We start from the raw sequence: 72,089 nt of genomic DNA, 5'->3' as shown, positions 1-72,089 counted from the left end.
GTCTCACTGAAGATCTACAGGAGATCTAAAAGCTCTATCAGAATATCACAGTGGAAGACCATATACTAAAAATGTTTATCTCTCAGATGAAGCATATTGATCCTTGGTCACGAGCCATCTCAGAAGACAGACTCTCTGGAACATAGTGTTAAAGTTTCCCTCCTTTGCAATGAATGCTACTGCCAAAGGCTGATGTCCAACCTATGCAGAAGGTCTTGAAAGAGGTCCTCTTGTACTGTTCTCCGTCTCTAATGTCGCCATGGTAGTGAAGAGCTTCTGTGAATCGCAGATGCAGAAACGATGTCCAAGTGAAAACTTACCACAGTCTCTTTATGGTGATATTATAGTAAATACTTACAAGTGCCACTTGTGCGCCCCCAGCCGGTGGTGACACACTTGATCCCTGATGGGAGAGTATCACTGGATGCTGCCAGACACACAGGTGAAACACGGGAATTCAGCGTGGCCGGAGAGGAGAGCTTCAGCAGGGTGATGTCATTGCTCATGGTTCTGGGGTTCCAGTTGGGGTGAGTGACAGTCTAATAGAGGGAGGAAGCAAGGGGTTGTAGTTAGTCAGGGTTATAACATGGAGTATCAACACTCTGACCTCCATCATATGAGTATGCAAGCTTATGTCCTCAGTCATAACCCTAAGGAACTTGGTCAGAAGTCCTTGTGAGGCATAGTTGTGTCACACACCCTTGAGTTCTCCATTCTGGCTACTTTGTCAGAAATCATGGAGTTTATACAATTGTAGCAAGTACTATGCTACAATTGACTTAAATGCCAAAAAAGAGGAAGGGGAAAGTCCAATTTACTAACCAGAGGCAAGATAAACATAACATAACATAACAGAACAGTGGTTCACTGAAGACTTATTTATCACGGGGACACTTACTCAATTGGAGGGATTCACATCCATCCCCAGTGAAGCAAATGAAATCAGTTGTGGGACGGAAAATGCAGAATCATGAAATTGCAAACAAACCCAAAACAAAGATGTGCTCAATACAATCTACTTTCATACAGAAAGATCCAAATAAATGCATCAGATGTAAAGTGCTCGGAGAGTGATCACACACTACAGAAGTGGTACAGAGTGACAAGTGATTACTGAAAAAAAGATCCAAACTACTCATGACTCCAGTGGGAATTTGTCCGGGCTGGGTCAACAGAGTCAGGATAATATGTAGTCAGTGGTGTTTCGATTTATGGCCATCATCCAGATAAGGCAGGGGAGAGGGGAAGCGGAGGGCGTTGGGGGATGGGGGGAATATTAGTTGAGCACAAAATAAGGACCAATATTAATGGGTGTGGATATTGCTCAGAGACGCCCGGTGAGTAAAAAACGGTATTGTAAGTCCTGGATTCTTACTGAGTAAATGGACGCGTTCTGAGGTGGGAGATCATTGGGAGCAGGAATCAAGGGGGTAGGAAGTGATAGAAAACCCCAGTGAAGCTGTCAGTGTGTTGTTCAAAGGTACTGACCACTGATCAGTAATGGGATCAGTTGGAAAAGCCAGGACCACAACTACCCGTGACCTGTGAGCGGTAGGTGGAGAAGATCCCAGTGTTGGGTCTGAAGATGAGCATCTGAGCGGCGAGTGACAACTGAACTGCGCACGCTCACCAGATTGGGTCAGGATCCCCCATTGATTTCAAGACTGAACATCCCTGAAACATAACAGGTGCTGTGAGAAAAACAGCAAAAGAAGGTTTATTTCCTGACCTCACACTACCTGCTCGATTTATGGAAGAAAGGGTCCTTTGAGTGAAACACTCTTTTTGATTTGTCAATGAGAAAGAGGACACAACTAAAGAGGTGTTTTGCTCCTTGCAAAATGGCTGTTTCATGTCAGGTCTATTCAGGTTATTAAAATCATCACATGTGGTCCAACACCCCAACAGGTCACCCCCCCCCCACCCCCCCAAATTCCGCGCCACCCCGGGCGGGATCCCCCACTGCCCCCGTGGCTATGCCACTGACTGCAACTCTACCTGTGATTTTGCCGCCTTCTTTTGGTTTCACAGTTTTCCCATCCCTAGGCCCCGTCTTTCGAATGACAAAGGTCAGAACACAACCCGCAGAAGAACCCTCCTCGCCAGGAAATGCGTGCAACTTCACGGAAACTGCATTTCGAAACTTTGACAGCATCACTGGTGAACTTTAGCGCAGTCCTGCACGTTTATTTCCTGTGGTCTCATATTTCTACAAAAAAACGTGTAGCGACCAAGAAACCTCCTGCCTCGACCAGCTAATAGTTGGGCGAAAGAGGGTGTTATTTGTTCAGAAACTCTGGAGTAAATCCTCACAGTGGAAGCCTCCACTAAAGACTTTGGGGCAGATTTACAATTACTGGCGCATCCCTGCATATCAGCAGGGATGCGGCACTTATTGTGCGCCATGACTCCGCCACCATTGATGCGCCGCAGTTACAATGGGGCGCACCAATGGGCAAAAACGGCACAGATGCGTGACGCATCTGTGCCATAAAGGCAGCGCATTGCTGGAGTTGTGTCGTAAGCGCGACGCAGCTCCAGCAATGCTCTGGGGGGCCCTATCTCCCCAATGCTGCGTCAATCCTTACACCTGCTTCAAGCAGGCGCAGGGTTTTGACGCAGCATGGGCCCCAAAGGGACTGAGTGAAATCTTGTAGATTTCACTCAGCCACTTTTAGGAGGCGTTCCTGCGCCAGAACGCCCCCCCCCTGCGCAGGAACGCCTCCTTCTGGCGCAGGGCTTTACAACATGATGCATCTCCCAGATGCGTCACGTTTTAAGTACCCCGCACCATGGCGCATCTTTTGCGCCGCCGCTGCGTCACAAAAGTGATGCAACGGCAGCTTAAAAGGGGCGCAAGGGCTTGGAAATCTGCCCCTACACATTTAGAAGACAGCTCTCCCACAGGATATGGACACTCTGTTACTACCCGAAGAAACCAATGTGTTCAGTCACACTACTGAGGATAAACACCCAAGATGCAAGCAGCAGGAGGCAAAGTACACCCCTGGTCGCTTTGTGTCCCCACATCTAAGCACCACGGCAGGACACTTCTGAATGTATCTCCAACTGCAGCTCATCCCCAGGAGGCCAGTTTTGTGCACTATGACATAAATGAAGTCCTTGACTTACCTCCTAATAAACAAAAGGCCATTCTCTCTTAAGTTAGCGTGCTGTGGAAATATGTGGTGAATGAGAACAAAAAAGGCTTTGCGTTTGTTAGGACTGAGGTTTAGATTCTAATTTGTTTTGCTGCGTAAAAAAACAGAATTGTTATGCTTTAGATTACTTTAGATGCCAGTCCTTTAGTTTAAATGTTCCCGGTCAAAGGACTGTATAAATCAAATATAATGGGGCAGATTTACAAGCCACTTGCGACACATTTAGGTCGCCGTTGCGTCACTTCTGTGAAGTTGCGGCAGCGTAAACCATGCCCCACGTTGCGACACATTTAAAAATGTGATGCATCTAGGGAGACGCGTCACGTTGTAAAACCCTGTGCCACATTAAACCTGCGTCAGGTTTAATGTATGCAGGGTGGGCGTTCCACCAGAAAAAGCCTTGTAAAAGTGACTCAGTGAAATCTACAAGATTTCACTGAGTCACTTTTCAGAGGCCGCTGCAACGAAACCTTACGCCTGCTTGAAACAGGCGTAAGGAGTGGCACAGCACGTTAGGTATGGGTGGTTCCTGAACATTGCTGGAGTTACGTTGCGTTTGCGACACGACTCCAGCAATGCGCCGCCCCTACGTCATCAGATGCCACACACTTCTGTCTATCCCTGCGCCACGGTGCAATGCATTGTAAATGCGACGCATCCATGGCGGCGCAAGGGTAGAATTGCGTGTCGCATCGATACTGGTGCATCCCTTTTAATATGCAGAGATGCGCCAGTCCTTGTAAATGTGCCCCATTATTTACTTATGTCCCAGCTTAATTGATGTAAAGAGGATACCTTTAAGATCTATCGTAAGAGATTCAGCTTCTAGAATAGTTTGTGACGCGACTGCCTATTGTTTTAACAATAGTAACAATCATTTTTATAATCCACTATATTTGACTATTTTGGAAATCATTTAACTTTTGCATACGTTCAGCGACTTATTTTGTTGTTGGGTTACATTGTTATTTTAAATCTGTTACCAACTTTTTTTAGCTTCTACATTAACTTGGCCAGCCGATTTTGTTTTATTTACTACGTTGTATTGTAAATGATTTTTGAGCTATAAAATAAAAGTATAACATACATAACCTCCATTGCGACAGGCAGGGACCCACATTTGAAGCACAGAGGGGAATGAGGGTAAAACAAGATTTGTGAGTTATCTGCATAGAAGTGGGACTTCTAAAAAAAGTACAACTAAGAACCTAAATGATGGGTTAATAAATGATTACGGTATAGTATAAAGAGAAACGAACACATTGTTCAGGACGGAGCCACGAGGAACTTAGAAGGACACAGGAGGGGGTGCCCACAGAGAATCCTTCTAAGAAACCTGAGTATGTGCAGTGAGACAGGTAAGTGTCCAATCAGTCTCAAGCAGATCCAGTGATGCTTACGTATGAAGAGAGCTACATTACTCAGGTGAGGCCTTACCAGTGGGTTGTGAAAAACCTCCCTTTCTGCTGGTACTATCTCTCCACTGGCACCCCAACCTATCTGTGGTTGTCCCTATTGCCATGCCACATGGGCCACTTACTTTGAGGTCATCCAGTAGGGGAACTCCAAGATGCACAATCACAAGGAAAGTTTGCACTACAGATGCCCATATGGAGACAAGGCTGCGTCAAAAGGAATCATGGTATAACCTTTCTCTATCTTAAATGCTAAAATGATTGCCATTCTCAGTACTTGTCTTCTATATCCCTATATTGCATCTTTACTGCCACTCTTGGTCCTCTTCATGTCATTGTGTTCCTACTTATGAACCCCACATGTGATGGATGAGAAGTCACCATCCAGTTTTTCCCTGTTGCTTTCGGTGAGATCGTGCTCACTTTCTGAAGACACAACCATCACGTCTGGAAGTTCGTAGACCATACATGCTCCTGAAGGGGTGTAAATGGACCAGAACTTCTTTTAGAGTGTATGTTCAGGGCCTGCAATGTGCTCCCAGGTTTATACCACCTCATGGGGCTTCAACGCCGCCTGCACCAGGCTCGTTGACGCGCTGCCTCATGTACTCTGAACTCAAAGGTACTTTGACTCACCAAAGCGATGGACTTGACTTGAATCTGCTCGGCATTTGAGGAACGGTCATGTTCACCAAGGACGACCCGATGGTTGCGACTGTCAACAAGAAAGCAGAATGTAGTATCAACGTAGATCATCGGCCTCCCAAATCTCTCCCAACTCCACTCTTCTCTACAGTTAGTTAAAGGTCAAACTAGGGACATAGTGACACTTTAAAGGGCAAGCTGAGTTACTGTCCCACTGATGAGTGCTCCCTTTCAGAAATGATCTACTTTTGGTGGCCACCACATCATATTTGTGCACAAGTCTTCTTGAGCACCGGCTAAAGACCAAAGGTTACTAGAACTTTACATTTTCAACTTTTGTGTGGAAGTTCTAATTTTGAAGCTCAAATAAGTATCCCTCAATACATTACTGTTTCTATTCTTATGAATTGTATTTATTTAACATAACGGGTGCCCCAATAACCGGTGGCTGTTTATCAATTCAGGATGTGTTTTCAAGAAGATAAACAGTTGAGGATGGAGTCAGATTATTTTAATTATTTGATATATTGTGTGATTTTGAGTATATTACTTACTGTCCCAATTTCAAGGTTTGGCATGATAGCTTTAGGTGCATAAAAAATAGCATAATCCCTTAATGCAAATAATTGGATTTTGGAATCAGAGAGAACAGTGGGCCATAGCCATCATATTTACATTGTTTCACATGAATGCCCCGCCCAATAAATCTACTATCTCTTCAGTAGGCACTTACTTCACATTGCAGTGAGCAGCTGTAACGACCCAAGTCTGGCTGATGAGGGATGCACCGCAGAAATGGAAACCACTGCCATCCTGAGGAGCATTCAAGAGAAAGGAAGTGCATAAGTAGGCTCAGGAGTCTATCACTGAAGACATACAACATGAAAGGGCGCCTCAGCCAGATCAGCAGTGAGGGTGTTTTCCCTCAAGGGGCTTTGAGTGACATTAAAAATAACACAAGATTAATTATTGATGTCTGTGATGCAACTAGGAACACCCAGTGGAACAATCAACATCCTTCTTCCAACTTCTTCATCCACAAGAGTTCTCTTTCACCCTCAGTCCCTAACTTTTACTAATGCTTTTCTCACTCACTTGACAGCTATTCTCTCCCAGCCAACCAGATCATACTTCGTCTTCAGTCCCTGGCTTGATGCACTGATATACACCTCTTAAGAGAGCAGACATATTTATTCATCCCATGATGTCTACTACGTTATCACGCCCTAAATCCACATCCAGAAACCCATATGAAATCCCACTGCTCTCCAAGAAAGCCTACCCAGACATCCTATAGCCTACACATGGTATAGTTTGCATATTTCATGATCACAAGGAGAAACTCATACTGCGACAACAAATGATGTATGAAATGCAGAATACATCAACCATTCACTCCAAGTCGAGACTGACAGCTGCACAGTTCTTACCACACGCAGGACTTCTGGGAGAGGGTTGATAAGAGTCACAAGCATTGAAAACTTTATTGTATAGTTAATTAAAACCGTTACAAAAATACAATTAGGATAATGTGCTAAAACACAGAAAATGTACACTAATGTGAGAGTAATAAAATTTTAAAATGGAGATAAAAGCAAATGTCTTTCTGGGGTAACGAATAGCAGTTCCAAGTTCAAGATTTTGCCAATGTTCTTTGCTTTTTCTCAAAATATTCAATAAATTTGATTGACCTACAAATGAATTGCGGGTCTGTGGTGCATAATGTTTGAATAATCGCGGACCTGCAGGTACATATTCCATACTGCTTGAACTTGGCTTTCAACCAATTCCGACGTTCCTGTATAAGAGCCGGGCAGATGCAAATCAGGTGTATAAAGTCTTGTCTTGCTGCACCGCATAGCCCGCACCCTTCACTTTCTTGGAACTTCCACTTAGGATGCTCGGCATTAGTTGGCAGACTACCCAACCTTATATTAAGGTATTTGCGTTTGATATAGGGTGAAAAGGCCAGGTCCAGGAAGTGCTCCGGCACTAGTTTTTTTTTTTTTTGAGAGTCACAAGCATTGAAGCAGAGAAACTCGTACTGCGACAACAAATGATGTATGAAATGCAGAATAAATCAACCATTCACCCCCAGTCAGACTGACAGCTGCACAGTTCTTACCACACGCAGGACTTCTGGGAGAGGGTTGATAAATGTTTATCAGATGTGTCTCAGATAAGCAAGGTTCAGTGTAAAATGATCTTTGTAAATTATTACATCCAGGTATAAAGGCAGGTGTAACTCCAAACCAGTGCAGATGATCAGATGTATTCTTACGCAGAAGGAATACCAGAGAAACAGCAGAGAAGAGCGTGCCCAGATGAGGCACCAGTAGCTCGAGATATGAGGCTCATTATAGTGCAAATAAACAACCGGGTTTGCAGGAACACCTCACCAGTAACCTACATGGAATTGACCCAACCATCTTGCATTGTTGCTACAGTTCGGGAAACGCACGAGTAGCTTTCTTCCTCTGAGTAGCCTTGGATAGCTCTGGTATTTTGACAGCAGATCACCACCTGCTTAATGATAATTGCAGGCAATGCCAACTTTTGCTAGTTGTAGATATGCTTGTTGGGTCTCTTACCCAGAGTAGAATGAGTTACATATGGTAAGCACAAGCCTCATTTGTAAACACAGCCATTTTTCAGGTAAAGAAGAATAGTTTTAAGATTCAAAGCTAGGAATGGCAAGTTTTTACAAGAAGGTAGGTAGCATGTCACCGTAATTTTATTTATGTAGCGCTTACTACCCCAGAGGAGTCGTTGAAGTGCTTTTAAATGACATCAAAAAATTTAATGCTTTAAATCATCAAACTTTGACTGATTCGAGAGACCTTGAATCTGAATAACGCCTTCTCGTTAGATGGCTTCACCAACCTCCATCTCCTTAAGGACATTTCCGAGAATGTTCCCTGAGACTTCTGACTCTACCTGCCCTGAGAATCAGATCTGTTTGCGGCTAACCAAAGACAGAGCTGACCTACTAGTCTAACCAGTGGCCGCAAATAGGAGTTCCTAACTCACATCCAGGTGTGTCCCAAAAACCTTCTTAGAATCAGTTCTTACTCCTTCCCTGGTGAAATCCAAATCACATTAAAATTAGCCCAGGCGGCAAATACCAGTCTATTGCATGCTTCCCAGGGCTTCCAAAGTCAGTCCTCTCCGGGCATTGATACTTCATAGAATCGTGACACAAGTAACTATCCTGGGAGTCAATCTAAGACATGACTGCACAATTAAGAAACCTTAATCACCATCTAGGTTGGTATCTAGGCCTTAGCGAGTAAGATCTATTGGTGATCATCCTGCTGCAAATGTTGTGTCAGTGTCCTTCTGGAATGCTCCATGTCAGCATCCGGTTTCACTGGTACTAATGTGCATGATTCTATTTGATCATTTCCATCAAATATCAAAGGTACCATTGGAATACGTTTCAGTATGCCTACCTGGAACTCGACTGCTTGTGGACCCTGCACTGGTTTCAGGTTAAGGAAAGGATTACATTTAAGGTATCGCTTTTCATATGACATGCCCTCCTCTTCCACTCCAAGTTCGAAAATCATAACAACACACATACATCAAACTGTTCATCATCATCACCCTTATTGGTGGCCAAGGAGAACAGACCATTGGTGATCCCAGAAACATAAACCCAGAAACAGCGAACTCTAGCTCTCAGGACCCAAACAAGGCCCATGGCCTTCAGAAAGGCAATGCCTCACGTGCTAGGACGCACCAGAGCCTTATTGGTACCTCCCAGAATGTATCAATACAGGTGATAGGAAGAGACCCACAGAGGGCATAAGTGTGCATTACCTGGAGGGACACCTGCCAGGGCCAGGAGCCGGGCACTGCGGTCTCACCATTCACTATTCTGTTGTAGTTGCTCACTTTTGGCGGGATGGCGGGAACTCCACAGCCTGCAACCAGGAAGAATACTTTTAATGTAGTTCTGAACAGGGGTGAAGTGCGTGTTTTTGTCAGATACTGAAAAATGGAATAAGAGGCTCCAAGGGAAAAACATATGCACACACATGAATTTATTCCCCCATGAGCTATTGCACTCCATGCACAATTGTATATGGAAAATATGCCTCCACAGGGTCGGGAAAAAAATGTCCTCCGTTATTATGCTACAAATCTGCGCATACAGAGGGTTTCAGGTGTACTCCCTAGGAAACCCCTTTTGAGTTCCGAAAATTTGAAAATCGGCATCCATGGTGGTTCTTAGTCCTGCAGAGGGAGTTTACCAACATTTTTTTAAGATTCGAGCCCTTCAAATTGTACCCATTTAAGTTTCCTTCTGTCGCTTTGTCCGTAGAATACCTTCAAATTTCCACCTGTTCGCTGCCATTGTTCTGAGGGATATGTTAGAATTTGACTTGCCTTTTTTCTGATTTTGCCCGATTTCTGTAGATAACAGCGTTCTACATGATGTTATTTTCTAAAGAACTTTTATTAAACAGAGAACAATTATTGTATACATTTTTAAATTAACAATACGACCTAGTCACAACCTTCTAATTATTTTGCAGCTTTTAAACTAATAATGCATTTTTTTCTAAACGTCTAAAAGTTTAAGACTGTTTAATTCAAAACACCTGGGGGCAGATTTATGAAGGCCTTGCGCCGCCGGAGCGTCATTTTTAACATGGGAAAAAGTGATGCACCGGCGGCGCAAGTCCTTCATAAATCTGCCCCCTGGATCTTTTCAAAGAGTTGTATTAATAATTCCAAACTTTCAAAACGCATAATTAATTATTTAATCAACAGCTATATGTTTTCACTTTTGTTTTAGAGATACATAACTTTTGCAAAGTTTTATATGAAATAGTGTTTTCACATGTTTTATTACTAATCCAAATTGTTACCACTCCTTAATGATTTTTTAAAAATAATACTAGCTGCTCGGTTACATAGATTGCATCAGTTAGGGGCAATTTAGCTCCAATTATACTGGACTACATTTATCGCACTGGTGTCAGTACAATTTGGTATAGCGACTGTTACAGAATGCACTTTTTGCACCGGTTATTCAGTGCAAATGTACTTTTTACATTTTAAGGCGATGGTAAACTATTAACTTTTAATAATTCAGACTTGTTTATACCTTCAAACTGCCATTTCGCATGAAATTAATCACGTTGTACTCATGACTAGCTGTTATAATTATGTAAATACCCTGAAGCTGGGTCTGGTGGCTAAGTGGAATAATGCATCCACTCTAGGGGTCCTGTGTTTGATCACAGGTTCAAATGCCGGTGGGTCCACTCAGCCTTCCATCCTTCTGAGGTCGATAAAATGAGTACCATTGAGTTGGGTAACATCTGATATCGAGTGGTAAGATACCCTTCTGGGTGAACGTGCACTTTACAAATACATGTTATGTAATGAGTGCCACCTAGGATTTTAGTGCCCTCAATAGCTTTGGCATGTATGGGAACAGATTCAGCTGTGATACTCCTGATTTTTAAAGCTAAAAAATGGCTTCATTTTAGCTGTCTCCTTCCTGAAAGTGTCTCTGCTTCAATATGTCAATGGGGAAAATACATTCGCCCGAGTTTTATTTCAAAATCTCTCACTTTACCGCTGAAAAATGTTGACATTCATGCTTTGGTGCCTGTGATCGATTTCACTATGGCAGCTTTGAAATCGATCCCTTCTGATCCATGCACATATATTATACCTGCCCTAGGCACTGCCCGGATTCTTCAAGCAATGCTAGCTCTGTCCTCTGCACACATGGCTGCAAAGGGGACATTGTAATGACCGGCATAGAGATTCTGCAAAGGAATCTGCTCCCCTTCTTAAATTCCTGCCCTGGGAGCTGACCTGCACTTTTTATCTCCCTCATGTGCCCTGAATACCGACCGCCCCCTGTTATTCCCATTAGCTCTGCAAACTGTCACCAATACCCTGTCCTCGTGAGTATCGACTACTCCATTGACACGTGTTTTGCGTTTAGAGCTTTCTAGTTTTTTGCCCATAAGCGTATGTTTAGAATCCTGTCTCCTGTTTGTGCCACCCGCTTAGCATTCTGAATGCCACCCCCTCCAAGAGCACCATGGAGTGGCTATCCGGGAGTCAGTATGATCAGTGCAGCTCATTACTTCTGTAATTGTCTTCAGCAATCAATACTCCAGATCGTCTCTGTCCCCTTTCCTCTGTACCACCCATGCAAGCTCAATACTTTATTATAGAAAGAGATTAATTCAACCTTCTAAGGCCCTCATTATGAGTGGCCTATGGAGGATGTACTAATCATCACACCTTTTAAAATCCGATACAATGTGGGAACAGCCTATTCAGGTGCGACAATGAGCTCCTACTACAAGTTCTGCCCTTCAAAGAGCAGCATTTCATGCAGATGCTAGCCCTTTGCTCACCGAAACCCACATGCAGAAGTGTTTACCAGGCATTTCCTTCCAGTAAGACTCGACAGGCTTCGCCTGCAGAAATTTACCCAGGAAGGAGACGGAAGGGGATGTGGTAATGGCCACAAACCTGGAATTCCAATCCCTGTGCAAACAGTATTTTGCACAGGAAATGGAAAATAGCTTTGTTACTCGTAATGATGGCCCATTCTCTGTCTTGACCCCTGTATTTATCTGCAGTGCGGATTATTTTTAGGAGCTTTCCCTGTTCCACAGCCATTCTCACATAGAGTTCCCAGGTTGTCTCTATATTGTTGCTAGTTTGGGTGCTTCAACCTTATATCAAGTGGGCACTGGATCAGAAATGTACAAATGGTAGCAATATCCTGCTTGAAGATCAGAGGCAGTATGGATATTGGAATGGAGAAGGTGGCAAACCCAACCCCCCTTAAACACAAGTGTAAGGACAAACTGAACCCACTCATCTCCATCCACTCACCACAAGCAAAACCTACCATATGTGCTGCCAAGCAGGGCCAAGCCGAGGAAAACCAAAGAAGCAGCCATGCTTACTCCTCAAAAGGCAAACTGGTAACTGTTCTCCTCAAGCCGCCCCTTTTTATAGAGCTCAGTCCTGCCACCTTTCTCCATTATCTCCGCCATTGGTTTACAAACATTATTTTCCACTGACCTTCAACAGAAATGCCCCAAATTTAGACATTGATTTGAAGAAATGTGTTTCAGCTCTGTTTTTTTCTCACTGGTTCACATCTGTGGAGACGTTCAATGGCCGTGAGCAGATAGGCTTTGCGTAGCTTAATCCGTCAATCGCTCTGATCACACGTGCAGCTCACCTCCACCAGGGCAGATACAGATAAACAACAGCCGATAACACTTTCTTTCACAAGAGGCACTGGGAGCACGTGTGACTTTCCCAAGCTCTGTCAGTGTGAGAGGAGAGGCAGGGCTGCTCTACCCTCTAGCATTCTCATATCCATGATAAACCTCAATCCCCTTCCAGGATCTACCGTGCTATGACAGTGAGGGTCCACGCGGCTGCCATGCCCCATGCCACGCATTGTCTCGGCTAAAAAAATCCTACTAAAACAAACATTTCACACATCTTCCTTGCCAGAGGTCCTCTTCCTCGGGCGCTCCTAATGTGTCCTACCTACTACTTCTACAAATGAACACTTTTCTACATAAGTATTTTTCCTTCATACACACCTTTGATCATTGTCTTCATCCTCACAAATTTCCAAAACTCTTGTTTACGGATTCTTTTTGGTGTTTCACATTCTAAAGAAGCTGGGGTTGGATGCCTTGCTTAGCAAGATTTCACATGGTTCAGTCATAACAGCTTACAATTTAGACCCAAACACATCACTGGCTATCTCCCTGTGTCTGTACTTGCTCTGGTATAAATCATTTATTTGGTATAAAGCACTTCTTGGCACCAATGGTTGTCCTTTCTGATGCAACAGGTAATCTGATTGGCTGGCAACACTTCAGTAACCTGTAATGTATAACAACAAATTTGGAAAAGTGACAAGAGAAAGTTGTGCAGCCATGCCCCTGATTGAGATATTGCCAGCCTGCCTTGTGTTTTTCTCCCTGTAGGCTTGGCACTTTCTGAGTCAACTCGAGGTGCTACGCGATCGATTGTGCAGATTTGTGACTCAAGGAGCTTCCGATCAAATGTTTGGGAGGCTCTCGATTTTGCCTTGAGATCAGACACAGAGCATGTTTTTCAGAATGTCTCAAGTATGGAGGCTTAGGAACAGTGCAAAGGTTATATCAGTATTCCTTTTCTTGAGGAAAAGAAAGACAAAGGTCAAAATGCAGAAATGTAATACATGTGAGATGTAGAGACATTTCAAGATGGAGGGAATCCATCGTTTGGGAAACATCCTTCAGGAAGAGGATTGGTTATTGTATTGTATTGTGGTTGCATTTAGATACCACTCATATCCATGAAAAGGCAGCAAAGCACATTTGCAGACTGTTAGCACCCCAGTTTGTGGGAGTGCCATGATTGGAAGAGTGTGTGTCTGTGATGTGATCTGTCTGGGTAGTTTTGTACTGGAAGACACGGCACTAGAGTTGTGCTCTTTTCAAGTTTCTGTCGCTGAATCTGGGCATGAATCTTAGGTGAGCAGGAAAAATGGATCGGATACTATAGCACTAGAACACATGTATGGGTGGGTAGAGTGTGAGTGCGTTGAAGCCTACGTGGAAAGTATTTTTGTGTCATGCGTATTTGGCAGAGAAACCTTTACCTGTGTCACTGAAAGAATAAAGACGCACAAGTGGAAGTATTTATTAAATAGGTGAGAATTGACATGGCCAAGCAAGCATGCATATATCTACCATTTCAGAGTGATTTGTTTCATATGATTTAAACCCTGTAGAGTACAAGAAAAAACATGATGGTGCATGCTTCAAATGACAACAGCATAAACTCTAGAGGGAACATGTGAGTGGCTATGGAAAAGACCATGACACTGTGCATATATACAAGCATTCATAATGCATGGTCTGGGCATCCCCACAAGAGCCTCATACAACAAGCCATTGTACATAGTTTGAGGTCTGCTGGTTTGCACTAGCCTTGTGCGCAAGATCCAATGGAACAGTTCTTTTTCCATCTTTAACTATTCTGCCAATTACCACATATATTGGACTATTAGGGCCAGTGGTAGAAGTGGGGAAAGAGAAGTGTGACAGGGGAGAAAACAGAGACACAAGACATCACACTCTGTCTCATCATTTCAGTGTCAAGGCGGACTGCGCGTTGTAATGGATCTCTACAAGCCAAAGAGATGCCTTAACTAACTTGTCATTGAACACTGAACATAACTGGAATTGTGAAGTTACATAACTTTAATATACAAAGATAATGCGACCTCGCTATGCTTTGACAAGTAACTGGAACTTCCTTAAAGGTAGGCATAAAGAAACATAAATATCTTGATGAATACTTACACACTTACACAATTCCCTAGGTTTGAAATTACTACCTCAAGGTCCACGAACGCACACCTGACCTTGGTACCGAAGATCAAGAGGGCGCGATCCGGAGGCCATTTGTTCTCGTACAACGCCTCCAAATTGTGGAATTCGCTCCCCCTGGACATACGGGCACAACCCAATCTTGCCTTCGATCCGCAAAAACCTAAAGACCTGGCTGTTCCCTTAAGCCTTCTCCTACCAATTTCGCTTGCTTCTATCAATTAGCGCTGGGACGCTCACGGGCAGCCATGCGCTCTATAAATCTTTAAATTCTAAATTCTACTGTGATCCCTGCCTCCCACGGTGGCAGTACTGTGAGCCCTGCCTCCCACCACAAGAGTACTGTGAGCCCTGCCTCCCACCACGAGATTACTGTGAGCCCGGCCTCCCACGGCAGCAGTACTGTGATCCCTGCCTCCTACAGTGGCAGTACTGTCAGCCCTGCCCCCCACAGCGACAGTACTGTGAGCACTGCCTCCCACGGCATCAGTACTGTGATCCCTGCCTCCCACTGCGGCAGTACTGTGAGGCCTCCCTCCCAAGGCGGCAGTACTGTGAGCCCTCCCTCCCACGGCGGCAATACTGTGAGACCTGCCTCCCACGGCGGCAGTACTGTGAGCCCTGCCTCCCACGGCTGCAGTACTGTGAGCACTGCCTCCCACGGCATCAGTACTGTGATCCCTGCCTCCCACTGCGGCAGTACTGTGACCCCTGCCTCCCACAGCGGCAGTACTGTGACCCCTGCCTCCCACGGCGGCAGTACTGTGAGCCCTGCCTCCCACGGTGGCAGTACTCTCAGCCCTGCCTCCCACAGCGGCAGTAATGTGACCCCTGCCTCCCACGGCGGCAGTACTGTGACCCCTGCCTCCCACGGTGGCAGTACTGTGAGCCCTGCCTCCCACGGTGGCAGTACTCTCAGCCCTGCCTCCCACGGCGGCAGTAATGTGACCCCTGCCTCCCACGGCGGCAGTACTGTGACCCCTGCCTCCCACGGCGGCAGTACTGTGACCCCTGCCTCCCACGGTGGCAGTACTGTGAGCCCTGCCTCCCACTGCGAATGTTCTGTGAACCCTCCTTCCACGGCAGCAGTACTGTGAGCCCTGCCTCCCACGGAGACAGTACTGTGAGCCCTGCCTCCCACGGCAGCAGTACTGTGAGCCCTGCATCCCACTGCGGCAGTACTGTGAGCCTTGCCTCCCACGGGGGCAGTACTGTGAGCCCTACCTCCCACGACGGCAGTACTGTGAGCCCTGCCTCCCACTGGGCAGTACTGTGAGCCCTGCCTCACACGGGGGCAGTACTGTGAGCCCTGCCTCCCACAGTGGCAGTACTGTGATCCCTGCCTCCCACGGTGGCAGTACTGTGAGCCCTGCCTCCCACGGCAGCAGTACTGTGATCCCTGCCTCCTACAGTGGCAGTACTGTCAGCCCTGCCCCCCACAGCGGCAGTACTGTGAGCACTGCCTCCCACGGCATCAGTACTGTGATCCCTGCCTCCCACTGCGGCAGTACTGTGAGGCCTCCCTCCCAAGGCGGCAGTACTGTGAGCCCTCCCTCCCACGGCGGCAATACTGTGAGACCTGCCTCCCACGGCGGCAGTACTGTGAGCCCTGCCTCCCACGGCTGCAGTACTGTGAGCACTGCCTCCCACGGCATCAGTACTGTGATCCCTGCCTCCCACTGCGGCAGTACTGTGACCCCTCCCTCCCACAGCGGCAGTACTGTGACCCCTGCCTCCCATGGCGGCAGTACTGTGAGCCCTGCCTCCCACGGTGGCAGTACTCTCAGCCCTGCCTCCCACGACGGCAGTAATGTGACCCCTGCCTCCCACGGCGGCAGTACTGTGACCCCTGCCTCCCACGGCGGCAGTACTGTGAGCCCTGCCTCCCACGGTGGCAGTACTCTCAGCCCTGCCTCCCACGGCGGCAGTAATGTGACCCCTGCCTCCCACGGCGGCAGTACTGTGACCCCTGCCTCCCACGGTGGCAGTACTGTGAGCCCTGCCTCCCACTGCGAATGTTCTGTGAACCCTCCTTCCACGGCAGCAGTACTGTGAGCCCTGCCTCCCACGGAGACAGTACTGTGAGCCCTGCCTCCCACGGCAGCAGTACTGTGAGCCCTGCATCCCACTGCGGCAGTACTGTGAGCCTTGCCTCCCACGGGGGCAGTACTGTGAGCCCTACCTCCCACGACGGCAGTACTGTGAGCCCTGCCTCCCACTGGGCAGTACTGTGAGCCCTGCCTCACACGGGGGCAGTACTGTGAGCCCTGCCTCCCACAGTGGCAGTACTGTGATCCCTGCCTCCCACGGTGGCAGTACTGTGAGCCCTGCCTCCCACAGCAGCAGTACTGTGAGCCCTGCCTCCCACGGGGCAGTACTGTCAGCCTTGCCTCCCACTGCATCAGGACTGTGAGCCCTGCCTCCCACGGGGCAGTACTGTGAGTCCTGCCTCCCACTGCATCAGTACTGTGAGCCCTGCCTCCCACGGGGCAGTACTGTGAGTCCTGCCTCCCACGGGGCAGTACTGTGAGTCCTGCCTCCCACGGGGCAGTACTGTCAGCCTTGCCTCCCACGGCATGAGTTCTGTGAGCCCTGCCTGCCAAGGCAGCAGTACTGTGATCCCGGCCTCCCCTCGGAGGGCCTGGACAGCTGTCAGCTGGCCTCTTCAAAATGTAAAGATGGAAGCTGCCCCAGGGACCGGATATTCAGCCCTTCTCGCCCTTGGCCTAGGCAGGTGTAACTGGGACAAAAGCACACTCCACTCTCTTGGGCTAGACACGGGTTCCCGAGGATATCTGCAAGCCACCCCCCCCCCCCCCCGCCCCCCATCCACCCCACCTCCCCCCACCCCGGCCATTGTAGGAAAGATACAGGATAAAAGTGCACATCCCTTCCACTTCCTCAGTGAAAAATAGCAATACTGTTATTCACAATGGAAGGTTCCAAACCCGGCTTATAGGGGACCAAATCAAAGATGTATCTGCTACTAATGAACCAAAAGTGAGTGCGAATCATATTCAGCTGCTGCGCGCGCCGTGGGGCATTTCGAGCCCTTGAGCTTTTCTTCCAGCTGCAACAGAGAACATCAAATAGAGGAAAAAAGAGGAAGAGAAAAGCTAACGGGGTGATCCGTTATTGCACCCCAAGTGAAGCTCGGAGGATGTCAGCATTTGTGGCGGGAAAGTACCCACAGGCTTGTGATCGAACTTGCCAAGCGATATGTTTTGAGGAAGAAAAGGCAGTTGCTCAAACATTTCGAAAAATCATGAGTCCAAATATTGTTGTGATGTTAGCAGTAAAAGTAGGCATATAGTAAAGACTGCTGGGGTCCTGGAAATGCACTTCCTCGTCGCCAGTGCTGTGCAGTACCGAACGGAGTCTAAATGAAGTGAAGACAGATCAGAAGGTTAGATTGATAAGGCAGGGCCTGCCTGGTACTACAGAACCGCAGCAGCCTCTTTTCCTGGTTCCTCCCTGCTCCTTACCTTTAGTCCCCATGTAGTGTATTTATTTATATATGCCACTTTATATAGCGCAGACTACCCGGAGGTGTCAGAGCGCTTACAATAGAGTGAAGAACTGTGAGAAGTTGGCCTGATATATGAGGTTTCCAATTCTGGAACCACCTTGTATCAGTCCAAACAATCCCTTATGGTGTCTGGTTGTAAGTCAACCTTATAGACAAGCTATCCTAGGGGTAGCATGGACTAAGCAGCCTTAAAGGCTTAACTCTAGAGGTCGTGTTAAGCAAGCTGTTTTACCAATCACAATCCTGTAATATCAAATGAAAGGACACCACACAAGTATATAATATAAAAATATATGTATTTATTACTAGAATAATCCTCAGTACTCTTTATGAGTAAAGAAGCACAAGCGTTTAAACAAAAGCACAGTAAAACATATGAAAGTTGCACAATTATGGATGAGGGTGGGTGGCCGCTCAAACCATATATTAAGAAAGTGGTATAAGAGATACCAATCGAACAGTGGTCAGGCCTAGGGCCTGGGGAATCGCTGGGACTGGTCGGGACTAGCAATGCTGAAGTCAGGAAAAGCCTGCGGGACTCGGGTGCAGCGCCAAAAGCACACGCATGCACCAATGCAAAGTCAATGGTGCTTAAAAGTTACAAAGTCATAGTTTAAGGATACTTCCGCTCAACCTAGAAGGACCAAACTTAAGACACATACACTAGAGGTGTGTACCAGTGTGGGAACACCGGCGTTGCTGAGTTACCTCACCCACAGGAAGCGGGTGCACAGGTGCGAAGTAGTGTCGGGTTTTGTCACGCAGGTTGCTGGTGCTTGGAGCTGAAGATGCTGCAGGCGTCGTGAAGGAGAAGTGTCCGGTGTTATCCAAGGGTGGATCGGAGTTTTAGAGTACCTGAAAGCAGAGGGGACAGAGTCTGGGTCACTCAGCAGTGAACAGGGTGGAACCAGGACGGAACCAGGCAATGTTGGGCGCAATCAGGTGACTGTTGAGGAGCTTCTCTCCGCTGCCACGTGGACTTTAGGGCATCTGCGACGTCCAGGAGTGGATCACGAGCTGTCCAACAAAGGCTCTCGCCGTCGGCGGTGTCGGCTTCAGGATTAGAGCAAACAACACTTGGCAAGAGCAATCCACGCAGGACTGGAAGATTGCTTCTCACTCGGACCAGGAGAGTTAGAGCGGGTAATCCTTTTTAGGGGAGTGGGTGCAAGTCTAGAGCAACCAGAATCACAAGTCGAATTTCAAGGTTCGTTGGCACGGGGGCCACAAGCCAACGGGCAAGTGACCGGGCCAACGCGTTGAGCCAAAAGAAGCAGAAGGGCCCCACGCAGCACTCGGTGAGTGTAGAGGGGTGAGCTTCAGTGCAAAAGTGGCTCAGGGTGGGGTTTCTCAAACCCCATTGTACAGTTTCAAGGGTCACTCGTGGTTTGCACGGTCAGCATCTTGTGGACTTTCCAAGATGGCGGGCCCCACGCTTCCGGTCGCCTCCACGGGTCTCAGCTCTGCAGGGACTGTGGATCGGGCTGTTAGAAGGCAGGCACGCTTGGTCTTGTTCAACTCTGTCGCTCGAGTTCCGGCGGGAACTGCAACAAAGCAAGTGTTGAGGTGCTGGATGGTGCCTGTTTGCACAGGGTGGTCACTCCTTGACCACAAGGGAGATTCTTCAGTCTTCTACGTCGAGTAGGATGTCGAAGGGTCCAGAGTTTCATTTCTTAAGTTTCAGTCAGGATTATCTGCATGCTTGGGCAGTGCTCCCACTCTTATACCAATCTGGTGGGCTGGATATCCTGCTAGGTCCCTCCTATGGGTGGGACCCAGGAAGGGGGTGGATACACTCCTTTCCCTTTGTCCAGGGTCACGCTGGGACTTCGGCTGGTGATCCCCAGAACCGGTTTGACCGGATTATGCAAGGGGAAGCCTTGTGCTCCCCAGGCACTGTCTGGTTTCTTTCAAACCTCTCTGCTACAATCCACTATCTCCTGTCTGGGGGGGTGTAACACCTCCCTGCGACAGGAAACCCTTTGTCAGGCCTCCTCTGCTGAGTTTCGGTCAGCAGCAGGAGGTCAGACTCGTGTCTGTGGCAGAAGCGTCCATTTTGTGATGCTGAGGCTCTCTTAAAATCAACCGCGTTTTAGTAAAATAACATGTCTCCTCCCTCTAGAGGGGTGGAATGCTATCCCCGTCGACAGGACTGTCGAGGGGATAGTATTCCAAATTGTATGACAAATTACATGACATGTTTTGATAAAGCCAAACCAAAGTTAACATATAACCGCGAGGATTATAATGCACTTAATAGTATATGGTTTGGCATTATCCCGGAACAGCTAAGGGAATTGGTCCCGACAGCTGCAGACAGGCTCAGCTCATGCTAGAGCACCATCTCACATAAAACCACGCACTCTGCCTCCAGGATTGTTAAGGCCTGCCATAGGAGTGACTTATAGGTTTTATATGTGTCCAGTTAGGTTTCGATATAGGCATACTATATCTAAGCAAGGGGTGATTACACCACCTTGCCCCAGCTGAGTGATCAGCCAGTTGTGTCAATTTTGGATAGCCAGCCAGGGATGGCAAAAGATATGCTGCAGCCCCTGGTAGGCCTTGGATGCACCTATGCCCTGGGCACCTATAGTGCACTGTACAGGGGCTGATAAGGGGATCCAAGCCAATTTAGTTATGCACCTAGGGTACATGGAATCCATTTTAAGGAGAGAGCAGATAGCCTGGGGCCCTGATTAGCAGGGAACCAGGCCAACTAAGTCGAAAACCAGCTAAACACAAGGCAAAAAATCTGGGGTAACCATAGTCAGGTATCCACCTTCCTACAAGAACGTTTCGAGAAATTCTGAGTAACAGGGTAGTAGGTTACAATGCTTATTGCTACTGCAGTTACTCATGATGAGAGTTATATATTTACAAATAACATATTCATTACAAATGTAGAAAAGTTAAAGTGATTAAGGTTACGTAAATACATATTACACATTTACAGAGTTAAACGAATAAGGTTGTTATAACTCTCGAGAGTGTCATGTAACTGTCAAGGTCACCCCATTAAATGTGAGGACATATGCCTGGTGGGGAGCTTGGCGTGGAGTGATTATTGAGAAAATGTTATTTGAAAGAGAAGAGGCTTAAGGTCTGTTTTGAAGATCTAGAATTGTTGGTGGTTTCGGAGGTTTGAAGGGAGCGAATTCCCGATTCTAAGCGCATTATCTGAGAATGATTGCACCATAAGCCTTTCCCTGTTGAAGGTTGGAGCTTCGAGCAGCAGATTTTCAGCATTTCGTGACGGTCTAGAACCAACAGAGATCTTGAGTTTGTTGGTTAGGTAGCCAGGGGTGGAGGTGTGAATGGCTTTATGGGTGAGGCAAGTTGTCTTGGACATGGTTCGAGCTTCATTAGGAAGCCAGTGAAGAGTTATCAGCATGGCGGATGTATGGTCATTTTTTTTGGGCCCCATAGACAAAACGTGCAGCCGAGTGGAGGATGGATTTTAAAGGAGATAAGTGGGTCTTGGGGGTCCTGCAAGGAAAGAATTACAGTAGTGTAGTCTGGAGTGTAATAAACATTGGGCTTGAGTTTTCAGGTCTTGCTCAGGAATGTAACGCCTGATCTCCCAGAGAAGGAGCGGTTGGAAGCATGCATTCCTGGCCATTGTGTTGATTTGGGATTAGAGTTTAAGCATTTTGCCCAGGATGAAATCTAGGGATTTGGCGATGTCAACAATGGTAGGCTTACTTTTAAGAATATTCTGATTATCCACCCATGATTGAAGAGGAGGTGGGGAGTTTAAGGTAGAGAAAAGAAGGAATTCAGTTTTAGATGGATTCCGTTTTAGGTGGTGAAACAGCATTCATTCTTGGATTGAGTTGAGAGTGGCGGCGAGAAGTGGGATGTTGTGTGCGAAGGTCACCTTGTGGGAGAGTTGGGCTTTGTCAGCATAGAGGTGATAGAGGATTCCTCCCTCTTTTAAAAGGGATCCTGACGGCTCGATGAAAATATTAAATAGGGTCAGAGCAAGGATAGAGCCTTGGGGGGCACATTGATCACAGCCTTTGGAGTTGAGAGGCAGTTTTCAAACTGCTTATCTGAGGCGTGGGTCGAGGCTGAGGTTGGGGCTTCTGCGTGGGATAAAAGAAGATTCTAAAGCTCAGATGGCACTTCACAGACCCAGACCACTACTGCCACCCCTAAACCCAGTGTGGGTGGGGCCCAAACTTTAGAAAGCAGTCTAGGCCTTGTGTGTTGATGTGACATCTTCTGCTCCTGCCTGCCATTAAGGACCCTCACCTGCCCATTTTTCTGCCACACTGCTCAACTTTAGGAGTAACCCCTTTTTTTTGGTTCCGGTGTGACTTGATTGCTTCATAATTCTGTATTTTCATTCATTAAGCTTTTCTGTATCATGTCCTCGAGGTTTGTGGTTGTTGAATGGTTACATTTCTGGATCCAGGAGATATTTCTAATCAAATATCTCGTACAGGACTAAACTTTCTGATTCTGGACAAATGTATTTTTCTGTATGTGCTTCGAATGTTTTAGCTGTCAAAAGAGGAGTGCTTAAAATAAGTAAGCCATCAGTATTACATTATATAGAATAACTAAATAATTAAATGTTGGCATTGCGAGGTCAATCCATAGGGAAGGGCATAAAGAAAAAGGCATAATGCAACTCATGGACTGAATCAGAGGGGCTTCGGATGTGAAGTCCCAGCCCTCAATGTATACTCTTGTTAGGGCTCTACATTTCTTGCATTCTGTGCTCTTTTTATATGTTCGCCTCTCTGATCCCTATACAATAAGCATTTTTAGTCAAAGAGCCTTGCTCAGAAATCATATCGACCCAGTGACTATACCTAAATTGTTCTATGGGTGAATAAATGTAGCAAAGATGAACTTCACCATTTTTTATTGAAACTTCACCAACTTCACAAAGCATGGTAAAAATTCTGCAAAAGTAGGTTTTGGCAGGAAGAAAACATTTTCCAACCCTGCTTTTTGCAAAAGGATTTTCTTAAAAAAAACTATTCCCATGAAAATTCTCCAATAATTCTTTTTCCAACAAACTGTGCATGCAGATTGTGCATGTGGAGAAGTGTGGCTCAATGGTTAGAGCAAAAAGAGCAACACAAATGCCAGTACTGGACTACGCTTAACTCTATTTCTGATACCTTTTATGAATAAATCATAACGGTCCGTTTTAGAAATTACGTCACTAAATTTTATTATTATTGATTCATCTTAATGGTGAAAACATATTACTTCATAGAAACTTCACTTGTTTGATTTTGCATGTACAAACAGATATAACAAAATAACTTGAAAACTTCATATTATATACATAACATTAACAAAATGTAACACACATCCTACATCCATTCAAAGCTAACATTCATGCCTCATATATCATTACATAAACAAATATACAACATTGTTTTAGAACCTAATGTCAGAAATGGGTGTCCGTCCCTATTAATGGTGTTACACTTTATGGTTTTATCGTAAACAGTCTTATTTGATTAGAAAAATCATTCAAGGAGCCAATCCATGTTGTTGAAACCAACGATCGTTGGTTTCAACAACATGGATTGGCTCCTTATGAATGTTAGCTTTGAATGGATGTAGGATGTGTGTTAAATTTTGTAAATGTTATGTATATAATATGAAGTTTTCAAGTTATTTTGTTATATCTGTTTGTACATGCAAAATCAAACAAATGAAGTCTCTATGAAGTAATATGTTTTCACCATTAAGATGAATCAATAATAATAAAATTTAGTGACGTAATTTCTAAAACGGACCGTTATGATTTATTCATAAAAGGTATCAGAAATAGAGTTAAGCGTAGTCCAGTTCTGGCATTTGTGTTGTTCTTTTTGCTATCTTAGGTTTAGCCTTACTGGGTCTGAACCACGACCCTGTGTTGTTTTTTCTTCTCAATGGTTAGAGCGGCAGACCCTGATGCAGAGGTCTAGCCCGGGACCAGGGTTCAATTCCCCGCCTCGGCGGGTCTTGGGCTCAAAAAATGCCACGGACCTTATAATTCTCGCCTCAGTGCCTATTCCAACCATGGAGTCCAACTCTGGGCAATAGCTTGCTTAATCTCCACAATGCTAAGGATGCCTGGCCTCCACCTTGGGGGTGCCCAGGAGTGAAAGCCTCACAGGGAAAGCCAGGATGGGTTCCACAGCGGTATTCGTACAAGCGCCTTGAGACCCTTTCAGGTGAGTAGTGCGCTATACAAGTATCATTTTACATTTACATTAAGTTGTACGAGGCTGAATACATTTGAATTTTTTGCTAAACTTTATTGGCAGAATTAAAATTCTGCACACTCCTACTGTATTCCCAAAATGTATACTACTTTCTGGTAAGAGATGCCACCTACAGTTCTGAGATGTGTCAAGCGATTCCTATCACTGGTGCATAGAATAAAATGATGCCTCTCTCACTCATTCATTGATGAGTTTGTTGGTAGCCATCATTATGATGTCACTGACCTCACTGAATGGAAGGGTCTCGTTGAATCCCGCTTCACTGGCCTCATGCATTCCAAAATACAACTCACTCAATTTCACATCATTTGCTCCAACCAGTGCAATGAAGACAAAAGTGCCAATCCTTCTCATGTCATCTGACTCTCCCACTCAGCTGGAGACCCGCTTGCTTTACGATATTAGTTTTACTCGCTAGTATGGCGCTACGCTTCTACAAGCGACTACTTGCATACATACATTTCATTTAGGTGCTTAAATGGCTTTGAGAATCCTGCACTATGTTTTTTTATTATCACAAATGACAGATGCTTGCAACACGCAACGTTTTTCCAACAATTAGAATTTATTTGGCGTTTTTTCCATACTGTACAGTAAATACAAGTATTTGGTGAATCTTGCTTGCGGAAGAAAGACTGAAGAACTGCTTCAACTGACACTGATTGTTGCAACTCTGCCTATTTGCAAAAGCACTGGGTTGCTGGGGTTTCCACACCATGGCTTGACTTGTGATCCTCTATTTCTTTCATGTCTCACACTTGTTTCTTTAGTTGGAGGCAACAACTCTGTCGATCCAGCTACGCAGGTAGGTCACGCGGGCGTACATGGCAGGTGCCCTCACATTGCAGTTTTGCGTTCCCCAGGAGACAATGCCAATGAGGTTCCAAGCTGATCCCTTCTGGCACACCAAGGGACCACCGGAGTCACCCTGCAATAGGAAACAACATGTCATCCATTTTGAAATTGACCTCTTTTGAACTATGACTCAGAGAAGAGCAGATTCTCTTGGACTGTAATCCACCAAAATACCAACCACAGCATACTGTGGCGACAAAATATAATTGCAAAAATATTGTTGACCAAAATATCATCAAGGTAGCTTTATACAGATAAGCATACATTTATTATACTTAACTTCACATATATGTACCTTGGCGATATATATGTCATCAAGGCATTTAGAGGAAGAGCTAAGGATAGTAAATCTATACATACCTAAGCACATTTATTTTCTCAATATTTTGCTCCTCCTCATTATTTTGGCTTCCATATATTGACCCCTCAATATTTTTGTCCTCGATATTCTATCATACCGCCCTCTTAGACAATTTGTGATCACGTTGTATGTTCTTTGCATGAAGTTGAAGCAGGAATTGTTATCCGTGAGAGTTTCACACTAGCAGAAAACCCAAAGTCTCTCCAGTAAAGAATGGAATCATGACTACTACTTATGTTTGTTTACTAATTCTTTCTACAGGGATTTAGGGGAAACATTAAGTATAGTAAATGACCATCACGTGTTACAAATCCGCCGATGTGCTTGTGGGTATCTAAGTGGTCATAAGGGCTTTCAGTCACTCCGCCATGGTTTACATGGTGGTTCTGCAAGAAAGTGATGCCTGCCGGACTGCGACAGACATCAATGCTAAATTGGACTGTAGGTCTGATGTCATTGGCACCAAATAGTCTTCCCCAATGTGACGCAGCAATGGCTTTGCCATCAGTGACACCATCTTCCCCCGCACTCTAAATGAGGTGGGGGAAACCGGAGGTTGGCATGCAGGATTTCCACTGTTTTCGCAGATTTATTAATTCCCATCTCTCAATCAACCTCTTCGCCTTTCAAAATTGAACAGTTACTTTTATGGAATTTGAGACTGCACAGAAGTACAATTAAAAGTACCTACTTTAAAACAAAATTTTAACAGAAATCATACATAGTTCTGCACATCACTGGCACTGGCGGTATATAATGTCTGATTCTTAACAGTAGAAAAAGTCCAACTCACTTTAATGTAGAACTGCCACTACACCTTAGAATGTCACTGAAAACAAAGGCCCGGAAGACTCAGGTGCTATGAGGTGTAAAACATTAAGGGCCCGATGTAGGTCGGTCGGTAACGGCCGAAAATCGGTATTTTCGGCCGTTACCGACCGGTATTACAGAAATGGTATGTAGGGGCATTATTTTACAGAATCTGTTAATTTACCGATTCGGTAAATTTACAGATTCTGTAAAATACCGAATCACTATTTTTACCGATTTGGTAAATCTCAGATGTAGGTGGGACTCTTCTGAGTCCCAAAGGCCCTACAAATTCGGTATTTTAACACCCAATCCAATTGGGTGTTAAAATACCGAATTCAGCTGTGCATGCACTTGTGCGCATGCACACCTAGCCATGTGACAGACAGACATGCCCTTAGGGCATGTCTGTGTGCCACATGGCGCACATGCCTATTTTTGGGGTGCCAGAGGGTGTCAAAGTGACACCCCCTGCACCCTTGCAAAAGTCGGTATTTACTGATTCGGTAATTACCAAATCGGTATTTCCCATTCATTCCTATGGGCTTCAGAGCCCATAGGAATCAATAGAGAATACTGATTCGGTAATTACCGAATCGGTAAATACCGACTTTTGCAAGGGTGCAGGGGGTGTCACTTTGACACCCTCTGGCACCCCAAAAATAGGCATGTGCGCCATGTGGCACACAGACATGCCCTAAGGGCATGTCTGTCTGTCACATAGCTAGGTGTGCATGCGCACAAGTGCATGCACACCTGAATTCAAACGAATCGGTATTTCCACATCTGGAAATACCTACATCTCCCACCTTCACATTTACCGACTATGAAATACCGAATCGGTAAAATTCGGTATTTCAGAGTCGGTGAATATGATTTACCTACATCTGGCCCTAGGGGCCTTATTTATAGTTTGGCGGATAGGATACTCCTTCAGAAACATGGTGTATGTCCTGTCAGCCATTTTAAAAGGGCATTACATCTTATGGCATTAACAATATGGCACATGGGATATTTGTCACGTTTGATGGTATACTTCATTTGCCAAACTCTAAATAGGCCCCTAAGTTTTGCTCTCTAAAATAGGCATGAATGAGTTCATAATATTATTGTATAACTGAAAACATTTTTTTGTTTCAAAAGTTTTCTATTTAGAAGATTTTACAATAAAGTACAGTAGTAAAATGCCATATTTACTTTGTTTAGGAGGTGTGTGGAGGATCCTAATGCCACATTCAGGCCCTTCTGAGACGCCGCCTATAGCTTTGCTAACTCTGTAACTCTGGTTCTCTTCCTTCATGACGTCACCTGGCTGCTCTTACTGCTGTGGCTTCCTGTGGGCATGGCTAGGACCCAGCAACACTTGCGCCTCTTCTGCTTCCTGCCAGGGCTGGAGTGCAGCTTCACCTCTACTCGGCCATCGATTAAAATGATTTCATTTACTCTGCCCTATTTCCCCTCACGTCTGTAGTCAACTGTGCGATAATACTTCAAGATCCCATGAGCAGTGCTGGATTAAACCCTGTAGAGACCATAGGCAGACGAAATTCCGGGCCCCCCTTGCAAATTATCTCCGAAAACCCAATGCAATTTACAAAATTACAGCTGCCAGAAGATGAGCTTTCAAGAGACAAACTGTTATATGAATCTGATGTCACTGGTTTCTGCACTTTAAGTTGGTAATAAGTGCATTACATTAATAAAGTATTTTCTGTATAGAGTCTTTAATGTAAAGTTTTCGTTTCTTTGAGTTGATTCATTTTTGTTTATCTTTTTGAAACAATTTTTAAGAAGCTTTATTGTAATTTTCTTTCAAGATCGAATTAATATTATTTTGATCCATTGTCATAGGGACCCTAAAAGGAGTGGGACCCATAGGCCGCTGCCTACTTTGCCTATTTGCTAATCCGGAACTGCCCAAGAGCTCAGAGAACGAAAAAGGTCCTAAATTGCTCAAAATATGCTTCCCCCACAAACATCACCAACCCTGACTCAAGAGACTGGTGACCAAGAGATTTCCTGAACACGCTGACTTTAGACAAAGTGAACTTATTTACCCTTCTCCCCATTTCACTCAGCTCCACTATACTTTGCACTCACAGAATCCTGCTCTTTCCGTGCTCTAAAACTCTTCTGTTCCTTATTATCTGAAATCTCAAACTGTGCCCTAGTAAGATTTAGTGAGGTGCCCACAGTTTGCGACTCCCCATCGGAATAACGTTGTCAAGTTTCACTTGTTATTGCCACCCTTACGGGCTTTTTATGAATACGATATTTTAAATGAAAGCTTCATCTGTTATTGTTACCCATATTGGTTTTTTATCAACATGATATTTTAAATGTAATTTTGAAACCTTTTTAAATGTTTTGTATTTGCAATGGTTTTTTTAAATCACGCAATAAAGACTTTATGACTTTAAGAAATCTCAAACTGCTAACTCACTCGTGTATGACCCGATTGGAGTCTTGTGCAGCAGGGCAGAGAGGTCTGACAAGCTCTTAAGTGAGAGGTTCAAAAGGCCAGGCCTCACTGCAGACATTATCATACTGTCTCTAAAGGTAAATTGGATTTTTGGGACCGATGTGGGTAGATTACCATGGTTTATTTTCTCTAACAAATAAGATGCTGGGTTTGATCTTTAACCCCTTGCGTGCGGCGGGAATTCCCCGCCCATGCTGACTCCGCCTTGCGCGGGCGGAGTCATGACGGAACGGTTCCGTCATCAGCACAGCTCACCCGTAGCTGATGACGGAACCGCTCCGTCATCAGCATGCAAGGGGTTAAGGCTGGTTTGTTTATAATTAATAGCAACGGTGTATATATTCCTAACATGATACATCACGGGTTACCAGGCGCTGCATTTGTGGGATGAATTATATTTTCTCCAGGGCTTTCAGCAGACAGTTGCAGGGCTCATACTGCCTATTAACATTAAGGCTTCGATGGGTTAATCAAAGATGGCTCCAGAGTTCTGTGTTAAGCCTAGGGAGAAGTGTAGAGTTAAACCGAGAGAAGACAGGGGACTTTTTTTTTAAATATTTCGCTCTCTTGTGGTAAAACCTTTTTGGCCCCACAGCTTCAGCTCAGTTATCATTCAGTTACGCACTGATGATATGTTGTGATCTCAGAGAAGCTGTTCTGGCAATGCAAAACTATGGAATATGTTTGAGGGCCTTTAGAGACTAGGGGTTCTATTAGGATGGCGGGCGGACTCCATTCTGCCCGCCACCCTAGCGGTGCTGGGACCGGCCACCAGTGGTGCGGAGGTCCCGCACCCCCAATTAGGATGCCACCGCCACGGTGCCATCCCGTATATATCACATTGTGGCGGGCGGTGCTGTAAGGATCCCCCGCCACAATGCAATATATGCATGTTGTGCATTCGCATGCCCAACAGTGCCTGCCACCTTGTGCATGCCAATGTTGGGGGGTATCATGGGTACCCCCAAGTGCTGCCCCCCACACCCACAACCCCCTTGGAGGCCCACAACGGGCCCCGAAGAAAACTCTGCGTGCCTTTCCATGGCGGAGTCTCCGCCATGGAAAGGCATTGAAAATGCCTCATCATAATATGGATGGCGGTGCCTGCAAGGCACCGCCACCATGTTATGGGCCTTTTCCGCCTGGTAGGCAATCGAGACGATTGCCTACCGGCGGAAAAGCGGCGGATGGTCTTTCCGTCCGCCGCCGCGATACCCCCCTCCATGCTAATGTGGCGGGGGGTAAAAGGCCATCCGGCGGGGTGGTTTGGCGGGTGGATCGCCACCGCCCACCATCCTAGTAGACACCATAGAGTTGAAATACGTTTTGAAACTGGATTTCTGTTAATGTGAGACTGTACAGGAGAGGTTGGTGCGAGTGCCTTCATTCTAGGGGAGTGTTATTTATTTTCCATTATTTTGATATTTGTTAATTGTGAGAAGTCACCCTGTACTACGCTGTGGAGCATCAGTCATAACAACTACAGAGGATGAATTTGCTAGTGAGATTACAACTATCAAACGTCTTTTAGGAGCATCAGAAGGTTGAGCAGCTCTCTCCATGAAGCAGTGCATGTCTCTGAATGTTCTCCCTAATATTCATACCGTGCAGTCTTGTGTCCTTGACCTGTCCTGATGGCCATTGGATTTCTCCTTTATTTAAATTGGGAGTAGTGACGCTGTAGGAGGATGATAGCAGCTTATTGGCCGCGTGCAGAATGCATGAGAGCGCATCTTCTGAGACCAGCATGACCATGGGAATGCTTGAAGTCCTTCACCGGGGTGAAATGAGAGTGCGGCTGAGACGTACATTTTAGCAAATGTCTTGCAAGGCAATAGTGTATGTTCCTGCGAATAGCTGAGGATGTAATGGTGTGCATAGCCTTAGATGGGCCTACCTCGGAACCCCTGGGCATCCATTGCACCCACCAAGAGTTCATTCATCAATCTGCATGAGATAGGATACCATGCAACAATCACATGGGAAATTTGCCATACCTGACAGGAGGAGACCCCCGAGGCCCCAGCGCAGATCATGGCGTCAGTGATCTGGTTGCCCCAGTATTGCTTGCACTGAGCTACGGTGACCAGTGGAAGCGCCACTTGCTGCAGTCGAGAAGGACTTGCGTTGGCTGCAAAGAAAACAAGAAATTATCTATAAACGTTGAGTACTTTTGTAGTTTGTAAAACAAATTAGTCGATTGAACATAAGGTTGCAAGGGGAATGGGCCCAGAGAGACAGCAAGACAAACTCAGAAGAGGTGTTTTCTGTTTCAGTACACCTGTCTACAGGAGCAGGGCTTTTAAAAGTGTTTGAAGCATTTGATTGGTCATTGCGACAGAAATCCTACCCAACGCTGTCCACGGGCTGCTGTCGTAGTATGCTGTGAAGTGGCTGGTTGTACACTTGAAAGAGGCCGGCTTTCGAACACTAGATTTGTGCCTGTGTTGAGGGCCAAGGCGAGGCAGTGGATATCTCACTTTTAAGGCACTAGATAAGAAAGATGGCGGCTTTCTGCAAGGCATGCTCTATCTCATTTGTGGAGGGCTTGGGATTGAGTACTAGTTCATATCATGCCAGATGTAAGCATGTTTGAAGGCCAGTACACAAGTCAAAGATGTGCATTATTGGTAAATTGAGAAAGTAAAAACAATCACCAGTAACCTGTAGGACAGCTGTATTTGGCTCAGTGTCTCACTGAAGATCTACAGGAGATCTAAAAGCTCTATCAGAATATCACAGTTGAAGACCATATACTAAAAATGTTTATCTCTCAGATGAAGCATATTGATCCTTGGTCACGAGCCATCTCAGAAGACATACTCTCTGGAACATAGTGTTAAAGTTTCCCTCCTTTGCAATGAATGCTACTGCCAAAGGCTGATGTCCAACCTATGCAGAAGGTCTTGAAAGAGGTCCTCTTGTACTGTTCTCCGTCTCTAATGTCGCCAAGGTAGTGAAGAGCTTCTGTGAATCGCAGATGCAGAAACGATGTCCAAGTGAAAACTTACCACAGTCTCTTTATGGTGATATTATAGTAAATACTTACAAGTGCCACTTGTGCGCCCCCAGCCGGTGGTGACACACTTGATCCCCGATGGGAGAGTATCACTGGATGCTGCCAGACACACAGGTGAAACACGGGAATTCAGCGTGGCCGGAGAGGAGAGCTTCAGCAGGGTGATGTCATTGCTCATGGTTCTGGGGTTCCAGTTGGGGTGAGTGACAGTCTGATAGAGGGAGGAAGCAAGGGGTTGTAGTTAGTCAGGGTTATAACACGGAGTATCAACACTCTGACCGCGATCATATGAGTATGCAAGCTTATGTCCTCTGTCATAACCCTAAGGAACTTGGTCAGAAGTCCTTGTGAGGCATAGTTGTGTCACATACCCTTGAGTTCTCCATTCTGGCTACTTTGTCAGAAATCATGGAGTTTATACAATTGTAGCAAGTACTATGCTACAATTGACTTAAATGCCCCAAAAGAGGAAGGGGAAAGTCCAATTTACTAACCAGAGGAAAGATAAACATAACATAACAGAACAGTGGTTCACTGAAGACTTATTTATCACGAGGACACCTACTCAATTGGAGGGATTCACATCCATCCACAGTGAAGCAAATGAAATCAGGTGTGGGACGGAAAATGCAGAATAATGAAATTGCAAACAAACCCAAAACAAAGATGTGCTTAATACAATCTACTTTCATACAGAAAGATCCAAATAAATGCATCAGATGTAAAGTGCTCGGAGAGTGATCACACACTACAGAAGTGGTACAGAGCGACAAGTGATTACTGAAAAAAGATCCAAACTACTCATTACTCCAGTAGGAATTTTTCAGGGCTGGGTCAACAGAGTCAGTATAATATGTAGTCAGTGGTGTTTCGATTTATGGCCATCATCCAGATAAGGCAGGGGAGAGGGGAAGCGGAGGGCGTTGGGGGGATGGGGGAATATTAGTTGAGCACAAAATAAGGACCAATATTAATGGGTGTGGATATAGCTGGGAGACCCCCGGTGAGTAAAAAACGGTATTGTGAGTCCTGGATTCTTACTGAGTAAATGGACGCGTTCTGGGGTGGGAGATCATTGGGAGCAGGAATCAAGGGGGTAGGAGGTTATAGAAAACCCCAGTGAAGCTGTCAGTGTGTTGTTGAAAGGTGCGGACCACTGATCAGTAATGGGATCAGTTGGAAAAGCCAGGACCACAACTACCCGTGACCCGTGAGCGGTAGGTGGAGAAGATCCCAGTGTTGGGTCTGAAGATGAGCATCTGAGCGGCGAGTGACAACTGAACTGCGCACGCTCACCAGATTGGGTCAGGATCCCCCATTGATTTCAAGACTGAACATCCCTGAAACATAACAGGTGCTGTGAGAAATCAGCGAAAGAAGGTTTATTTCCTGACCTCACACTACCTGCTCGATTTATGGAAGAAAGGGTCCTTTGAGTGAAACACACTTTTTGATTTGTCAATGAGAAAGAGGACACAACTAAAGAGGTGTTTTGCTCCTTGCAAAATGGCTGTTTCATGTCAGGTCTAATCTGGTTATTAAAATCATCACGTGTGGTCCAACAGCCCAACAGGTCAACCCCCCCAAATTCCGCGCCACCCCGGACGGGATCCCCCACTGCCCCCGTGGCTATGCCACTGACTGCAACTCTACCAGTGATTTTGCCGCCTTCTTTTGGTTTCACAGTTTTCCCATCCCTAGGCCCCCTTCTTTCGAATGACAAAGGTCAGAACACAACCCGCAGAAGAACCCTCCTCACCAGGAAATGAGATGCAACTTCACGGAAACTGCATTTCGAAACTTTGACAGCATCACTGGTGCACTTTAGCGCAGTCCTGCACGTTTATTTCCTGTGGTCTCATATTTCTACAAAAAACGTGTTGCGACCAAGAAACCTCCTGCCTCGACCAGCTAATAGTTGGGCGAAAGAGGGTGTTATTTGTTCAGAAACTCTGGAGTAAATCCTCACAGTGGATGCCTCTCCTAAAGACTTTGGGGCAGATTTACAATTACTGGCGCATCCCTGCATATCAGCAGGGATACGCCACTTATTTTGCGCCATGCCTCCGCCACCATTGATGCGCCGCAGTTACAATGGGGCGCACCAATGGGCAAAAATGGCACAGATGCGAGACGCATCTGTGCCGTAAAGGCGGCACATTGCTGGAGTTGCTTCGTAAGCGCGACGCAGCTCCAGCAATGCTCTGGGGGGCCCTATCTCCACAATGCTGCGTCAATCTTTACGCCTGCTTCAAGCAGGCGCAGGGTTTTGACGCAGCATGGGCCCCAAAGTGACTGAGTGAAATCTAGTAGATTTCACTCAGCCACTTTTAGGAGGCGTTCCTGCGCCAGAACGCCCCCCCCTGCGCAGGAACGCCTCCTTCTGGCGCAGGGCTTTACAACGTGACGCATCTCCCAGATGCGTCACATTTTAAGTACCCCGCACCATGGCGCATCTTTTGCGCCGCCGCTGCGTCACAAAAGTGATGCAACGGCGGCGTAAAAGGGGCGCAAGGGCTTGTAAATCTGCCCCAACACATTTAGAAGACAGCTCTCCCACAGGATATGGGCACTCTGTTACTACCCGAAGAAACCAATGTGTACAGTCACACTACTGAGGATAAACACCCAAGATGCAAGCAACCGGAGGCAAAGTACACCCCTGGTCACTTTGTGTCTCCACATCTAAGCACCACGGCAGGACACCTCTGAATGTATCTCCAACTGCAGCTCATCCCTAGGAGGCCAGTTTTGTGCACTATGACATAAATGAAGTCCTTGACTTACCTCCTAATAAACAAAAGGCCATTCTCTCTTAAGTTAGCATGCTGTGGAAATATGTGGTGAATGAGAACAAAAAAGGCTTTGCGTTTGTTAGGACTGAGGTTTAGATTCTAATTTGTTTTGCTGCGTAAAAAAAGAGAATTGTTATGCTTTAGATTACTTTAGATGCCAGTCCTTTAGTTTAAATGTTCCTAGTCAAAGGACTGTATAAATTAAACATAATGGGGCAGATTTACAAGCCACTTGAGACACATTTAGGCCGCCGTTGCGTCACTTCTGTGACGCAGCGGCAGCATAAACCATGCACCACGTTGCGACACATTTAAAAATGTGATGCATCTAGGGAGACGAGTCACGTTGTAAAGCCCTGCGCCACATTAAACCTGCCTCAGGTTTAATGTATGCAGGGTGGCGTTCCACCAGAAAAAGTCTTGTAAAAGTGACCCAGTGATATCTACAAGATTTCACTGAGTCACTTTTTAGAGGCCGCTGCAACGAAACCTTACGCCTGCTTGAAACAGGCGTAAGGAGTGGCACAGCACGTTAGGTATAGGTAGTTCCTGAACATTGCTGGAGTTGCGTCACTCTTGCGACACGACTCCAGCAAAGCGCCGCCCTTACGTCATCAGATGCGACACACTTCTTTCTATCCCTGCGCCACGGTGCAATGAATTGTAAATGCGACCCATCCGTGGTGGCGCAAGGGTAGAATTGCGTGTCGCATCGGTACTGGTGCATCCCTTTTAATATGCAGAGATGCGCCAGTCCTTGTAAATGTGCCCCATTATTTACTTATGTCCCGGCTTAATTGATTTAAAGAGGAAACTCTTAAGATCTATCGTAAGAGATTCAGCTTCTAGAATAGTTTGTGACGCGACTGCCTATTGTTTTAACAATAGTAACAATCATTCTTATGATCCACTATATTTGACTATTTTGGAAATCATTTAACTTCTGCCTACTTTCAGCGACTTATTTTGTTGTTGGGTTATATTGTTATTTTAAATCTGTTACCAACTTTTTTAGCTTCTACATTAACTTGGCCAGTCGATTTTGTTTTATTTAATACGTTGTATTGTAAATGATTTTTGAGCTATAAAATAAAAGTATATCATACATAGCCTACATTGCGACAGGCAGGGACCCACATTTGAAGCACAGAAGGGAAAGAGGGTAAAACAAGATTTGTGAGTTATCTGCACAGAAGTGGGACTTCTAAAAAAAGTATAAATAAGAACCTAAATGAGGGGTAAATAAATGATTACGGTATAGTATAAAGAGAAAAGAACACATTGCTCAGGACGGAGCCACGAGGAACTCAAAATGGCACAGGATGAGGTGCCCACAGAGAATCCTTCTAAGAAACCTGAGTATGTGCAGTGAGACAGGTAAGTGTCCAATCAGTCTCAAGCAGATCCAGTGATGCTTACGTATGAAGAGAGCTACATTACTCAGGTGAGGCCTTACCAGTGGGTTGTGAAAAACCTCCCTTTCTGCTGATACTGTCTCTCCACTGGCACCCCAACCTATCTTTGGTTGTCCCTGTGGCCATGCCACATGGGCCACTTACTTTGTGGTCATCCAGTAGGGGAACTCAAAGCTGCACAAACACAAGGAAAGTTTGCACTACAGATGCCCATATGGAGACAAGGCTGCGTCAAAAGGAATCATGGTAGAACCTTTCTCTATCTTAAATGCTAAAATGATTGCCATTCTCAGTGTTTGTCTTCTATATCCCTACATTGGTCTTTACAGCCACTCTTGGTCCTCTTCAGGCCATTGTGTTTCTATTTATGAACCCCACATGTGAGGGATGAGAAGTCACCATCCACTTTTTCCCTGTTACTTTCAGTGAGATTGTGCTCACTTTCTGAAGACACATCCATCAAGTCTGGAAGTTTGTAGACCATACATGCCCCTGAAGGGCTTGCACAGGATAGTGTATATGGACCAGAACTTCTTTTACGGTGTATGTTCAAGACCTGCAATGTGCTCTCAGGTTTATACCACCTCATGGGGCTTCAACGCCGCCTGCACCAAGCTCGTTGACGCGCAGCCTCATATACTCTGAACTCAAAGGTACTTTGACTCACCAAAGCGATGGACTTGACTTGAACCTGCTCGGCATTTGAGGAACGGTCATGTTCACCAAGGACGACCCGATGGTTGCGACTGTCAACAAGAAAGCAGAATGTAGCATCAACGTAGATCATCGGCCTCCCAAATCTCTCCCAACTCGACTCTCCTCTACAGTTAGTTAAAGGTCAAACCAGGGACATAGTGACACTTTAAAGGGCAAGCTGAGTTACTGTCCCAGTGATGAGTGCTCCCTTTCAGAAATGACCTACTTTTGGTGGCCACCACATCATATTTGTGCACAAGTCTTCTTGAGCACCAGCTAAAGACCAAAGGTTACTAGAACTTTACATTTCCAACTTTTGTGTGGAAGTTCTAATTTTGAAGCTCAAATAAGTATCCCTCAATACATTACTGTTTCTATTCTTATGAATTGTATTTATTTAACATAACGGGTGCCCCAATAACCGGTGGCTGTTAATCAATTCAGGATGTGTGTTCAAGAAGATAAACAGTTGAGGATGGAGTCAGATTAGTTTAATTATTTGATATATTGTGTGATTTTGAGTATATGACTTACTGTCCCAATTTCAAGGTTTGGCATGATAGCTTTAGGTGCATAAAAAATAGCATAATCCCTTAATGCAAATAATTGGATTTTGGAATCAGAGAGAACAGTGGGCCATAGCCATCATATTTACATTGTTTCACATGAATGCCCCGCCCAATAAATCTACTATCTCTTCAGTAGGCACTTACTTCACATTGCAGTGAGCAGCTGTAACGACCCAAGTCTGGCTGATGAGGGATGCACCACAGAAATGGAAACCACTGCCATCCTGAGGAGCATTCAAGAGAAAGGAAGTGCATAAGTAGGCTCTGAAGTGTATCACTGAAGACATACAACATGAAAGGGCGCCTCAGCCAGATCAGCAGTGAGCGGGTTTTCCCTCAAGGGGCTTTGAGTGACATTAAAGATAGCACAAGATTAATTTTTGATGTCTGTGATGCAACTAGGAACACCCAGTGGAACAATCAACATCCTTCTCCCAACTTCCTCATCCACAAGAGTTCTCTTTCACCCTCAGTCCCAAACTTTTTCTAATGCTTTTCTCACTCACTTGATATCTATTCTCTCCCAGCCAACCAGATCATACTTCGACTTCAGTCGTTGGCTTGATGCACTGATACACACCTCTTAAGAGAGCAGGCATATTTATTCATCCCATCATGCCTACCACCTTATCACGCCCTCAATCCACATCCAGAAACCCATATGAAATCCCACTGCTCTCCAAGAAAGCCTACCCAGACATCCTATAGCGTACACATGGTATAGTTTGCATATTTCATGATCACAAGGAGAAACTCGTACTGCGACAACAAATGATGTATGGAATGCAGAATAAATCAAACATTCACCCCCAGTCAAGACTGACAGCTGCGCAGTTCTTACCACACGCAGGACTTCTGGGAGAGGGTTGATAAATGTTTATCAGATGTGTCTCAGATAAGCAAGGTTCAGTGTAAAATGATCTTTGTAAATGATTACATCCAGGTATAAAGGCAGGTGTAACTCCAAACCAGTGCAGATGATCAGATGTATTTTTCCATAGCAGAAGAAATAACATAGAAACAGCAGAGAAGAGCGTGCCCAGATGAGGCAGCAGTAGCTCGAGATATGAGGCTCATTATGGTGCAAATAAACAACCGGGTTTGCAGGAACACCTCACCAGTAACCTACATGGAATGGACGCAACCATCTTGCATTGTTGCTACAGTTCGGGAAACGCAGGAGTAGATTTCTTCCTCTGAGAAGCATGGGATAGCTCTGGTATTTTGACAGCAGATCACCACCTGCATAATGATAATTGCAGGCAAAGCCAACTTTCGCTAGTTGTAGATATGCCTGTTGGGTCTCTTACCCAGAGTAGAATAAGTAACATATTGTTAGCACAGGTCCTCATTTGTAAACACAGCCATGTTTCAGGTAAAGAATAGTTTTAAGTTTCAAAGCTAGGAATGGCAAGTTCTTGCGAGAAGGTAGCAGGTCATTGTAAGTTTATTTATATAGAGCTACAACCCCAGAGGAGGCGTTGAAGTGCTTTATTCCGGGCAGCACGCTGCTCCAGAACCCAAGGTTAGTAGTTACTTCAGTGCTATTGGCTAATGTTATTTATTGGTATTAGTCTTGTGTGCTCAAGTAAACCATTCCATGTCGCCATTTCAGTTTTTTTTTATGGTGGGCTAAAATAAAAAGAGTTAGTTGCGATCATTAGTGGGTGTATGGTTGGTGGGATTAATAGATGAGTTAGAGGAGATTAGGTACCATTTGGTTGCATAGGTGCAGGTGGAAAAGACTTGCCTGTGGTGATATGGGCCTTCAAGGTGCGCTTACCTAGTCAATGGAAATCGAGGGAGACCTGGGATCAGGTGGTAAGGTAGTAGTGAATGGTGTTATTGTCTTTTAGGGATAATCACCACCACAAACCTCCAACCCCTGCAACACTTCAGATCATACCTAAGGATTTGAATGCACTTATTGCACCTCTACTTTCCTGCCCTCAAACGAACTGTGATCTAACCATAAACCAATTTTTAAATGACATCAAAAAATTGAAAGATTAAAAGTATCAAACTTGGACTGAGTCAAGAGACCTTAAACTACACCCTCTCGTTAGATAGCTTCGCCACCCTCCATCTTCTTAGCCCCTTCGCTGGGGGGGTTATTTTCCCGCTGTGCTGGGGGGAGGGAACGCGCACGGCGCCCGCATGCTCGGCATGGCGCTCCTGTGCTCATGACGAGCTCAGCTCGTCATGACCACACCCGTTCCCGTGGAACGCTCAGCACAGCAGGGGAATTATCCCCGCATGCGAGCGTTCCACGGCTGAGGGACGCTCAGCACAGCAGGGGAATTATCCCCGCATGCGAACGTTCCACGGCTGAGCTCGTCATGAGCACCGGAGCGCCGTGGCTCATGACGAGCTGAGCTCGTCATGAGCATGGAAGGAGTTAAGGACATTTCCAAGAATGTTCTCTCATACTTTTGACTCTACCAGCGCTGAGAATCAGACCTGTTTACTGCCAACCAAAGACAGAACTGACCTACTAGTCACACTAGTGGCTGCACTTAGGAGTTCCTAAGTCACATCCAGGTGTGTCCTAAAAACCTTCTAGGATTCAGTTCTTACTCCTTTCCTGATAAAATCCAAATCACATTAAAATAAGCACAGAGGGCAAATATCATTCTATTGCAGGCTCCCCAGGGCACCCAAAGTCAGTCCTCTCCGGGCATTGACACTTCAAAGAATCCTGACACCAGCAACTCTTTTGTGAGTCAGTTTAAGACTTGGCCGTGCGATTAAGAAACCTTTCGTCACCATCTAGGTTGGGATCCAGGCCTCAGCAGGTAGGATCTATCAGTGACCATCCTGCTGCCAATGTTGTGTCAGTGTACTGGAATGCTTTGTGTTAGCATCCGGTTTCACTGGAACTCATGTGCATGATTGTATTCGATCATCTCCATCCAATATCAAATGTACCATTGGAATACGTTTCAGAATGCCAGACATGGACCTCGACTGCTTGCAGGGGTCCCAAGTTAAGGAAAGGATCACATTTAAGGCATCGTTTTTCATCTGGCGTACCCTCCTCTTCCACTCCAATTTTGAATATCATAACAACACACATACATCAAACAGCTCAGCCAGCCACTGCTCAGTGGCTGGTTCATTATCAAGATTGGTGGCCTCGGGAACCAGACCATTGGTGATCCCAGAAACATAACCCCAGAAACAGCGAACTCTAGCTCCCAGGACCCAAAAAAGACCCATGGCCTTCAGAAAGGCAATGCCTCACGTGCTAGGACGCACCAGAGCCTTATTGGTACCTCCCAGAATGTATCAATACAGGTGATAGGAAGAGACCCACAGAGGGCATAAGTGTGCATTACCTGGAGGGACACCTGCCAGGGCCAGGAGCCGGGCACTGCGGTCTCACCATTCACTATTCTGTTGTAGTTGCTCACTTTTGGCGGGATGGCGGGAACTCCACAGCCTGCAATCAGGAAGAATATGTTTAAGGTAGCTCTGAACAGGGGTGAAATGCGTGTTTTTGTCAGATACTGAAAAATGGTATAAGAGGCCCAAAGGGAAAAACATCTGCACACACATGAATTTATTCCCTCATGAGCTATTGTACTCCACGCACAATTGTATATACAAAAAATGTCTCCACAGGGTCGGGGGGAAAAAAATGTCCTCCGTTATTATGCTACAAATCTGCGCATACAGAGGGTTTCAGGGGCCTCATTTATGAGAAATGACACATCACTGCGTGAAAGCAGCGATGCGTCACTTCTGAGTGCGCACTCCTTGCGACATTCCTGATGCGTCATATTTAATGTATGACGCATCATGTCGCAAGGAGTTACAGATACGTCAGTATTTCTGACGTATCTGTAAGCGCAAAAGTGACGCATTGCTGGAGTGTGTCATAAAAGTGACGCAACTCCAGCAATGCGTCCTTTCATATGGGGCAAGTCCCATGTGAAAGGGCCTGCGTCAGTCTTACACCTGCTGTGAGGCAGGCGCAAGATTTTGACGCAACGGCGTCCTAAAAGTGACGCAGTGAAATCTCATAGATTTCACTGCGTCACTTCTACGACCCTTCCTTGCGTCAATACGCCCCCCTTGCATACATTATACCTGGCGCAGGTATAATATGGCGCAGGGGTTTACAAAGTGACGCATCTACCTAGATGCGTCACTTTGTAAATATGGCGCAACAAGGCGCATTTTTTACGCCACTGGTGCGTCACAAAAAGTGACGCACCGGCGGCGTAAAAGTGACGCAAGGGCTCATAAATGAGGCCCCAGGTGTACTCCCTAGAAAACCCCTTTTGAGTTCCGAAAATTTGAAAATCGGCATCCATGCTGGGTCTTAGTCCTGCAGAGGCGGTTTACCAACATTTTTAAAGATTCGAGCCCTTCAAATTGTACCCATTCAAGTTTCCTTCTGTCGCTTTGTCCGTAGAATACCTTCAACTTTCCACCTGTTCGCTGCCATTGCTCTGAGGGATATGTTACAATTTGACCTGCCTTTTTTCTGATTTTGCCCGATTTCTGTAGATAACAGCGTTCTACAGGATGTTATTTTCTAAAGAACTTTTATTAAACAGAGAACAATTATTGTATACATGTTTAAATTAACAATACGACCTAGTCACAACCTTCAAATTATTTTGCAGCTTTTAAACTAATAATGCATTTTTTTCTAAACGTCTAAAAGTTTAAGACTGTTTAATTCAAAACACCTGGATCTTTTCAAGGAGTTGTATTAATAATTCCAAACTTTCAAAACTCATAATTAATTATTTAATCAACAGCTATATGTTTTCACTTTTGTTTTAGAGATACATAACTTTTGCAAAGTTTTATATGAAATAGTGTTTTCACATGTTTTATTACTAATCCAAATTGTTACCACTCCTTAATGATTTTTTAAAAATAATACTAGCTGCTCGATTACATAGATTGCATCAGTTAGGGGCAATTTAGCTCCAATTACACTGGACTACATTTATCGCACCGATGTCAGTACAATTTGGTATAGAATGCACTTTTTGCACCGGTTATTCAGTGCAAATGTACTTTTTACATTTTTAGGCGATGGTAAACTATTAACTTTTAATAATTCAGACTTGTTTATACCTTCAAACTGCCATTTCGCATGAAATTAATCACGTTGTACTCATGACTAGCTGTTATAATTATGTAAAGACCCTGAAGCTGGGTCTGGTGGCTAAGTGGAATAATGCATCCACTCTAGGGGTCCTGTGTTTGATCACAGGTTCAAATGCCGGTGGGTCCACTCAGCCTTTCATCCTTCTGAGATCGATAAAATGAGTACCATTGAGTTGGGTAACATCTGATATTGAGTGATAAGAAACCCTTCTGGGTGAACGTGCACTTTACAAATACACGTTTTGTAATGTGTGCCACCTAGGTTTTTAGTGCCCTCAATAGCTTTGTCATACATGCCAACAGATCAGATTCAGCTGTGAGAATCGTGATTTCTAAAGCTAAAAAATGCTCTATTTTCGCTGTCTCCCGCCTGAAAGTGTCTCTGCTTCAATATGTCAATGGGGAAAATACATTCGCCCGAGTTTTACTTCAAAATCTCCCACTTTACCGCTGAAAAATGTTGACATTCATGCTTTGGTGCCTGTGATCGATTTCACTATGGCAGCTTTGAAATCGATCCCTTCTGATCCATGCACATATATTATACCTGCCCTAGGCACTGCCCGGATTCTTCAAGCAATGCTTGCTCTGACCTATGCACACATGGCTGCAAAGGGGACATTGTAATGACCGGCATAGAGATTCTGCAAAGGAATCTGCTCCCCTTCTTAAATTCCTGCCCTGGGAGCTGACCTGCACTTTTTATCTCCCTCATGTGCCCTGAATACCGACCGCCCCCTGTTATTCCCATTAGCTCTGCAAACTGTCACCAATACCCTGTCCTCGTGAGTATCGACTACTCCATTGACAATTGTTTTGAACTTTCTAGTTTTTTTGCTATTTAGCTTATGTTTAGAATCCTGTCTCCTGGATCTGCCACACGCTTAGCATTCTGAATGCCACCCCCTCCAAGAGCACCATGGAGTGGCTATCCGGGAGTCAGTATGATCAGTGCAGTTCATTACTTCTGTAATTGTCTTCAGCAATCAATACTCCAGATCGTCTCTGTCCCCTTTCCTCTGTACCACCCATGCAAGCTCAATACTTTATTATAGAAATATATTAATTCAACCTTCTAAGGCCCTCATTATGACTGGCCTATGGAGGATGTACTAATCATCACACCTTTTAAAATCTGATACAATGTGTGTACAGACTCATCGGGTGCGACAATTAACTCCTACTACACGTTCTGCCCTTCAAAAAGCAGCGTAAGATGTGGATTATAGCCCTTTGCTCACCGAAACCCACATGCAGCAGTGTTTACCAGACATTTCCCCCCAGTAAGACTCGACAGGTTTCATCTGCAGAAATTTACCCAGGAAGGAGACGGAAGGGGATGTGGTAATGGCCACAAACCAGGAATTCCAATCCCTGTGCAAACAGTATTTTGCACAGGAAATGGAAAATAGCTTTGTTACTCGTAATGATGGCCCATTCTCTGTCTTGACCCCTGTATTTGTCTGCAGTGCGGATTATTTTTAGGAGCTTTCCCTGTTCCACAGCCATTCTCACATAGAGTTCCCAGGTTGTCTCTATATTGTTGCTAGTTTGGGTGCTTCAACCTTATATCAAGTGGGCACTGGATCAGAAATGTACAAATGGTAGCAATATCCTGCTTGAAGATCAGAGGCAGTATGGATATTGGAATGGAGAAGGTGGCAAACCCAACCCCCCTTAAACACAAGTGTAAGGACAAACTGAACCCACTCATCTCCATCCACTCACCACAAGCAAAACCTACCATATGTGCTGCCAAGCAGGGCCAAGCCGAGGAAAACCAAAGAAGCAGCCATGCTTACTCCTCAAAAGGCAAACTGGTAACTGTTCTCCTCAAGCCGCCCCTTTTTATAGAGCTCAGTCCTGCCACCTTTCTCCATTATCTCCGCCATTGGTTTACAAACATTATTTTCCACTGACCTTCAACAGAAATGCCCCAAATTTAGACATTGATTTGAAGAAATGTGTTTCAGCTCTGTTTTTTTCTCACTGGTTCACATCTGTGGAGACGTTCAATGGCCGTGAGCAGATAGGCTTTGCGTAGCTTAATCCGTCAATCGCTCTGATCACACGTGCAGCTCACCTCCACCAGGGCAGATACAGATAAACAACAGCCGATAACACTTTCTTTCACAAGAGGCACTGGGAGCACGTGTGACTTTCCCAAGCTCTGTCAGTGTGAGAGGAGAGGCAGGGCTGCTCTACCCTCTAGCATTCTCATATCCATGATAAATCTCAATCCCCTTCCAGGATCTACCGTGCTATGACAGTGAGGGTCCACGCGGCTGCCATGCCTCATGCCACGCATTGTCTCGGCTAAAAAAATCCTACTAAAACAAACATTTCACACATCTTCCTTGCCAGAGGTCCTCTTCCTCGGGCGCTCTTAATGTGTCCTACCTACTACGTCTACAAATGAACACTTTTCTACATAAGTATTTTTCCTTCATACACCTTTGATCATTGTCTTCATCCTCACAAATTTCCAAAACTCTTGTTTACGGATTCTTTTTGGTGTTTCACATTCTAAAGAAGCTGAGGTTGGATGCCTTGCTTAGCAAGATTTCACATGGTTCAGTCATAACAGCTTGCAATTTAGACCCAAACACATCACTGGCTATCTCCCTGTGTCTGTACTTGCTCCGGTATAAATCATTTATTTGGTATAAAGCACTTCTTGGCACCAATGGTTGTCCTTTCTGATGCAACAGGTAATCTGATTGGCTGGCAACACTTCAGTAACCTGTAATGTATAACAACAAATTTGGAAAAGTGACAAGAGAAATTTGTGCAGCCATGCCCCTGATTGAGATATTGCTAGCCTGCCTTGTGTTTTTCTCCCTATAGGCTTGGCACTTTCTGAGTCAACTCGAGATGCTACGCGATCGATTGTGCAGATTTGTGACTCTAGGAGCTTCCGATGAAATGTTTGGGAGGCTCTCGATTTTGCCTTGAGATCAGACACAGAGCATTTTTTTCAGAAGGTCTCAAGTATGGAGACTTAGGAACAGTGCAAAGGTTATATCAGTATTCCTTTTCTTGAGGAAAAGAAAGACAAAGGTCAAAATGCAGAAATGTAATACATGTGAGATGTAGAGACATTTCAAGATGGAGGGAATCCATCGTTTGGGAAACATCCTTCAGGAAGAGGATTGGTTATTGTATTGCATTGTGGTTGCATTTAGATACCACTCATATCCATGAAAAGGCAGCAAAGCACATTTTCAGACTGGTAGCGCCCCAGTTTGTGGGAGTGCCATGATTGGAAGAGTGCGTGTCTGTGATGTGATCTGTCTGGGTAGTTTTGTACTGGAAGGCACGGCACTAGAGTTGTGCTCTTGTCAAGTTGTAGTCGCTGAATCTGGGCATGAATCTTAGGTGAGAAGGAAAAAATGATTGGATACTAAAGCACTAGAACACATGTATGGGTGGGTAGAGTGTGAGTGCGTTGAAGCCTATGTGGAAAGTATTTTTGTGTCATGCGTATTTGGCAGAGAAAGCGTTACCTGTGTCACTGAAAGAATAAAGACGCACAAGTGGAAGTATTTATTAAATGGGTGAGAATTGACATGGCCACGCAAGCATGCCTATATATCTACCATTTCAGAGTGATTTGTTTCATATGATTTAAACCCTTTAGAGTGCAAGAAAAAACATGACGGTTCATGCTTCAAATGACAACAGCATAAACTCTAGAGGGAACATATGAGTGGCTATGGAAAAGACCATGACACTGTGCATATATACAAGTATTCATAATGCATGGTCTGGGCATCCCCGCAAGAGCCTCCTACAACCAGCCATTGTACATACTTTGAGGTTTGCTGACTGGTTTGCATTAACCTTGTGCGCAAGATCCAATGGAACAGTTCTTTTTCCATCTTTAATTTTTCTGCCAATTACCACATACATTGGACTATTAGGGCCAGTGGTAGAAGTGGGGAAAGAGAAGTGTGACAGGGAAGAAAACAGAGACACAATACATCACACTCTGTCTCATCATTTCAGGGTCAAGGCGGACTGCGTGTTTTAATGGATCTCTACAAGCCAAAGAAATGCCTTAACTAACTTGTCAGTGAACACTGAACATAACTGGAATTGTGAAGTTACATAACTTTAATATACAAAGATAATGCGACCTCGCTATGCTTTGACAAGTAACTGGAACTTCCTTAAAGGTAGGCCTAAAGAAACATAAATATTTTGATAAATACTTACACAATTCCCTAGGTTTGAAATTACTACCTCAAGCCCTGTCATTATATGCTCTTTTGTGGACGACTAGTAAAGTTTCTGCTTGACTGCTGCTAAACTGGAAAATCTGAAACATCCTGCGATTCTCAACTTGCGCTGGGCAATACCGTCACTGGATGCTCCATTTCCTAGGCCATGGACACCACTGGCGGTCCAAATTATGTCACTAACACTCAAGCACTCCATTAGGGCGTGCAATGGGCGTGTCAAATCAGATCTCCCCCAAAATGCACTTTTAACAAATTGGGCCATGAGTCTCGTCTGGATTACAGATTTGTGGAATCTCGATTTTGGGCTACAATAAGGGATTTCTTTGTAATTTTAAATTTAGACAGGTTTAACCTGCTAAAATGTAATGAAGGTTGAGGGATTTAACACTTCCAATAATTATTGGGGGCGTTAAATACCTTCACAACTAGAAATTCCTTATCCATGCGTAAACAAGAGTTTACGCATAGGTTACACTATTACAAGCCACTCATAATCAGGTCCTAAGTGCATTAATATTGCTACACAGGATATACAGGAAATATCCTCTTAGACTCTGCCCTGTTCCATCACAGGCATTCTTATCAAGAACCCAGGCTTTAGAGTTCAAACAACTACACAAGGAATAGTGCAAATTATGTTTTCAAATCACTTCAAGGTACTTCTAAGTAAACCAAAATGCTTGTAATCTAATCCTTTAGTAATTAGAAGTCTTCCCCCAAAAACCAACAACCATATAGCAAGATATGGCTGCAGCAAAATTGTAGCACAACTGTCTATAGAGGACGTTATTATACCTGAAGATGCAAGATGGCCACCGTCTCATGGGAGAGTACGTGGCCCATTGACAAACGTGGTTTACTGCTGATGCTCTCCCACACAACAAGCGCCACACGCCTGTGCAGCATGAACACAGCCAGCACCCACATTCTGTAATGACTTCCCGCCTTATATTAACAGAAACCCCCTACTCAAGTAAGATCTTGAGGTGCTGTTGCCTTGCCCTTGAGCCATACTTGACGGTAAACTGCACCTACAGCCGCCGTTCCTGACGTCGATCAAGGAGCAGCAGAGGAACAATCCATGTGAATGGGTGTCATAGGACCAGCCAAAGTATATGGTCTGGGAGCCTACCCGAGAACTTCAGAGCAGCTGTCCATGCAAATGAGCGTTGCGACTTGATAAGGCTCATTGTATAATGAACTGCTCTATGTCCTGGCGGTCTACCCAGGAGCAGCGGAGGAGCATCCCGTATGAATGGGCATTATTCAACCATCTATGGGATGCAGCCTGTGGGATCAAACCAAAGCAGAAGACCCATGTGAATAGGTAATACGCAACCAGCGATAGAATATGCTGCAAGGAGTCCACCCAGAATGGTATGAGAGTGGTAGGGCTATAAAATCAGCCCATATGCAGATTAAGGGGGGGGGGATCAGCAAAGGAGCAGAATAGGGTGCAAACCTAAGATCATTAGATGCAGACTATCTAATAGAGTAAGAAAAGAGGCCAAATCTGTTCAGGCTTAAAGGAAACAGCATAGAATTTGCAATATAACAATAAATGGCTAACAAAGACACAATTCAGTGATCATTACAATGGTTTGGCTGCTTAGCTAGTGCTTAGCTCCGGCGTACCCCATCATCGATTGCTTAGGTCTCCAATGTTGGAGCTGTAGGTTCAACAGAATCTGCACTGGAGCTTTCCTTCAGGCTCCTAAATAAGATGGATGTGTAGTGGCCGAAAACATTGAAAGTCCAACAGGACAGTCAAAGAGGAAACCTAGATGCTGCTCATGTGCCTGACTTGATAATGGTTACTTAAGCCACTGAGGTAGGATAGCTCGACTTCCACCAACCAGAGGTATCAGCCAAATCTACAAGAGGTGCGTTATGAATATCAGGGACAATGAAAGGTAGAGGTACAAGAGCGAGTGGGAGAAAAACGGACAACGGTTCAGGGCAAAGGCCCTTTCTATGCTGGGAAAGGGGAATCACCACAGGAAGTCACGTTTAAGCTCTAGCCCAGGAGCGTTTTCTCCGCTCCTGGGCTAGATGCCCTGGAAGACAGGACTAACTGTGACCAGGGAGAGCACAGGAGAGGAGCATGGGAGGGGCAGTGATGCCTGTGAGCTAGACCTTACATTAGTCCCCAATGCACAGAAGGGCCCATGCCTACAAGAGAATTTCAGATCAAGCAGTAAGTTCTACGTAGTGCTTCAGGCCCTTAAAATCAGGTACCAAAAGACACACAGATGATGGACGGAATGCAGAGCAAATCAAACATTCATCCCCAGTCAGGGTTAAATCCATCGTTCTTTTGCTCACCATGCCACCCCAGTTTAAAATCAGGTACTCCTTTCCAAACAAAGCTGTTACTGCTTCACAAAAGTTCATGTAGCTTAGGAGCAATGCCTTCCAGTAACTCACAATTCTTGAGCGGAGAGTGTGACTGATGGAAGGAAGCAAAGTGGCACAATGCTGGTTGGATTAGTCAGACCTCAATGCTTGTTGTAACAGAGTTCCAGCAATTTCTGTCATTCAGAGGCACAGACCAGGTATTTCAGTTTTCATGATGCCCCATGGGGTTATCCTCAAAGGTTCTTCAGCCAGTGGCAGCTTACCTTAGATAGAGGTGTATTTATCTGATAGTGTATTTGGGCAGTATCCATCTGTCGTGAAAATCTCTTTTTGGGTTTGAGATGAAAGGGCACACCCTGGCAGATCTCCGTAGCCCAAGAGGTAATACATATCACTCCCCCCTGGGAAAAACAGAGAACAGAGGTGTCTCTCACTTTTCTCTATGATAAGTTAGGTTCATCCATATTCAGAGTGTTATGAGTTAAACAACCCAGCTAGAGAAATTATTATTTGTGGGGGTTATTGCCCAAGGTACTGCAGGTTGGTATGAACCCATTCTGGTCTGTATGGATCAAGACAGGTAAGCGCTGATGGAAGATCATTGCCAAAACCGTGCTTACTATTTTAAAATCCAGTTTCAACATTGAGAGGTCTAAATGATGCTCCTGTGACCCTATTCATACTTCCATTACTTGATAGCATTTCCAGCAACTTTAAAAGAAACTTTCTTTAAATAGCTTGGTTAAGTGAGGTTGATTAAATATTCTTAGCTATACTGCCCAGACTCAGTTCTTAAATTGAGGGTGGATACTTGGCTGATGTATTTTCGAAGTGTAACCAATAATTGTAAAATGTATGTCCTATATCACGACAAAAAAAAAATAATGAAGAAAATTAGGGCGTGCCACACTGCCTACAATGCAAGGATGCCTGTAGTGCATATCAAATAATTTTTGTAAACCATTTGGAATGTAAATCGAGAGGTATTGTATGACATTTTAGGTAGAACTACCATCTTAACAATACTGCATTCCCCAATTAGTGTAAGATTAAATTTATTTCATCTTTTCAAATTTTTTTTTATATAAATTGTTCATATTTCAAAGCTGCAATCTTGTCGATATCCATTGTCAATTTAACTCCCAAATACACAACATTATTACGTTTCTAAGGATCTTGCCATTGATGTAATGATTAACTAAAATCTGAGTTTTATTTTTATTCATAAGATACCCTGATAGCATATCAAATGTATTTGCCTCTCATTCGATAGTTTCTATTGATATACTTGGAGATGTTGTCATTTTAGCAATATCAGCTGCGTATCCAAAAACCTTAGTGGAGTGGCCATTAAAAATACTGCTGGTATTCACTGATTATCGAAACCTTTTATTATGGAAGGGATCTAGATATATGTCAAAAAATAAAGGTGAGCATGGAAAACGATTACATTTTCAGATTGTCTTCCCATGATTTGTAAATTTGGCCACTGGGACCTTGTATAATACTTTTAATGATTTGATAAATTGCTGTTTATGTCTTGTAACCTCCATGATCTTCCACAGATAAGCCCGTGTGACCCAATCAAACACCTTTTCTGAGTCTAGAAGGATCATTGATAAGGGTGACCTTTTATATTTTGTGATGTCAATTAAAGCTATTGCCCTGTTTATGTGATTAATTGCACATTTACATGGAATAAAATCATGTTACCATGGTGACACAACCATGGCATTGATCCCGTTAAGTTGGCGGGCCATAATCCTGGAGGCACGATTTATAGTGATACTAGCAGCACGCCCCAGCGTTGCCCGGGGCAGAAGGGGGCTGGGGGCAGCATTTTAGGCTTGCGTACACTCACGCCCGTCTGTGTCCCGGACAATGTCGTGGCGGGCGGGGGCCGGGGCGGGAGTGCACGCAAGCCTGAAATGCTGCCCCCAGACCCTGAGCCTTACCGCAGTTGTTCCTGGCCAACCTCCCGCACCGGCTCCCTCCCGTCCCGTGTCCCAGAGCCTTACCTGAGCCGCCGCTCCTCCCCGAGCTCCTCACTTCACCGCTGCTCCTCCTCGTCATCACGTACGTTGCGGCCAGCGCTACGTCGTGGCCGTCAGCGTCGCGGCCGGCGCTACTTTCAGGGCACTACTTTTTTTTAAGTTATATTTTTAAATTTACGTTTTTTAAAATTTTCTATAGCCTATGTCCATCTGCACACCCTGAAGATTACAACAATGTATTGGGTGTGTGGATTGGTGCTGTGGTTGCTGAGGTTACCTTGCCAAAAGGTTTGTGTTCTCTCTTTATAATAGTAGTATAGATAAGTCAATATGATGCAGGGAAAGCTGGATCTTTGTATTTCTCTGCACAGATAATAACATTTGTTTGTGCCCATGACTATGGAACATATTTGCTCAGCTAAACTTCTCTCTTCAAAGGGAGGAAAATGCTTAGTATGATTGGGAAGAGAGCCTGATAAAATTCTAAAGGCATGCTGTCCGGTCCCCAGGACTTTTCCTATGGGAGACTACTGACTGACTTTTTCAATTCCTTTGAAGTAGTTTCTGCATCAAGCATTTCTTTATCCTCAGCTGTGAGGCCAAATTAATCAAAGTCCGCCAGATAATGATTTATGTTATCCTGACTGGGTGGCAATTTTTCCCTATATTGTTCTTTATAAAACCTCTGAAATATTTGTATGATTTCACCTGGATCTTTGGCCAGGTTTCTTTCTTTGCTATAAATGACTTCTGTATTAGTTCTATACACCTTTTGTTGTGTTGTTTTTGAGGGTGAGTCCTTTGCCAATTGAATCACTATACTTGTAATTTTGATTAATTTTTATTTAGCGCATCAAGCTTGTTCCCTTATATAGTACTGCTGCATTACTACCTTACTTATAGAGCTCTGATCGCGTATTTTTATCTCCATGGCATCTTTACTTAGGATGGCATATGTATATTTGGTTTCTAGTTTGGGTAAATATTATTAACACTAGTCCAACCTTATTTTTAGTTATTTTTTGTTTTTTGATTCCGCAAGCAACAGCTTTAAATGCGCACCACTCAATATTCATTTCTGTAGATGGACGATTGGTTTGAATAAAAGCTGGGATCCATTGCTCCATAAACCTAATATAATCTGTATCCTTAAGTAGGGCCTTTTCAAATGCCTATCTTCTAGGTTCTCTAATAAGTTATCTATCAGTAAATTCTAATATATTCAGATTATTATCTGATATACTTTTTGGGCATTTATATATTTGTACATCTTGAAGTATATTAGAGAATGCTACTTTTTTAAATTCTAGAATATTTCTTGTGTGGATGTGAAAACAAACTGTATTCTGGAACTGTGGGGTGCAAGCTTATCCATACATCACATAAAACATGTGTCTGCATTAGTGAATACATTGCCTCATTCGGTTTTGGATTGTTACCTTTATAACCATGTAATGAAATCAATTTTTCAATATTAAAATCGAAATCCTCACACACTATGGGCCTGATTCACAAAGGGCCCACACACTTGTGGAGAAGGCCTGCAGTGACGGAACCTCCGTGTTGCAGTTATCCATTGTGGGTCCCCACCATGAGTGCCAGCCATGAGTGTGGGGCCTCCACCACAAGTTCGGAAGTCCTTTGTGAATCAGCCCTGTAATGTGTGGAATGCCACTGTGCCAGGTCCTGCCTCAAATATTTATACGTTCCTAATGGGGATGATCCCAAGATTCATATCTCAAAGATGGGAAATTGAATAGTTGTGTAAGAGACTTCTGCAAAAACCCATCTACCCAAACTATTGACTTTTTTCCTCCTGCAGTTAATAAGACCACGTTTCTTTAATATTGTGACTACCCGACTGAAGCATGTAGTGTGGTACTTGCTATAACTTCATGACCTATGTTGTTAAGCCACTTTATATTTTGATGTGCCAAATGTATCTCTTGTAAACAAATCATATTCATGTTAAAATATCCTAGTTATAAAAACAATTCTTCCCATTTTCTCTCTCATTGAGACCTCTGACATTTTTCAAAGTTATCTAGATGTTGTCATTATCTTTAATTGCATAACATGCCTGTCTTCAGTACTGTGACTTTCCTAGAATTCAATGTTGAACTTTTTATTTTGTAGACACCTTCAACTTTTCCACCCACAATTTCCCTATTCCTAACCCCAAAAGCACCCTCCCAACCCATTCAATGCCGACCCCCTTGCTCTCTCTGCACTTCCCAGCATTCCTGGGTCTAACCTGAGAGGGCACACCACTGGGGAGGAAAACATCCTCAATTAGGGGATTAGCAGGGTTAGGACATGTACTGTAGGCCTGCTGCAAGTTCCCACTCCTTTCTAGTGTAAGCTATATTGCTGAAAAACTTTTCTGCCCCTTTCTATTGTGTATCCATCGCTTTCATCAACTCAGTGTGTTCAAGAAAGCTTGAGCATTAATCTCTGACATAAATATATGGATATAGGCATCTTGTATGACTTTCTACTGTACTGGAGCCAACAAAAATGTCTGGCAGTTCTTTACTTGAAATTAATTTATCAACTGTCAAAGGATCTATAGTCTTTATGCATTGACATGGCATGAGTCCGGTCTAGGAAGGAACATAAAGTCATTGATTTTGATTTTGGTCTCTGAGCAGGCTTTTTCAAAAATGTGCTGCTGCAGGAGAAAGTTGCCAAAAGTTTCCAAGATGTTTTAGTCTTTGTAGTTGCTCTTTACTATGTTGTGTGATCATAATCGGGAAGTGGTGTGCACGTTGTATAGATACCCCCAGTCCCAATTATTTAATTCAGAAATGCTTGCTTAAATGTCTGCATGATGAAAGCTTGTGTATCACTGTCTTCACACCCTCTAGGATCCTAAGAACTCAAACATTATTACATTGCTGTCTGTTCTCAAATTCTTCTAGCTTCTATTGAATGTCCACAGTTCAAGCCTTAGGCCGGTAACCTGCTCATTACTATGCAATGTGAAGAAGAGACTTTCTTTTTTGAATCTTTTTTTTTAAACTCTTTTATTATTCACATGAGGTTATAGTAATACACCAATAGGCAATAGACAATGAACAATTACATAGCATCTTAATATCCCAAAAAAGAAAAGAACTATAAATACAATCATTTAACATAAGAGAAGGAAGATAAGAAAATAAAACTAATCTTTACATGAATGTTCCCGGATTTTTTCCATTTTACAAAGGGCTTGAATCCCTTTGGCTTTAGCAAGTGCAAGGTCCATATTATATATTTCTTTAACAAGACCCCACCACTCCAACACCACCGGAGATCCAAACCCGGGCTATAGTTAATCTAGCACAGACCAATAGAATAGTTATGAAGTCTTTCTGGTTAGAGTCTCTATTCTGTCCACCCAACATTACATCTAATGTAGTAAGTAATGTAGGTCTGCCCAATTTTTGAGACATAATTTTAGTGACCCCTTGCCAGAACCATCCTAGTGCTGGGCATTGAAAAAACATATGTTGCAGATCAGCTGCAAATAAATCACATTTTGGACACCTAGTCCCGTCACTAGTAGAAGCATTTAATGCCCATTTCGTTATCTGTTCAGGAGTATGATATAATGAGCAAATAGTTCTATGCTGCTATAATCTCAAGTTAGAAGAGTGTACCGCTTTACAAATACCACTAAGTGCAGACGAAACAATATTAGCAGAAATATTGGTCTCCATTGTCTGACTCCATTGTGCTGCTAGTCTCCCGCAGTCATCTTCCTTATGAGAATTAAAACTTTTGTATCCGGCACTGATCTATGATTTATTTTTAGCTAGATAGATGCAATCCCATATATCAGATTCCAATACTTCTGGAAGCTTCATATTACGTATAAAATAATCATGAATCTGATAGTACTTTAATCGCATATTCTCTGTGAGATTATATGTGAGCTTCAGTCTATCAAATGTTGAGAACCCATTGAAATTATACAAATCCCCTAAACTTTCAATACCCAAATTGGCCCATTGTTTCCCACCCCCAGCATGGAAAATTCCCTGAAGAACTGGATTATCCCATAAGGGAAATTTAGGGTGGTAGATTGATACTTTATATTTATTAAGGATAGCCAGCCAGATAAATATAATATCTCGTGCAGTCTTGAATTTGACCCGTTTGTGGTAGTTTGGATCAATATTTCTATATAGAAACATTTTAGATTCTTCTCCCAACATGAATACATAGTAGAAAAGATTATTACTAAGCCTTACTAAACTACGTATACACCCTAGAAAAGTTGACTAAAAATATAATTTAAAATCTGGGAACTCAAGACCCCCTTGACTAAATGGAAGTTTCAATAATTCAATTGCGCAACGCGCTTTTTTATAGCCCCAGATAGAACTGCTAAATATACCATCTAAGCGTTTAAAAAATGAGTTATTAATACGCATAGGAATGGACCGAAACAAATAGAGAAATTTAGGAAGGATCTTCATTTTAATTACATTTATCCATCCACTTATACTCAAAGGAACCTTGTGCCATTTTTAAAATAAAATAACTGTCTCTTTCAGTAGGACTTCATAGTTTAATGCGACTATATCTTCTAATTTAGCAGAAATTTTCATCCACAGATAAGTAGCAGTATTACAAACTCCTTGTATCAATGTCGAAGATTCATGGTTCACCACTATTTGGGTTTTATTCGTGTTCAATCTATAGCCTGAGATGGACCCAAATGTTCTTGCTTCTAAAATTACCCCGTTCATAGCTTCTCCTACATCTACTGAATATACAGCAATATCATCTGCATACACCGTTATTTTTAGAGAATGCACGCCTGAAAAAAAATGAATTATTTGTGATTGATTTTGTAAAGAAACTAAAAATGGCTACATAGACAAGGCAAATAATAAAGGTGACAAAGGGCACCCTTGACGAGTACTGCGCAATATAGAAAATATCGTTGATTGCAATCCCGCATAACTAATTTTTGCACTAGGATAGTCATACAAAGCTTGTATCCAGTGCAAAAACTGGCCTTTAATCCCAACTACTTTTAATGTATCCCAGAGATTGTCCCACCCCACTCGGTCAAATGCTTTTCCAGCATCTAATAATATCATACCGAGTGGGGTTGACTTAGTTCTGGCTACATCAAATGCTATCACGGCCGTATTTACATGGGACATGGTGTCACTACCTAAAATAAACCTGTGTTGTTGTGGAGACACCAGGTCAAGCATTATCGGTGCAAGGCGAGTTGCCAATATTTTAGAGAATATTTTCGCATTGGTGTTTATAAGAGATATGGGTCTATATGACCCACACTCATCGGCTGGTTTACTTTTTTTTATTTATTTTTTAAATACGATCTGCGTGATATTCCATGACTTTGGGGCTTTTCCTCCAGATCCAATATGCCCAACTACCATGCTAAATAGAGGGCCTAATTCATCGATGCATTTCTTATACAACTCCAGAGGGATTGAATCCTCTCCGGCTGCTTTGCCCGATGGTAAGGCAGACACTGCCAATTTGATTTGAGCCAGTGTAATATCACAAGTTAGCATATCTGATTCTTCATCCTCAATATGATTCATTTGGCTAGTTTGCATGTATGTGTGGATATCATCAGGTAATGGCTGATTCTCCGGAGATTATAAATCCCTGTAATAATTAGCAAATTGTTCGAGTATCTGCTGGGGGCTTTTATAAATCGCATTATTAGACCCTTTAATGACCTTAACTAGAGTTTTTGCCTTTTTGTCTGCCACTTTATATGCTAACATTTTTCCTATTTTCTCGCCACCCTCATACTGAGATAAATGATATGTATTCAGTTTGATCATGCTTTTTTCCCTGATTGTATTTTTTAAGTCAGATTTAAGATCAACTATGATGTACCCTAAATCTTCTGCCTCCGTCGAGCCCTGTAGAAGCGCTTCAGTCAACTGTTTTCCTGCTAAAAGAATGCTTGCAATAGTTGTAACTGTCTCTTTTATTTGCTCATAATTCTGTCTTAATATAAACTGTTGAGTGAAGCCCCTAATACTTGCTTTACAAGAGTCCCAAACCACAATGTGTGAGGCTGAGCCAATATTAATTTACAGAAATTCTTTTAAGTGTAGCTTGAGTTTTGAAATAAAATCCAAATTTGAAAATACATTTCTAGGGAACCAAAGGGCCGAGGTCTTGGCTTACCTGTCCTAATTTTAAAAGAAAGAAGGATTAGGTTGTGGTCTGAAGTGACCCTTGGGCAGATCTCCATATGACTTGTCTCCAATATTCTATCTGATACCCAGGCATATCTATATGTGAGCAAAGTTTATGTGCAGCTGAGTAAAAAGTGTAGCCAGCCACAGCAGGATATAGTACTCGCCAAGAATCTTTTATAATATGTATTCGTCCTAATTCTCTAACTGCAGCTTGCGTTTTACGCATCCTCTGAAATGCCCCTTGTCTGGTAGTATCAATATCATAGCTCATGTTACAATTAAAATCACCCATTACCACCCGCTCACCCTCCCAACCCAATAGTTCCATATTAATTCTAGCAATAACAGTAGGGCCATCCTTATCTGAGCCATACAGGACACAAAGCGTATATTTACTACCTTCGACCATTATCTGAGCTGTAGCCCATCTACCATTTTTATCTGAGGATGTCTTACTAATCTCAGCTTTGAATTGTTTGTGTTTCAGGATTGCAACCCCCGGATTGAAGCATTTAACTCTGAACTGACAACTACGTCATAACCTAACTGTTTTAGTAAGCTCCAATCTTTAAAAGAAACTAGCAGCATGTCCCGACGTTGTCAGGGTATGAATTGCTGCCTGCCAGTAGTATATTGTTTTGTAGGTTTTCGTTTTGATAGCATTTCTTATCTGTGACAAGCCTGTGAAACGCTTCGATTCACAGTGCACTGCTGATGCACTTGAGAGTGCGCGTTCAGTAGTGTGTGAACTCGAGTTTCCCTACTTTATTTTTCCTTGCGATATTATTTAGCGCGAACTCGACAACATGGCATGAGCACAATTTACATTACAGAAGAACACATTCATTTGTGGTAGGCACGGGGAGACAAAGCGATTTGCCTGGAATCACAGGATGTTGAGCTGATGCCGAGATTCGAACGTAGCTCCCCAGCTCTAAAGTTCGCAATTCTAGAATTTGTGGCGGGAGGTGTGTCTAAAAGTGTATGTCGGTGCTGGCCATCAATGAGAGAGACCTGTGCATTTTTCAAATGGATGGTGACAAAATATGAGTATGTTGCTGGAGATGTGGGCCGCCGTGCCACCAATGTACTTATGGGAGGGTAACCCCCCATTATTCCGCAACTTTCCTTCCGCATACCATCACTCCGCATACTTTCATTACGAAAGTACCATGACTCCGCAATGCCATTATATCGCATGGCATTACATTTTATATGCTTTTACCACGCATACATTTACAACGAGATTCGTTGTAAATGCATGAATGGTAAAAGCATTTTTTTTGTAATGTTTGGATAAGGTAAGTATGGGTATAGGGGTATATGTCTTGGGGTACTGAGGTATATGTTTTGGGGTGTTTGGGTATTTTAAGGGTTCAGATATAGTTTTGGGTTATGGGGTACAGGGGTAGTTTTAGGGTTTAGGGATAGGTATGGGTTTTGGGGTACAGGAGTATTTTTAGGGTTCAGGGTTAGGTTTGGGTTTTGGGGTATAGGGGTATTTTTAGGGTTCAAGGGTAGGTTTGGGTTTTGGGGTACAGGAGAATTTTAAGGGTTCAGGGCTAGGTTTGGGTTTTGGGGTACAGGTGTCTTTTTAGGGTTCCGGGCTAGGTTTGGGTTTTGGGGTACAGAGGCATTTTAAGGGTTCAGGGCTAGGTTTGGGTTTTGGGGCACAGGGGTATTTTTAGGGTTCAGGGCTAGGTTTGGGTTTTGGGGTACAGGGGTATTTTAGGGTTCAGGGGTAGGTTTGGGTTTTGGGGTACAGGGTAATTTTTAGGGTTCAGGGCTAGGTTTGGGATTTGGGGTACAGGGGTATTTTTAGGGTTCAGGGGTAGGTTTGGGTTTAGGGGTACAGGGGTATTTTAAGGGTTCAGGGCTAGGTTTGGGTGTTGGGGTACAGGGGTATTTTAGGGTTCAGGGGTAGGTTTGGGTTTTGGGGTACAGTGGTATTTTTAGGTTACAGGGGTATTTTTAGGGTTCAGGGGTAGGTTTGGGTTTTGAGGTACAGGGGTATTTATAGGGTTCAGGGCTAGGTTTGGGTTTTGGGGTACAGGGGTATTTTTAGGGTTTAGGGATAGGTTTGGGTTTTGGGGTACAAGGTATATTTATAGGGTTAAGATGGGTTAGTGTTAAAGGGTGTTGGGGTATTTTAAGGAGTACGGGTGGGTTATGATTCTGGGGTTTAGGGGTATTTAAAGGGAGCAAGGTGGGATTAGCACATGATATGGAACATGGCATGAAGGGCGGAACGTACCACACGACCCCAGCCTTTGTCACGCCCACAGCACAACGCAGACACGCCCACAAAGGACTACTTTGCTGGCACGGTTCTTTTACCTTTTAAATGTATATGGTGGGCGTCTGCATAGCCTATGTCCTTCTGCTGCAACTGCCCTTTCCAACCCTGTATTGGGTGTTGTGATTGTTGCTGTGGTTCCTGAGATTACCCGCCTCAAAGGTTTCGGCTCTCTCTTTATTATAGTACTAGCATCCCGTCCCGACGTTGTCCGGGTATGAATTGCTACCGGCCAGTAGTATATTGTTTTGTAGGATTTCGTTTTGATACCATTTCTTATCTGTGACAGGCCTGTGAAACGCTCTGATTCACAGTGCACTGCTGATGCCCTTAAGAGGGCGCGTTCAGTAGTGTGTGAACTCGAGTTTCCCTACTTTATTTTTCCTTGCAATATTATATAGCGCAAACTCGACAACATGGCATGAGCACAATTTACATTACAGAAGAACACATTCATATGTGGTAGGCACGGGGAGACAAAGTGATTTGCCTGGAATCACAGGATGTTGAGCTGATGCCGAGAATCGAACGTGGCTCCCCAGCTCTAAAGTTCGCAATTCTAAAACTTGTGGCGGGAGGTGTGTCTAAAAGTGTATGTCGGTGCTGGCCATCAATGAGAGAGACCTGTGCATTTTTCAAATGGGTGGTGAAAAAATATGAGTATGTTGCTGGAGATGTGGGGCGCCGTGCCACCAATGTACTTACCGGGGAGGGTAAACACCCATTATTCCGCAACTTTCTTTCCGCATACCATCACTCTGCATACTTTCATTACGAAAGTACCATGACTCCGCAATGCCATTATAACGCATGGCATTACATTTTATATGCTTTTACCACGCATACATTTACAACGAAATTAGTTGTAAATGTATGAATGGTAAAAGCATGTTTTTTATGTTTGGATAAGGTAAGTATGGGTATAGGGGTATATGTTTTGGGGTACTGAGGTATATGTTTTGGGGTGTTTGGGTATTTTAAGGGTTCAGATATAGTTTTGGGTTATGGGGTACAGGGGTAGTTTTAGGATTTAGGGATAGGTATGGGTTTGGGGGTACAGGAGTATTTTTTAGGGTTCAGGGTTAGGTTTGGGTTTTGGTGTATAGGGGTATTTTTAGGATTCAGGGCTAGGTTTGGGTTTTGGGGTATAGGGGTAATTTTAGGGTTCAGGGGTAGGTTTGGGTTTTGGGGTACAGGGGTATTTTAAGGTATCAGGGCTAGGTTTGGGTTTTGGGGTACAGGGGTATTTTAGGGTTCAGGGGTAGGTTTGGGTTTTGGGGTTCAGGGCTATGTTTAGGTTTTGGGGTACATGGGTATTTTAGGGTTCAGGGGTAGGTTTGGTTTTTGGGGTATATTGGTATTTTAGGGTTCAGGGCTAGGTTTGGGTTTTGGGGTACAGGGGTATTTTTAGGGTTCAGGGGCAGGTTTGGGTTTTGAGGTACAAGGGTATTAATAGGGTTCAGGGCAAGGTTTGGGTTTTGGGGTACAGGGATATTTTTAGGGTTTAGGGATAGGTTTGGGTTTTGGGGTACAGGGTATATTTATAGGGTTAAGATGGGTTAGTGTTTAAGGATGTTAGGGTATTTTAAGGAGTAAGGGTGGGTTATGATTATGGGGTGTAGGGGTATTTAAAGGGAGCAGGGTGGGATTAGCACACAATATGACATATGGCATGAAGGGCGGAACATACCACACGCCCCCAGCGTTTGTCACGCCCCCAGCACACGCCCACAGCACAACGCAGACACGCCCACAAGGGACTACTTTGCTGGCACAGTTCTTTTACCTTTTAAATGTATATGGTGGGCGTCTGCATAGCCTATGTCCTTCTGCTGCAACTGCCCTTTCCAACGCTGTATTGGGTGTTGTGATTGGTGCTGTGGTTCCTGAGATTACCCGCCTCAAAGGTTTGGGCTCTCTCTTTATAATATTAGTATGGATAGTACAGATGTGCATTTCCGAAAGTAGTACTAAATGCGGATTGTACATCCTTAGTTCTTCAAAGACCAGTCTTCGTTTATTTCTACTGTTCAGTCCTGCAACATTCCAAGCTAAATATCTCATTCGATCCATTCTAGTAATTTCTTCTTCCTCCCCTCTTCCTTATTCATTAACAAAAAAATAGCCTTGCCATTAACATTCTCAAGATACGATTCCCTCATGTTACTTTTACCAAGTTTTTTCTCCTCCCCATACACCCTCCCAACCCCAACCATCCCCCCAAACCCCTTCCCCCCCCTACTCCCCCTTTTCCATAGAGGAGGACTCCTCTGTCTACCCAGCTGCCGTTGGTCTGGGGAGCCAAAGAGAGCCACAGCCGTGATGATCACCCCCCATAAAGTCCCTAAACTTACTTATATTGGATAGCGCTACTTGTAGACCTTGAACCCACTCATAGAAAAGATGAAAGCCCAAGAGAAAAGAAAAAGGAAATGAATTGAACACATAGAGAAAGTGATTTGCCCTCAGTACACCTACAGACCCTGAGCAGTCTTATACTATCTAATCATTATCCAAAATTACTAATAAGACCCGTTTATTTTATTTTTCGGTAGCTTCTTGCCATTTCAAAGGCATCTTTTCAGCATTCCTTCTCATCTGTAAAGAAGTATGTATGACCCTTCTTGATTACTTTAAGTCGTGCTGGTTTTTGTAGTAAAGCTTGTCCTCCAAGAGCCTTGATTGGGTCAATATATTGTCGCATTTTCCAAGGTTTTTCCATGGTGACTTTACTTAAGTCCGACCTGACAAAAAAAGTTACAGATTCTGTAGAAACTGGAGTATTAGGATGAGCATTCAGTGCCAGCGCCTGTCTCAGGAAAAAGTTTCCCAAATAGATCAGGAAGGGATGAGGGTATTGACTTTCCTTATTCCTCGGTACGAGCAGTAGTCTATGAACCCTTTGTAGCTGCGAGTCCCAGTCCTAGTCAGAGAGATCGAGGAATGCTTTTTGTAATAGTTGAACCATATATGCTCTTGGACCTATTCCCTCGGCCCCTTCTGCAATACCAAAAAGTCAGAGATTTTTGTCGCCGCTACCGGTTTTCCATATCTTTTAGCTTAGCCTGTAGATTTATAATCTGAGCCTCATGTTTGTTTACAAGTTCCTCAGTACGAGCAGACTGTTCTTCAGTGCCCAGAACCTTTTGTTGTAGTTCTGACATCTCCTGCATCAGCCCACCTAATTTACCTGCCATCTCATGCAGAGAGTGTTGTATTCTATCATTATCTTCCCGCATCTGTACATAGTGCTGTTGTGCCTCATGCCTTTGCTCATTAAGCATCTGTAATATCAGACCAAGTGATGCATCGTCCTTACTGGTACCAGTCTCCTGTCTTATCTGAGTAGCCAGCTGAATCTGATTTGAGCCTTCTGCTACAAGAGCTGGACAAGGAACTGGATCAGGAGATGCAACTAACAATATAGATTGCTCAGGTGAGTCCAGCTTGGAGTAGTCAAGCGCCGGTGGTGAAGATGTGTGGCCTGTAAGATCCCCCTCCGTGGGGCTAGTGCCTGAAAGCCGTAGTGCCATCGTCTTAACACCTCCCTTTGCCTGCATCCACTTCCGCAAAGGACTATTATCAGCAATAGATTTCCCTCTGGTAGCTACAGTACTTTGCCCAACAGGCAGCTTTTTTATTTATTTTATTCTTAAACTTCCCACTTTCTTTCTTGCTCCCAGAGCTTTTATCTGTATCCTTAGGGGTTCTAATTGTCTCCTCTAAGTCTTCAAACTCTTCATTAGAACCCGAGTCTTCACACAAAACTGTATCATCAGTCATGCTGTCTATAGCTATGCACATCTTAGCCCCTAAATCTGCCACTGAATCAGCGTTAATATTGGTAAATTGTGTCCCGGGAGCTAGCGCATCCAGAGTATCCGGCAGACCCAAGCAGTTCAATACGTTAGCCATATTAGAGGAGCCAGCAGGTCTGACCGGCTCCTTAACTGATTCTGCAGCTGTGCCTGCTATGACTGGTACTAGTATTTCACTGCCATTCATTGCCCCCAGACTTCCATCCAAAGTCTTGGCTGCCTCTTCTGCTTCTGTGCCCAAGACCGCAATATATTCGAGAGAACTAAGACCCCCACTGTCTCGAGTAACTATGTTGCAGTGCACAGTTGTTGCAAGTGAGACCACCGTTACTTTGTTGCAGCTGGCTTCCTTCTCTTTTTCTCTCTCCGCTTTGTTACTAGCAAGCTCAGCCGCTTTTAACAATTGTGGCATTCGAGTTATCGCCTTATTGGTAATCTGACCGGTTTTCTCCAGCACTGTTGTCATCTCGCCACAGGCGTTGCTCGCTTCTCCCACTGCTGCATTCTTGCCAGTGCGAGTTGATCTTGGCGGGTTCTTCGGCGCCATTCCCTGTTGTAGTACAGACCGAGGTACAGCCCAAGCTCCGCACTGAGTATCTGCTCTCGACAGCCAAAGCACTGTGGGCGAAACAGCCAACATACACCGCCAATCGAGCACTGACTAGCCCGCCACTCTTGGCCCAGACAACCACGCGGTCCTCAACAACCACCAGATCCGAGCCCCGCCAGGACGCCACATCTACTTCTTTGTCCATATGTGCTTGAGGCTGAGACCCACACTTCGTTGCTGTTTTCGTAGCAGGCTTTGTTCTTGCCAAGCGCAACCAATGTCAGATTATCCAGATCAGTAAGTAATTTTTAAATGAGTGAGAAATAAGTAGAAAGCAGAAAGCGCTATCTTTTCCAGTTTCTTTTCATGTGTGCGGGAGGATCACCATTCTGCTGTGCTCCGTGGCGGCTTCAGTCCCCCATCTTGCTCCTACCAAAGTCCTCTTTTGAATCTTTTACAGTTTCTTCAATTGGCATCCAGAGTTAACATGCTGCTATATCCACCGTTTCACTACAAGCCTCTGTCAATACAGGGGGTGTACAGAAAACAAAATCACATTGTGAAGAGCTTAAAGATACACATGGTTTCTTTGTAGAAGTCTCATTTAATGTTTCTCTGTGGTGTTCTTCTTCCACGAATAAACACATGATTGAAGCTTTACTACTGGCACTTGGCCTAATTGGTGTTGTCGGAATCAGCCCCAGTGTTCCACATTGGTGGACTGGCCTCCTGCATCACATCTCTTTGCACCAAGATTGGCGCTGCAGTGCGGGAAGCCTAAGATGCTCTTGGGGCCATATCTTCCCGAATCACTGCAGGACTGCTGGGTTCATTCAGATTCTTCTAAGGATACAGAAGGCAGCTCCTATATGAATGAAGACCAGGATTAGGAGCTCCAGTAAAGTAGCATAACAGCAGTGAGTCCCTCAGAAACACCCTGTCATATTATTAGCAAGTACGATGTCTAAGGACTCTTGTGTAAAACGCAAAAAAAATAGATAGTCAACTAAAATGGAAGCATGTACTAAAAAACACAAGCACTGGCCCAAGGCCACTAGGTCTGACGTTTGCTTCCAGCCTTTTGGGTATGCCAATGAATATATAATTTTTCTATTATTTTTTGTGAAACTCTATTTCAGAGGTTCTGTGTGGCAATCACAGACATAAAAAAATAAACATTGTCTGAAAGCAAAGATATTTTCTGTCTCAAAAAGCATGAAAGGTGACAGTAGTTCCTGACACTGAAGTGAACAACTTTGTGTTTGGATGTCCATATTGTGAAATAGTGGAATGCCGTCACTCACAGTGTTATTATCCAATTGCAGAAGTGCCCCATGCTGTATGCTGTTGTGAAAAGAAGAATTATATGAATTACACAACAACAGACCAATGTGACCCAGCGAAAGGCCAGGATAAGCTTTTCACAAATCAACATATCACTCACAATGGGCCCATATACACATTCAGATTTCCTGACTGTTTCGCTAGGGGTCAAGTTGAATTTTCTTTGATCTGAATTAGTCAATACCTAACTAATCCTCACAGATCAACACTCTTCCTTTAGTCAATGGACCATTAGTCGAGTAGTTGATGGTGATGTTAACAAATTCATTAATTTATCTTATAACTTCTCAATAAAATGATCACAGACTCCAAGTAAGATTCAATAGATTTTAGGAATGTATGATGTTACAACCCATACATTTACAACGCATACCTTTACAACGCAGTTTTTACATCGCAACATCCTTTACAACGCATACATATACATTGCATACCACTACAACAACTTTTTAAAAACTACACTTACAACGCATTCCATTACATCGTATTATACCTTTACAAAGCAAACCATTACAACGCATACCATTGCATTGCATTTAAGGTAAGTGTTGTATAGTGTAGGGGTAAATATTACTATTCTAACTCAAGGGGGTGTAACAGTAGGGTACGTGTTGGATAGTGTAGGGGTACTATGCGTTGTAATGGTATGTGTTGTAATGACATGCAATGTAATGCATGCGTTGTAATAACATGCAATGTAATGCCTACATTGTAATGACATGCAATGTTATGAATGCACTGTAGTGACATGCCTTGTAAAGGATGTTGTGATATAATGCCTGCATTGTAAATGTAGTGCTATGCAATGGTGGCGTTGTAAAGGTTGTTTCCCAGATTTTATCTAATGATTCAATCAAAATGAGCGCTCATTTATTCAGCTTCACAGTGCAAACTCCATCAACTTTTATGTGAGAGAAAAATTCATTTAACAAATACATCCAATTCACAGAAACATTCAACAATTCAATGCATTAGGAGTGGATAGATGAAGAGACAAAAGGACATAATATCTCGTATTTTACAAAAATAGGCAAATTCAAGACAGAAATTTTAATTACCTAAGGTGAAATGGGAAACCCAACCCCTGGCAAGAAGGGTTAGCGGAGGTCACCTGATAAAGTCAGGAGACAAAGACTGTAGGACAGGTTCAGGATAGATTTATACTTACTATATTCCTCTAGAACCCGACGCACCGGAGCGCATCCCTCTCTTACACTCTCTCCCTCCTCGATATTTTTGCGGAATCTTCAATCTAATTAGGCTTCTTAAGTATTATAGTCTGTTCTTCCCAGCAACATTTCTCGCCTCCTTACTTGTGGAAAATTAATACAAGCTTGATGAACATTATCGGCGCCATCTTGCCCCTTTTCGAGCCCATTCGTGCGCGTAAGCGGCAGCCATTTTGAGCACCATGGCCTCCCTGCCCCTCGCTGATAGCCAGCGCGTCTCTCTCTCTCTCTTAAACCTCGCAAGCATCCCCCCGCACGCTGACAACCCCCGCTCTCTCATGCCTCGGGTCATAAACCCCTCTTCAGCGCAGCTTCACCACAGAATCCCATCCTGTTCCCAGCGCGACACCTCCCCTCATTCCTTTCATGGCCTCAGATCCTTTTGATGCAAACCCCCTTTCCCTGTGTCCCCGTTTGTCTTCCTTGCTCCCAGGCCGCCACCTGGCCCTGCGGATACTGTTTATTACCCCGTACAGTAGGAAGCTTCCCCTCCCCGTCAAAAGACCCTCGAGCCGATCAAAAGCCCCCACCCTATGAGATCCGATCAACCCCATGCATTCCGTGAATCGGCGGAATGCCCTGCTGTGCGACAACCATCACCTGTTGTGACCGGGGTGGGGAATCCAACTGTAAATGTATGTGGGAACGGGCCTGAAGGGGAGATTCCGAGGATGTTCTTTCAAATATCAAAGTGTTGCGAGAATGTGTTATGTGCAATAAAGGTCATAAACCCTAGTATAAGAGGCCAGGCCTCAGAGATGTGGTTAGAGCACCTCGTGACGATACTTGCTGTCTGAATTGATGTGTTCTCCTCCGGAGAGAATAAAATCCTCGTTTCCTGCCTTCCAGTCTCCAGCGCCTGCTTCTTCATTGATTAACATTGGTGGGTCATAGAGGCGATACCGCCGGGCAACATAAAAGGGTCTTTGGTTACTGGTTGTCTTTGAAACCCTTTTTAACAATTGGCGTCCCAAACGTGGGGCCCATCAGCGACTCGTGGATCCAGTGGGAGAGGTCCTGACGACAGAGTGAACGACTGCAACGATCGGAAGGTACCCTGTCCGATAGACCCTCGTCTGACAGCCGATCATCCGAACTTCACTGGTTCCGAACAGACCTCTCTCGAGTGATCTGCGGTCCTGACTGGGAACCATCAGGAGTGCCACGAGAAGTACGAAGAGAAGAGGACGATCGGGCGCTGGATTCGGAAGACAAGAAACTGTCCATGCGGTCCGGGTAAGGTCGTGTAAACACGACGAATTGCGAAAGTGATTGATAATTGAAAGAGATTGATAATTGATGAGAAAATACTAGTATTACTTTTTGTTAATTTATTTGGAGATTCGCTGTCTGCAAACGGAGAAACAACAGGCTCTCCCTTTATAAACAGCGAAGGATAGGTACGCACCCGTCGGACCTATCTTTCTCCCCCATTGAACAATTGCCCCCCCCCCCCCCCCCCATTGATTAACTGTTATAGATTGTTTTCTGGAGATTCTCTGTCTGCAAACAGGGAAGAATAGGTCCCCTCTTTGCAGATAGTGAAAGGGTAGGTGACGCGAACCTTTGCGAGCCTACTTATTCTCCCCATATTGATTTTTTATTTTTGACCTAACATTGATTGCTCAAGATTGGTTCATGAGGTATTCACTACGTGCAAACAACGTAGAATAGAAATATTCTGTCTAGTCTTTGCACGCAGCGATAAGATAGGTAGTGTTGACTATTATCCCATTGTGATCCGTCATGCCTGTCTTCTCCCCACTGGTTAGTAGCCTGTTTAGCCCGGACCGCTTATTAGAGATGAACCATCCGGCTCCACTGGAAGGCACCCCTAATAAGGACATGTTCATGAAGCATGGATTGATCGCTATAGCCTATAGTGAGCTGTGGCATAAATATACGAAAAAGGATCGAGAAAGTCAGTGGCCACTGAGAGGATCCTTCGATCTTGACAAAATAGAAACGGTAGAAATAGCCCTTCGTAGGAATGAAACAACACCTATTATGCTCGATAGTCTCGGTATGTGGCGCAAAGAAGCCACACGACGAAGGGAAGGCGACGAATTCAGAAAAGGTGAAGGGACACGACGGACAACCCTCCAAACGTCTAGTAGGCAAAGGGAAGGGCCAGCGATGGCACAGTTCCGAGGAGTAGACATGAAAAGAGAACGGTGTAAAGGGATGTGCCGACAAGTCAACCCCGGGACACAACGACCCGAAGGTAATCCCCCGACACTATGCACAGGACGAACAGATTTAAAACAAAACCAATGTGCTTTCTGTAAATGTCTCGGGCACTGGAAAGCCCAATGCCCGACTCTGCAGAGCATAGGTAAGAACGGAGGGTCGACAGAAAGAACAGGCCGACAGAAAGAGAAAAGACGCGAGATAAAAACCAATCAGACTAGTGCAGACAGGACAGACAGAACCACCCCGTTTGATTATGCTCGATGGCACAGATTTCGTCAGACCAATTTTAACGACATGTTAGAGTTCTGGGACTGATTGCTCTCTGTTGCTCCCCCACTCTGAAAAACAAACACAATTACAGGCCAGTGTAAACAACCCCCGTTAGAGAAAGGACTCAAGGAAGCCAAGCGTCTATTATATAACTTAGGATTTAATTACGGTAAAGAAAACACACAACCAACGGTAAATAGAATAACTAGTAGAACACTCTCTAAAACAAACTGTACTAATAGGAGAAATATAAAACGTATTATGCTCACTCCGGAAGTCCTCAAAATGTAACAGTTCGATGGTCCCGCCCACCCGAAACACATAGCACGTGTGGGGCGGGGCCTGCCAGCAGCCATGGACCAAAAGAGATCGCCGGCGAGAAGGTACTGGAGGCTCCACAAAGCAGGCAATGAAATGGTCTTCCCATACTACCCTTCCAGGGATGGCGTCCCCCGGGCCACGAGTAGGGAGGGGGCGGATGCAAATGACCCCCTCCCTCGTATCTCCTGGTCCGGCCATCACAAATTCCTCCATCGAGCGGATGCAGGGTGGGCAGGGAGGGAGAGGCGACGCGGACGAGCCTCTCCCGCCTCCACAGGTAGGAGGCTTCCCTGCCCTGGTCCGGCGCCGATGTCCTCCAGCCGGGCGACGGCCATATACCTGCGCAGCCCAAGACATACAACGCCCGACTGGTATATTTACGCAGCACAGGACATACAATGTCCGACGGGCATACTTGCGGAGCACCGGACGTACAATGGTCCCCCAAGAGTCGGAATCAGGGGTGTAGGGTGGTCATCATGTGCACCCCTGATTCAAAGGGACGGCGTGGGATGCGCCGGGAGAGGGAGATGGCACAGACGAGCCTCCCTCACCTCCCCAGATGAAGGCTCCACTGCTGCACCCTGGCGCCCCGAACCAAAATGTCCTGCTCCAACAGCATGATGTTCTGTCTTTCATCACCACAAGAAGTTTCTTCCACTCCTGATAGATACGACGAAGGGCGGCTGCTGCAGGGTCTCAAAATGGCGTCTGGGCCCTCGGAAGGCGGGTCTAGGCCGCTGGAGAAACTTTGTCCGAAATTACAACTCGGGCGCTTGCCCACCCGGGCGCAAGCCCCCACCATCGATAAACATCCCCTCGACTTTGAAGATTCTACCAAAGTCTCAAGAGCCCTCAGCCCCTTCAGACTTCCGGTGGGGAACAGCTGCATTGATCACAAATGAAATAACCACGGCACAGCAACAAGATGGCGGTGCTCTCGTGTCTGCATCAGCTTCCGTCTGAACCACCCAGGAACATTATGGGCTAACGAACTCGAGTAAGTTCCGGCTGAACATCAACATGACCCGGTAAGAAAGACTCTACCCCCTCCCTCTCTTGATTGACGGTCCACACCACCAGCCCCTCTGTTAGCACAGTTTTTTGAACTGCCGAAAGGGACCCTGGTCCAACCGCCAATCGTCGGGGACATTTTTGCCCCTGATGCTACTTCCGGACTAAACCGGCCTCGCCCAAAATGGCGCCGGTATCAATAGGAACTAACGGATGCCTCGTGGTGTTCGTTAGCTAATGAAACTTGATGTACTAAGATATATATACGAACCATTGCGCAGTCGATGAAAAAGGGAGGAGGGTTCACTTGGCGAACATTTGAAAGGGGTTCCGTAAAAATGTTGATTTCAATGAACGATTTATTTTGATATTTATTGTAACTGGTACATAACGTCGCTTATGATGCACACCCACGGTATACATCTAGGAAATGTGATTACAATGAGCTTGACTGTGTTTCCATTGATGAACTGAAATGCCCCTGATCCCTCATCACGCAATGAAATGTTTTTAGTTACTTGCAAATAATTAATTAGGCCCTTTTTAACATGCTCTTGTGCCACAAAATAACCCCCTACTGTATGTGCTTCCATCGTCGACATGTCCGGCCAAAATATGATTGCACTCTTCACATTTTACGTACTGAATGATTATGCAAATAAAGGTCTTCAAAACTATGAATAGGCATCACATACTTTTGTAAATGTGGGAATCAGTGGGAGGGTTTTTCTGTGCGCAACCGTTCTGCTCCTTTTTAAGGTTATCTGAGAAATGGTTGTTCGGCCCTGGATTGATGACCGAATCAAAGGGATGATACGTTGCCTCCAAAATATGCGACTAAGCTCAGGAACTAACGTATGAAGAAGGACCTCGACTTCTGAGAATGGGTAAAGTAAAGCGGTGTGATTGATAAAATGTTATAAAGATATGGTGGTCGAAGGTACTAAGGTACAGGGTTGAACGAAGAACTGATATGCCTTAGAACATCACAGCTTTGGGAATGATTTAGGAATCCCGATGGCCGGATACATCTACAAAACCGGGTACCTCACGCTAGGCACCTCTGATTCCTCTTTTTAGCGTTTCCCTACACACGATCCTTAATGCCATCCTCGAACCCCCCCCATGAACCACCTATCACATTGCCCGCCCCCTTGACTTCAGAAACCAAGACCCTAGGGATTATATCCCGAAGAGATAAGTACGAGTATGCGGTAAGTAAAGGACTTTCGTGCCCGTACATTTGATGTGTTCGAATGTTGTCCCCCCCCCTTTCCCTTTTTCCTCCCTTTTTCCCTCTGCAGATCACACTGGGGTCCTGATTAAGGTACCGTAAAGGATCTGGAGCCACGTCACGCCCGATGCATGAAAACGGACTAACGCTGCAAGACGACACAAAAAAGACGCCCTACCCAATGCACGATCTTTCTGTACCTGACCTAATGCTCTTCCGTCCCAAAACTGCATGCTTTCTACATCCTAACACAGACCCGAAACGTCTAACGTTGGGTAACACACTGAATAGCCCAAACAATACACGGTCATTCTCCATGTCACACGTGTACTGTTTGGCCTATTGTCTCTCTCTCTCTCTCTCTCTCTCTCTCTCTCTCTCTCTCTCCTCTCTCTCTCTCTCTCTCTCTCTCTCTCTCTCTCTCTCTCTCTCTCTCTCTCTTTCTCTCTCTCTCTCTCACTCTTCCACCCCTCCACACTTTCCCTCTTCCTAGCGACTGGCACCTAATTGGCGAACCTGG

General features: G+C 44.5%; 2 protein-coding genes across 3 annotated transcripts in view; both read right to left on the bottom strand.

Moving 5' to 3' along the window:
* LOC147677594 (chymotrypsin-like protease CTRL-1) overlaps positions 1-12,238 on the bottom strand; it is a 17,683-nt gene extending 5,445 nt beyond the window's left edge. Inside the window, exons 1-5 of the mRNA XM_086945250.1 lie at positions 12,117-12,238; positions 9,044-9,147; positions 5,955-6,034; positions 5,213-5,291; positions 359-539 (exon numbers count right to left, since the gene is read on the bottom strand). Coding sequence (XP_086801376.1) covers positions 359-539; positions 5,213-5,291; positions 5,955-6,034; positions 9,044-9,147; positions 12,117-12,168 — 496 coding nt within the window. The 5' untranslated portion in view covers positions 12,169-12,238. The remainder of the gene's footprint in view (positions 1-358; positions 540-5,212; positions 5,292-5,954; positions 6,035-9,043; positions 9,148-12,116) is intronic.
* Positions 12,239-24,926: 12,688 nt separating this feature from the next.
* LOC147677593 (chymotrypsin-like protease CTRL-1) lies at positions 24,927-45,145 on the bottom strand. Of its 2 annotated transcripts, none has more exons than XM_086945248.1 (7): positions 44,261-45,145; positions 40,725-40,828; positions 37,531-37,610; positions 36,789-36,867; positions 31,942-32,122; positions 30,890-31,023; positions 24,927-25,312 (listed from the first exon to the last, which is right to left on the bottom strand). In XM_086945248.1, exons 1-7 carry the CDS (start codon positions 44,310-44,312, stop codon positions 25,151-25,153), a joined length of 792 nt encoding a protein of 263 aa, XP_086801374.1. In that variant the 5' UTR covers positions 44,313-45,145; the 3' UTR covers positions 24,927-25,150. The 2 variants fall into 2 exon arrangements, with proteins under 2 accessions (XP_086801374.1, XP_086801375.1); XM_086945249.1 differs by having other exon boundaries at positions 37,531-37,663; positions 37,795-40,828; positions 44,261-44,338.
* Positions 45,146-72,089: the final 26,944 nt, after the last annotated feature.

Source organism: Lissotriton vulgaris, chromosome 12 (assembly GCF_964263255.1).
Source record: "Lissotriton vulgaris chromosome 12, aLisVul1.2, whole genome shotgun sequence".
Taxonomy (NCBI): domain Eukaryota; kingdom Metazoa; phylum Chordata; class Amphibia; order Caudata; family Salamandridae; genus Lissotriton; species Lissotriton vulgaris.
The sequence above is the reverse complement of the archived record's forward strand: the minus strand, read 5'-3'. Positions and strand labels throughout refer to the sequence as shown.

Bases quoted from the DNA above. Each gene is read 5' to 3' on its own strand.
- LOC147677593 (XM_086945248.1), bottom strand. From the start codon at position 44,312: ATGGCTGCTTCTTTGGTTTTCCTCGGCTTGGCCCTGCTTGGCAGCACA. The intron at 40,829-44,260 runs GTAGGTTTTGCT...TCCTGATTGCAG, and splicing joins CCTGCTTGGCAGCACATATG to GCTGTGGAGTTCCCGCCATC. The intron at 25,313-30,889 runs GTATGGCAAATT...TTCCTATTGCAG, and splicing joins CGGGGGTCTCCTCCTGTCAG to GGTGACTCCGGTGGTCCCTT.